The sequence below is a fragment of the Chrysemys picta genome, unplaced genomic scaffold (assembly GCF_011386835.1).
Source record: "Chrysemys picta bellii isolate R12L10 unplaced genomic scaffold, ASM1138683v2 scaf447, whole genome shotgun sequence".
In the NCBI taxonomy this organism is placed as follows: Eukaryota; Metazoa; Chordata; order Testudines; family Emydidae; genus Chrysemys; species Chrysemys picta.
Genome location: NW_027053154.1, coordinates 1 through 52,000, shown reverse-complemented (window position 1 = coordinate 52,000; position 52,000 = coordinate 1). Strand labels below are relative to the sequence as shown.

General features: G+C 54.3%; 2 protein-coding genes and 1 long non-coding RNA gene across 3 annotated transcripts; all 3 read right to left on the bottom strand.

Annotated features, from left to right (window-relative positions):
• Window positions 1–8,124: 8,124 nt before the first annotated feature.
• On the bottom strand, window positions 8,125–11,363 carry LOC135978794 (maestro heat-like repeat-containing protein family member 6). The gene is made up of 5 exons (XM_065579568.1): window positions 11,214–11,363; window positions 10,231–10,332; window positions 9,860–9,962; window positions 9,356–9,415; window positions 8,125–8,348 (listed from the first exon to the last, which is right to left on the bottom strand). The coding sequence occupies exons 1-5, from the start codon at window positions 11,286–11,288 to the stop codon at window positions 8,164–8,166; spliced, it is 525 nt and encodes a 174-aa protein (XP_065435640.1). The 5' UTR covers window positions 11,289–11,363; the 3' UTR covers window positions 8,125–8,163.
• A 4,976-nt stretch (window positions 11,364–16,339) lies between these two features.
• LOC135978792 (maestro heat-like repeat-containing protein family member 7) lies at window positions 16,340–42,021 on the bottom strand. The gene is made up of 14 exons (XM_065579567.1): window positions 41,974–42,021; window positions 40,447–40,570; window positions 39,738–39,824; window positions 37,381–37,485; window positions 36,076–36,205; window positions 32,237–32,343; window positions 30,952–31,101; window positions 29,509–29,663; window positions 29,002–29,137; window positions 23,238–23,401; window positions 22,993–23,130; window positions 21,462–21,576; window positions 19,458–19,598; window positions 16,340–17,249 (listed from the first exon to the last, which is right to left on the bottom strand). The coding sequence occupies exons 1-14, from the start codon at window positions 42,012–42,014 to the stop codon at window positions 17,052–17,054; spliced, it is 1,791 nt and encodes a 596-aa protein (XP_065435639.1). The 5' UTR covers window positions 42,015–42,021; the 3' UTR covers window positions 16,340–17,051.
• A 1,287-nt stretch (window positions 42,022–43,308) lies between these two features.
• Window positions 43,309–46,578, bottom strand: LOC135978793 (uncharacterized). Its single transcript, XR_010596159.1, has 3 exons — window positions 46,098–46,578; window positions 45,037–45,137; window positions 43,309–43,429 (listed from the first exon to the last, which is right to left on the bottom strand). It is a non-coding gene; the product is annotated as an uncharacterized LOC135978793 (long non-coding RNA).
• Between the last annotated feature and the right edge of the window lie 5,422 nt (window positions 46,579–52,000).

Genomic DNA, 52,000 nt, shown 5'->3' with positions numbered 1-52,000 from the left:
ACTTGCGCATGGATTGGATTAAAGTGAGGGAGAGTTGCGCGACGTCAGCCTCACTCTCTCTTCCCAGTTCCTATCTGTATCCAGTGGCAAGACAGAAGTCGAGACGGCTGGAGATAGGGCAGGGCGCAGTGGATGACCAGGACGCCTACGTGTCTTGTCGTGCTCTTAAGCGTTCCACAACGCTTGCTGTCATCGCCTTCCTGACCATTGAACCAGGTTGCCTCAGTCAGCCAGATCCAGCCTTCGCATGCAATGGGTAGACAGGCCCTAACTCACAGAGAGTCTCATACTCATCGGCTACCCTCACCTGGTTTAGCCCACTGGTCGAGACGGTCTCAGGGGTGTGGCCGCTGTCACATGCTGACAGCTACTTGGAGCCACAGGTGAGAGCTGGGTATTGTCAAGTGGGTACCAAAGTGGATGAGCTACTCCTAGGAGTACGACTGCTCCCCCATCAGAGGTACTACCCCTCCCTGACAACCCCATGTGAGTAGGTAACCGCTCGATAGCTTTCATCACCATATAGTTTTTGACAGGTTACCACACCCCATCCCCATTGCCGGCGCCGTCCCCATTTTTCTGTGTTTTGCCGGGGGAAGGTTGCGTGCTTGTGTTTTGACATATTTAGAGAAAAAAGTATGAAAGACTAGAAAGAGAGGCTGTAAGGGGTTTGCAGCTCCCTCCCCGTCCGTCTGGGCAGGAGACAACACTAGGGTGACCAGACGTCCCGATAAAATCGGGACCGTCCCGATACTTAGGTATTTGTCCCGCGTCCCGATTGATCTTCGGTCGGGACGCTGCACTCCGCTTTTTTTTTTTTTTCCTCCGCCGGCAGCACTCGGCTGTTCTCGGCTTTTTTTTTCTTCTCCTCTGACTGCCCGCAGCACTCGGCTGTTCTCAGCTCCTGCCCCCGACTGCCGGCAGCACTGGGCCACAGTAGGGAATTGGGAGAGGGAGCTGTTTGTGTCCTTATACCGGCAGCACTCAGTTTTTTGGGTTTTTTTGCTCCACCAGTGACCCCCCCCCCCCCACCCCCCTTGTGTCCCGATATTTTCTTCCTGTCATCTGGTCACCCTAGACAACGCCCCTCGCTATGATACTTCTGGGATACCTTGGTTCAGGGGGAAATTAGCTCAGTGTTAATGGTTCAGGCCTGCAGTCAGACCGAGCAAAGATAGAGAGTCTGTGTCACAGGGCAACGGTGAGGGATGATCTCTTCCGGCCTCTAAGTGCCCTCTACAGGCTGGTGTCTCGCCTGCCGCTGGTCCCGGTGTACCTCCCAGACCCCGGTACCCCTCTACGTCAGGGTCCTGCCCCCGGCAGTAACCCACTATCTGGGTGTCCAGGGGAACCCCCAACCCTCTAACCACACCTTGCCTCAGTGGCTACTGCCAGTCACTGTCTAGTCCCCGCTCACTGGGGCGGACTGCAGTATATAAACCACGCATCAGCGGCAAGGGGGGTTGGACCAGCTGCCTCTGCCTATCTCTTGGGTGCCCCTCTGCAGCCCGAGTACCTTTTGTAGGTGTAAGAGTATCCGGACTCACCCCTGCGGCACCTCCTGCTGGTCGTCCAGGGAATTAGCTCTCCAGCCTCTGGAGCGCCCTCTGCAGACCAGTGATCCGCCTGTCCTCTGCACGCAGGCTCCCGTGTCCTTCCCAGGACCCCGGTGCCCCTTGCTCTGGGTGCTGCCCCCTGGCAGTACCCACACATGCTAGGTCTCCCCTCCCAGGTGAACCCCTACCCACTAACCCCACCTCACCTCAGGATAAGGCCACTGCCAGTCACCAGCTAGCCCCCACTCTCTGGGGCAGACTGCAGTATAAGCCACTCCTCATCGGCAAGGTTGGGTTCGGACCTGCTGCCTTGGCTTGGGCTGCCCTCTGCAACCCCCAGTACCCCTTGGCCTATTACCAGGCCACAGCCTGGGGCTATCCAGGCTGGAGCTCCCCAGCTCCTCAGCCTTTCCCCAGCCCTGCTCCACTCAGGTATCCTGTCTAGCTCCCTGCAGTCAGGCCCGTCTCTCTCTGCACTCAGAGAGAGACTCTTGAGCTCCTGGGTCCCAGCCTTCTTATACAGGCCAGCTGGGGCCTGATTGGGGCATGGCCCAGCTGTGGCTACTTTCCCAATCAGCCCAGTAGCTTTTCCCTTTGCCCCAGCCCTCTGCCAGGGCTGTTTTAAACCCCTCAGGCAGGAGTGGGGTAGCCACCCTGCTACACACACCCCACCTCAAGATCCCCTCCACCGGGGGGGTAGGGTGTCTGTCTATCCCTAACGCCCCAGCACTCCTCTCAGTTGGGCCCGCAGGAAATCCCTCTCTGCTTGCAGGCTGTCCAGTGCAAGGAGCAGCTGCTCACTTCCTCCATAGTTTGGGTTCCCATGGTTGCCTTTTCAGCTCCCCCATGGGATCCTAGGTTTGTCTGGGGCCTCCCTGCCCCTGACAATCCCCTCTGTGGGGCCCTGGTCGTCACCACCCCCTCCTTCGGGGCAGTCTCAGACCCGGCCCGATCCTCTGGCCTCCCCCTCCGTCTCTGGGGGCTAGGCCGCTTTCCCCGGCGCCCCTTGTGGCAGAGGAGGCACAGCCAGTGCTCACCCCTGCCCACCTCAGGGCTAGCCTGGGCCCTGCGAGTTCCGTGAGGGCACTCCCCCTTCTTGTGCCCTGGCTCCCCACAGGCCCAACACAATTGGAGCCCCCCTGTTGGCTTCACAGGGGGCACTCGAGTCGGTCCATGGTCTGTCTCTGGCACAGCCCTTCCTTCAGGGCTCGCCTGGGCCCTGTGAGGGCACACCCTCTTCAAGTGTCCTGGTTCTCCACAGGCCCAACAGTTCTTTGACCTTGGCACCGGCCTCCTGCCCAAGGTGCCTGGACCCCAATGAGATCCTTGTGCCCTCCCCTGCAGCAGCTGGAGCAGCCTGCCTTGCTGCTTGGCGAGACGGGCCACACGGGCTCTCCAATAATAGTCCTTCATGGTTTTCTCCACCTTCGGTTCTCAAGTCTCTGCATTGGGCAATAGTCCACAGTCCTTGCCTTGGCCCCTTGTGTCACGGGTGGACCGCTATACCCGCATTCTCCACCATATGTAAGAGTATCCGGACTCACCCCTGTGGCGCCTCCTGCTGGTCGTCCAGGGAATTAGCTCTCCAGCCTCTGGAGCGCCCTCTGCAGGCCAGTGATCCGCCTGTCCTCTGCACTCAGGCTCCCGTATCCCTCCCAGGACCCCGGTGCCCCTTGCTCTGGGTGCTGCCCCCTGGCAGTACCCACACACGCTAGGTCTCCCCTCCCAGGGGAACCCCCACCCACTAACCCCACCTCACTTCAGGATAAGGCCACTGCCAGTCACCAGCTAGCCCCCACTCTCTGGGGTAGACTGCAGTATAGGCCACTCATCATCGGCAAGGTTGGGTTCGGACCTGCTGCCTTGGCCTAGCCCTGGGCTGCCCTCTGCAACCCCCAGTACCCCTTGGCCTATTACCAGGCCACAGCCTGGGGCTATCCAGACTGGAGCTCCCCAGCTCCTCAGCCTTTCCCCAGCCCTGCTCCACTCCAGTACCCTGTCTAGCTCCCTGCAGCCAGGCCCTTCTCTCTCTGCACTCAGAGAGAGACTCTTGAGCTCCTGGCTCCCAGCCTTCTTATACAGGCCAGCTGGGGCCTGATTGGGGCATGGCCCAGCTGTGGCTACTTCCCCAATCAGCCCAGTAGCTTTTCCCTTTGCCCCAGCCCTCTTCCAGGGCTGTTTTAAACCTCTCAGGCAGGAGCGGGGTAGCTACCCTGCTACAGTAGGCCTTTATCTAGGCCTGCAGCCTGGGGTTTTGCCCAGAGCCCTCAATCAGGGCGGGGCGGCAATCGAGAAGGGGCTGTGGCCTACAGGCAGGCAGGCAGAGCAACAGAAGGTCCATTTGCCTGGCCACTGATCAGGGTGGGGCAGCAAGCAAGTAGGGGGGCTCTGACCTACAGTCCAGCAGAGCTGTGGCAGTCTAGGGGAGGTTACCTCTCTGGTGGGAGAGTCAGCACAACCGTCTGGCATCCGGATTCAGGTGGGAGCCAGACCAATGCAGGCCTCCTGACAACCAGGTGGGGAGGCTACCACTCCTGACGTTGGGTTGCCGGGGGTAGGGGAACCCAGGCCCTCCCACTCACCTACGTCCCATCCCAGGGCCCTAATAGAAGCGGAGTGGCCTGCCACTGGGTCAGCGGGGAAAATCCAACTGCAACACACTGGCCGGCTTGTAGTCAATGACACAGCTGAATCTGATTTGGCTTCCCTGGGCTCCTTCCTACACGACCATTCTCTGTGTACATGGGTTCCAGGGTTGTTGTTTGCTTTGGACCACGAAAAAGTTCAAGGAGCTGAGATTACAGAAAAGTCCCATAAAATGTAAAAGGGCTTAAAGCCAATGGGGTTCTCTCTCTCCCTCTTTCTCTCTCCACATACACCACATCTATCTATCTACCCCCATACACCCCCACATCTATCTATCTCCATACACCACATCTGTCTATCCCCATACACCCCCTCTATCTATCTAGCTACATACTCCATAGACTCATAGACTTTAAGGTCAGAAGGGACCATTATGATCATCTGGTCTGACCCCCTGCATGCTGCAGGCCACAAAACCGTCCCTACCCTTCCCTTGACTCTGCTGATGAAGTTCCCAAATCCTGTGTTTTAGTGACTTCAATTGGCCGAGAACCCTCCTGCTAGCGATCCCTGCCCCATGCTGCGGAGGAAGGCGAAAAACCTCCAGGGCCTCAGCCAATCTACCCTGGAGGAAAATTCCTTCCTGACCCCAAATATGGCGATCAGTAATACCCCGAGCATGTAGGCAAGAGTCTCCGGCCTGACCCTTGCTAGCCATTATACTATTTACCTACTATTGCTCGGTATTCCTCAGCTAATATGTTTTATCATTAAACCATTCCCTCCATAAACTTATCTAACTTAATCTTAAAACCAGACAGGTCCCTCGCCCCCACCGTTTCCCTCGGAAGGCCGTTCCAATATTTCACCCCTCTGACGGTCAGAAACCTTCGTCTAATTTCAAGCCTGAACTTCCCCACGGCCAGTTTATATCCATTCGTTCTTGTGTCCACATTAGTACTAAGCTGGAATAATTCCTCTCCCTCCCTTGTATTTATCCCTTTGATATATTTAAAGAGAGCAATCATATCCCCCCTCAGCCTTCGTTTTGTCAGACTAAACAACCCGAGCTCCTCCAGTCTCCTTTCATACGACAGGTTTTCCATTCCTCTGATCATCCTAGTGGCCCTTCTCTGCACCCGTTCCAATTTGAGTTCATCTTTTTTAAACATGGGAGACCAGAACTGCACACAGTACTCCAAATGAGGTCCACCAGCGCCTTATACAACGGAAGCAGCACCTCCTTATCCCTACTAGATATGCCTCGCCTAATGCATCCCAAGACCGCATTGGCTTTTTTCACCGCCACGTCACATTGTCGACTCATAGTCATCCTCCGGTCTACAAGAACCCCTAGGTCCTTCTCCTCTTCCGTTACTTCTAACCAATGCGTCCCCAGCTTGTAACTAAAATTGTTGTTAGTCATCCCTAAATGCATCACCTTACACTTTTCACTATTAAATTTCATCCTATTTCTGATACTCCAATTCACAAGCTCATTCAAGTCTCCCTGCAGAATATCCCTATCCTCCTCCGAATTGGCAACGCCTCCCACCTTCGTATCGTCCGCAAACTTTATCAGTCCACTCCTGCAATCGGTTCCGAGGTCAGTTATAAATAGATTAAATAAAATGGGTCCCAAAACCGAACCCTGAGGAACTCCACTGGTAACCTCCCTCCAACCTGACAGTTCACCCTTCAATACCACCCGCTGCATTCTCCCCATTAACCAATTCCTTATCCACCTCTGGATTTTCATATCGATCCCCATCTTTTCCAGTTTAATCAATAATTCCTCATGGGGTACAGTATCAAACGCTTTACTGAAATCCAGGTATATTAGGTCCACCGCATTTCCCTTATCTAATAAGTCCGTTACTTTCTCGAAGAAGGAGATCAGATTCGTTTGGCACGATCTGCCCTTCGTAAAACCATGTTGTAATTTATTGCACTTGCCATTAACCTCAAGGTCCTCAACTACTTTCCCTTTCAGAATTTTCTCCAGCACCTTGCACACTACAGATGTTAAACTAACAGGCCTGTAGTTACCCGGATCACTTTTTTTCCCTTTCTTGAAAATAGGAACCACATTAGCTATTCTCCAGTCTAACGGAACCACCCCCGAGTTTACAGATTCATTAAATATTATCGCTAATGGGCCTGCTATTTCCCGCGCCAATTCCTTCAATATTCTCGGATGAAGATCGTCCGGTCCTCCCGACTTAGCACCATTAAGGCATTCGAGTTTTGTTTCTACCTCGGATACGGTAATCCCCCATTCTGTTTGCCCCTCTGTCACGGTGCTAGTATCCCTAATACCTTCATTGGCCTCATTAAACACCGATGCAAAATATTCATTGAGATATTGCGCCATGCCTAGATTATCTTTAATCTCCTCTCCGGCTATAGTCTTCAGCGGTCCTACTTCTTCCTTCCCCCCTCTATCTATCCCCATACACCCCATCTATCTATCTATCCCCATATACCACATTTATCTATCTATCTACATACTCCCCCTCTATCTATCTATCCCCATACACCCCATCTATCTATCTTCACACTCCCCCTCTATCTATCTATGTATCTATCCGCATACACCCCATCTATCTATCTATCTACATACTCCCCCTCTATCTATCTATCTATCTATCTATCTATCTATCTATCTATCTATCTAGAGGGGGAGTATGTAGATTGATAGATAGATGGGGTGTATGGGGATAGATAGATAGATAGAGGGGGAGTGTGTAGATAGATAGATGGGGTGTATGGGGATAGATAGATAGATAGAGGGGGATGATGTAGCTAGATATGTGTATGGGGATAGATAAATAGATAGAGGGAGTGTATGGGGATAGATAGATGTGGTGTATGGAGATAGATAGATGTGGGGGTGTATGGGGGTAGATAGATAGATGTGGTGTATGTGGAGAGAGAAAGAGGGAGAGAGAGAACCCCATTGGCTTTAAGCCCTTTTACATTTTATGGGACTTTTCTGTAATCTCAGCTCCTTGAACTTTTTCGTGGTCCAAAGCAAACAACAACCCTGGAACCCATGTACACAGAGAATGGTCGTGTAGGAAGTAGCCCAGGGAAGCCAAATCAGATTCAGCTGTGTCATTGACTACAAGCCGGCCAGTGTGTTGCAGTTGGATTTTCCCCGCTGACCCAGTGGCAGGCCACTCCGCTTCTATTAGGGCCCTGGGATGGGACGTAGGTGAGTGGGAGGGCCTGGGTTCCCCTACCCCCGGCAACCCAACGTCAGGAGTGGTAGCCTCCCCACCTGGTTGTCAGGAGGCCTGCATTGGTCTGGCTCCCACCTGAATCCGGATGCCAGACGGTTGTGCTGACTCTCCCACCAGAGAGATAACCTCCCCTAGACTGCCACAGCTCTGCTGGACTGTAGGCCAGAGCCCCCCTACTTGCTTGCTGCCCCACCCTGATCAGTGGCCAGGCAAATGGACCTTCTGTTGCTCTGCCTGCCTGCCTGTAGGCCACAGCCCCTTCTCAATTGCTGCCCTGCCCTGATTGAGGGCCCTGGGCAAACAGACTCTCTACCATTACTTGGCCTGACTGCAGGCTAGAACCATTAACACTGAGCTACTTTTCCCCTGAACCAAGGTACCCGGAAGTATCATAGCAAAGGGCGTGGTCTCCCGCCCGGACGGACGGGGAGGGAGCCGTGAACCCCTTACAGTCTCTCTTTCTACTCATTCATACTTTTTCTCTAAATATGTCAAAACACAGGCACACAACCTTCCCCCGGCCAAACACAGAAAAATAATACAAAATAAATTTTCAAAATGGCTGACGGCACCAAAAACATACACGACTGGAAATGGGGATGGAGGGCGGGACGTAAATGCTACACAGTGCATGGAAACCTATCAAAAAGTACATGGTGATGAAAGCTATCGAGCAGTTAACTACTCACATGGCTGCGCAGAGCAGGCGGCCAATGGGGAAGAAGCCATGGTCTGGCACAAAGCTCCCAGGGAAGGGAGGCTGGCTTTTCCCAGAGCTAGGGCAGCTGGGCAGCTTCAATGACCGGGCTCTCCTTAGTGCACATTGTTCTTATCCTATGAAAGCATGTCCATAGGCTGCTGTGGGCTGGCGGGTGGTTCTTGAATGCCTCCAGGATGAAGATGGTCTGAGAAGCCAGGCTTTGGACCGAGGAGTTGCTGTCCTGCTGCAAGCCTTTGAGGTCTAAGATTGAAAGGAAGGAAATGGAGGTCAGAGCCACAGCGCTCTGGAGAGCCCCAGCAAACCAAGCCAGCGCTGTACCTCTCGGCCTGTGACAAGGAGGCAGCAGGCTGGGAGGCGGGAGGCAGGGGACTAGCAGGAACAACCAGCAACCTTCACTAAACATCCCTGCTGCCCTCCACAAATGAGGGAGCCTCCAGACACAGGCAAGAAGTCCCAATGAACCCCATTTACTCACTATTTCTAGGACTGCCCCATCCCTGCAGTATCTGAGCACCTCATCCCTGGCTGTATTTACCCTCCGCCTTCCCCCCAATGCACAGATGGGCACTTAGGTCCAGAGAGGGGGAGAGTCATAAAGGGGGCTTGGACATTGTTAGGCTATGCCTAACTTTAGGTGCCCTGCTGCCATCCAGGAAATACCGAGGAGGGAGCTCAGCCATTCTCTAGCTCTGGTTGGGAGGCCCAGCTGTGAACCTGCTCTGGGATTGAGAAGCCTGAGCTATATCACTCCCGCCCCCCGCCATTCGCCAACAGATGTGGAGATTCTGCTCTGCCCTGCGCTGCCCAGGGGTCCGGGCACGCAGCAAGGAGGTAGGTGACCGGACGTCACCTCTGTCTCATTTGGAGCAGTGGCTTCACCCCAGGCACCCCACGTGGAGGTGACTGCTCCAAACACTGGGCTAGTGAGTGCAAGAGGGGAGGCAGCACCCCACCTCGGCTGTGTTTGGGGGGGGGGGCAATCATCTCTGAAGGCCAGCCAGCTCAGGCCCAGTTTGGGGATCTGCCAGGCCGCAGCTCTGAGGTCAGGGCTAAGTGCCTGGCACATGCCAACCAGCAGACACGACAGGGTGAGGGGGCAGCTGATCAGGGGTTTGGGGATCTACATTTTGCATCCCTTTGTGGCTCTCGCCCGAGATCATGTTGCTGGCGTCGGAGATTGAACCCAGCCCAAGGCTCTGGGCCGTTCATCCCCCTAGCGCTCAGTGCTCAAAGCAGGTACCACCCACCGTTGCAGATGGCATCCAGCTTGTCCTGGCTCCTCTGGTCCAGCTGCCGGGCAGCGAGCCCTACACATACAAACAGCTCGTCACATCCCCGCATCCCCAGCGAGGGTGTCAAATGTCACCCTCCAAGCAACCCCTCGCTTCCCCCGCCCCTCACTGGCCAGGATGGTGCTCCCGAGTCCCCAGGGCAAAGGGTGAGTCCCCAGGGATGGTTACAGGGCTGGTTGCCAAAGGAGAGCACAGCACCTTGAGGGTTCACTACCAAGAGCCCATGGTGGGGTATGCGGGGGGGAATGGGGACTGCATGGGGAGCAATGGGGTTAGAGGGGGCCCATCAGCCGATCAGGGCAGTTTGGGGTGAGCTTGCTCCTGCGGACTTCTGACACCCTTGATCCTGCATTGGACAATCAGGAGCCCAAGGGTTACTTATCGCTGCTGGCAGGGACTGAGGAGAGCCTGGGACCAGATCCAGCCCCCCTGTTAAAGGGACCCCTGCTCTGTGGTTACCTATGAACCTGATGGCCGCTTGTCTAAGTGGAGTCTGTGGGTTCTCCAGAAAGGCCATGGTCTGGCACAGAAAGTTGTTGGCTCTCCCCTTGTAGCGCGTCAGCTAGGACCAGAACAAGGGAGCACAAGGTTATTAAAGGCCTTTCCGTCCCGCAGGCCGGGTTCCAGGTGTGTGGAGCGCATGTCCTGTTTTCACCCCTCTTTCCTGTGCCGGGGGGATCACGCAGAGGGACTACACCCAGGGCCAGGAGTGGTCCCAGGGCTGGGGCTCAGTGTGGGCACAGAGCTGGGCAATGGGGGGTGCCCTATCCACCGATTCCCCCGCTCCTACCACGAGGGCTGCGCAGTGAATGACCTGAGGGCTCCCTCACCAGGCAGTCACAGCTTTGCCAGGTATCCTTGCGCTGGATGAAGCCACCAAGCTGGTGCCACTTCAGGAATTCTGCCGCACTGCTGAGGGTGTCCCAACACACCTGCAAAACAAGTGGGGCCAGGGCGAGCCGGCCACGGTTACGGGAGCTGGAAGCCACTAGCCTCGTTACCCGGAGGCGGGGAGACCGTGCGTGCTGAACGCTTCCCGGCCCCAGGTTGCTTGCGGAAGGGCGGTGGTGTGGCTAAGGCAATAGCTGGAGACCTGACTCAATTCCCAGCTCTCCCTGCAGGAACTCAGGCAAGTTGCTTAGGCCCAGGGCTGCAAAGGGATTTAGGTGCCTAATGCCTATGGGTGATCAATACTTTTGAGGCGCTAGGCCTCATGCTGTGCCTCAGTTCCCCACCTCATGGTGGGTAGGAGGGTGAATTCATTAGTGCTGGTGGCATTTGGCTCCCAAGTGATGGTGGCCATGAGCACTAGCATGTGCAGAGACACCTGGGGCGGGGGGAGGGGGAGCGGCTTGGGCATCTCATGTCTCGTACGGGCTGTACGGGCCGCTTGGCCAAGGGCACACTGGGTCCTGCGCACCATCTGGAGACTGGGTAGCCCTGCTCCTGGTAGGGGCCATGGCCAGGGTTGTGCTCTTCCCACCAGCACAGCCAGGGAATGTGCGGAGGCCAGTGGCTGTAGGAGTGGTGAGGCGACCCCTCCCCCCACCCAATCTCTCAGCCTGGCTGCAGAGGGGGAGTGTTGGGCTCAGAGGATGCAGGGAAGACTCAGCAGTTGGGTGGGGCGCCATGGTCATGGCGCTACTGCACTCAACGTTCAAATGATTTTGAACGCCTGACTGTCACAGCACTGAGCACCTGCCCTCTGTCAGCGAGACCCTTTAAAGAGGGGGTGTCACATGCTGCCCCCTCAAAACAAATTACTGGTCACTCTGTAACGGTATCCGCTGCAGGCTCCAGCTCGTGGCCTCACCTGGGACACGTTGGGACGCTCATCATGCACGAGGAGGAGCAGCGGGACCAGGCTCTGGAGCACATGCGCCTTCATCCGCCACCTGTCGAGCCCCCTTACAAGCTCCAGCAGGTGTTTAAAGAGGGTGATGGAGAGCACCCGGAGCCTGCTGGACACCTGCAAGAGACGACGTGGGGAGGAGACGCTGTAACAGTCATTCTCACCCAGCGGGGCGAGCGCTCACTGTGCCAGAGATGTCTGCCCTGCAGGGGGTATTGGTAACTCACCCCCAGCCATACAGCCACAGCTGGGGCCAGAGTCTCCTGGGCATAGCGCCATTGACGGCAATAGAGATGCAGATTTTCACCAGTTGAGGGGCTGGCCTGGTAACTTCTTGGCCAGGGAGAGCAGTAAGGTGGGGTGAGACTGCCCCTGGACTCTCACAGCCAGCTCTGGGCACACTGACATCAGCACACACCTGTGTCAGCCAAGGGGGAATGCTCAGGGCAGAGCAGCGCCAGGACAGGGGCGGCAGAGAGGGAGTGATGAGGAAAGATTCAAAGAGCGAAGGAGGGGGTGTCGTTTGTCCTCCCGCTTTGCGGGCCCAGCTCACACTGCTGTTGACCCACAGCGGCCCTCTAGCCAGGCCAAGGGGGCCAAGCGTGGGGGGCAAATTCCTACACTGGTGTTTGTTCAAGCCACGCACAGGGACCTGGGGTGGATTTAACCCAGGGCCAAGGAGTGGTAAATGTGCAGGAGTTCCCAGATAGGGGGCCTTGGAAGCCATGACTGGAAGCCACCCAGCCTCCAGGGGCTCGGAGTGGGCTGAGGGTTGCCCCACTCCTGTGCATGGGTTTCTTGTTAAATCAGAGCCAGCCCCGCTTGGTCACATGGTGCTGCTGGGCCCCCGCCCTGCATGGCTGCTGGCAGAGCTGAACCAGTCCAGTGACCAGGGAGGCTGGGCGAGCTGTGTCAAGCAGGGAGAACCAGGAGCAATAGCTGGATGCTGTAGGGAGGGGCCACTGCTTTCTGGGAGGTGAGGCTGAGGGGGCAGCCTGGGGACGGGGTGACTTGAGCTGTTCTGGGAGTGGCTGAACCTTTAAACGGTGACCCCAATCAGCAGTTACATGTCACCTCCGGGCACCAGGTTCTAGACAAGGCAGTTCTCTGCGTGACATCTGTTGTAAAAGTGTTCATAAGTTCACCTCACCTCAGTCCCTGGAAAAATCATGGAGCAGGTCCTCAAGGAATCAATTATGAAACACTTAGAGGAGAGGAAAGTGATCAGGAACAGTCAGCATGGATTCACCAAGGGGAAGTCGTGCCTGACTAACCTAATTGCCTTCTATGAGGAGATAACTGGCTCTGTGGATGAGGGGAAAGCAGTGGATGTGTTATTCCTGACTTTAGCAAAGCTTTTGATACGGTCTCCCACAGTATTCTTGCCGCCAAGTTAAAGAAGTATGGGCTGGATGAATGGACTGTAAGGTGGATAGAAAGCTGGCTAGATCGTCAGGCTCAAGGGATAGTGATCAATGGCTCCATGTCTAGTTGGCAGCCGGTTTCAAGCGGAGTGCCCTAAGGGTCGGTCCTGGGGCCAGTTTTGTTTAATATCTTTATTAATGATCTGGAGGATGGTGTGGACTGCACTCTCAGCAAGTTTGCAGATGACACTAAACTGGGAGGCGTGGTAGATACGCTGGAGGGTAGGGATCAGATACAGAGGGACCTAGACAGATTGGAGGATTGGGCCAAAAGAAACCTGATGAGGTTCAACAAGGACAAGTGCAGAGTCCTGCACTTAGGATGGAAGAATCCTATGCACTGCTACAGACTAGGGACCGAATGGCTAGGTAGCAGTTCTGCAGAAAAGGACCTAGGGGTCACAGTGGACGAGAAGCTGGATATGAGTCAACAGTGTGCTCTTGTTGCCAAGAAGGCTAATGGCATTTTGGGTTGTATAAGTAGGGGCATTGCCAGCAGATCGAGGGATGTGATCATTCCCCTTTATGCGACATTGGTGAGGCCTCATCTGGAGTACTGTGTCCAGTTTTGGGCCCCACACTACAAGAAGGATGTGGAAATATTGGAAAGAGTCCAGCGGAGGGCAACAAAAATGATTAGGGGTCTGGAGCACATGACTTATGAGGAGAGGCTGAGGGAACTGGGATTGTTTATTCTCCAGAAGAGAAGAATGAGGGGGGGGATTTGATAGCTGCTTTCAACTACCTGAAGGGGGGTTCCAAAGAGGATGGAGCTCGGCTGTTCTCAGTGGTGGCAGTTGACAGAACAAGGAGCAATGGTCTCAAATTGCAGTGGAGGAGGTCTAGGTTGGATATTAGGAAACACTATTTCACTAGGAGGGTGGTGAAGCACTGGAATGCTTTACCTAGGGATGTGGTGGAATCTCCTTCCTTGGAGGTTTTTAAGGCCCGGGTTGACAAAGCCCTGGCTGGGATGATTTAGTTGGGAATTGGTCCTGCTTTGAGCAGAGGGTTGGACTAGATGACCTCCTGAGGTCCCTTCCAATCCTGATATTCTATGATTCTATGATTCTTTTAGCCTGTTTATCTGATTTGGCTGCGCTCTTCCTGTCTGGCCACTTCGTAGTAGGTTCTTGGAACAGTAGTTCTGAGTTGTCTTTCCATGAGGAGTTGTGCTAGACTAGATGCAGGAGCTGCTGTTGGTGTTGATCTGTAATTCAGAGGAGCAAGGAATGGATCTTCCTGCTGTCAGATGTTTTTGGCTGTCTGCGCAGCTCTCTCAGCCTCTCCATTCGCTTGTGAGTAATTTGGGCTGCCAGTGATATGAGCAAAATCATATTTCATTCAGACTGACTTAAATTCTGCTGCAGTGAATTGTGGGACATTGTCCATCACTAGTTGTTCTGGATACAGAAATGAGCAAACGTACACTTCAGTTTCTCAATAACACTGCAACATGTTATGTCTTTCAAGTACATTATTTCTATATAGCTGGAAAAGTAGTCCACAATGACCTGGCAATGATGTCCTCTGAATTCACAAAAATCTGCAGCTAGTCTTTCCCAGTTCTCTCTCTTGTAGAGGTGGTTGTTCACTGGTTCAGCATTGCCTCTTAAGTTGATTTGGACTAGATCACCTTTCAAAAGCCCAATAGCATCAGATCCTCAAGTTCTTCCATCTTTCTCACTAGGCCCATCATGGCTGCTACACTGCAGCTGAGAAGGTTGTTGGTCTTTGATCTCATACACACGGAACGCAAAGCTTTTGTCTTTGTAAATTGGTTCGGTGCCCATGCAGTTCAAAATCCCTTGAGGGAGGGTCAGAGCTGTGTGACATCAGCTCTCGAGTCAACTTTAAAGTCAATAGTCTTGCTTTGAATATTCAATGTCACTCTCCAGGCGGGCGCCATGTCATCACAAGTGATAGATCCCAGAATCAATGGGTCTTGATTGTCTGCAATATGAGTCAACTCCCTGACTGCTTCAGTGCAACGAACAGCTGCAAAATGTCCATATTTCAGGCATTTATTACAGCATGAGCCTCTGGCTGGACATGTATCATCCCTTGGGATATGACTTTTCCACACCTTGTGCATGTAGACTGGCATTTGTCCCTCTTAGCCTGCGAATTCTCTCTCCTTACCTCAGGGATTTTATGAGAAAGACTTTTAACACTTAAGTGTCTGTTTGTAGCTTTTAAGCTAGTTGCAGGTTTTTCAATTTGCTTTTGCCTGTTGTTTGACTAATTCTGACTCTTGCTAGCTGTATAGCTGTGGGTAGAGTTAAATCTCTCTTCGGCGGTAGCTACTGTGAAAGGTTTTTAGCAGTGTTGTTATAGCTGTGACAGTCCCAGGATATTAGAGGTAGGTGAGGGAATATCATTTAGACCTCACCTGGCTTGTCTCTATGAAAGGTTTTTATCTTTTAACCCAATAACCAGCCTGTTTCTGAAATTTTCATGTTTTACATTCCCCAAATCACAGTTTTCAGCCAGGGGATGCAGAGGTCTTCTAAAACTTTCAACATTTTCCCCTGGTTCTTGAATTCTTTGCTGAAAACATGCTCTTTAATAAACCACATTTCCCTCGGTTATAAAGTGTGCATCAATCTTAACCACAACCCTTGCATAGTTGTCTTTGTGATGGTCTTCAGTAAAGTCAAAGGAGGTAAAGATATGCTCTGCGTGCTTCTCCATAGCCTAAATTAAAGTCAATACCTGTATATCCCCAGTTCCTTTGTGCAGCTTGTTTGCAATGCAAAATCGTGCCAAACATTGTTTCCAGTCTGTCCATTGTGAAGGGTTATGAAAGGTGACGTTCTCTGGGGAATCAGAGTGGGGCATGTTGATGAGGTCCTGCAAACTTCGTTGCTGTTCCTTCTGTCTGCAATCTGTGTTGCTGTTTTCCTTTGGTTTCTGTTCTTAGTTTACTCCTGACACCATATCATGTTCTGCACCAGATATGTACTGCCTACAGAGCTTGTTTACACACACCAGATGGACAGTGCTTAATTTGTAATGAAAGAGGTGCTGGGGCTCAAGCAATTTTTTTACAATCATAACTGATGCAGCAAGCCCAGAGGTGCCAGGGCTAAGCCCTGGCAAAAGTTGAGCACTGCAGATGGGTTCATCATAAGAACCGTTAATGCTCTGCTGGATACAGCTGAGGTTCATTGAAATAAGGTATTTTACAGAGCATCACCTAGTAGTCGAACAGTATCATACAGGGTAACATGCCATTACACAGGTAGCCTGGCTTGTTTGCTAGACTCCATCCCATGTTAATCTTACTAGCCAGCTGCTCCTGCCCCCGGTGTCAGCTCAGAGCAGCCGGGCAGGCTCTGCACAAAACTTATGGGAGCGGTCTGGGGGCATCAGAGCTGCACTGCAGTGGGCATAGGCAGATGTTGAATTGGCACCTCGCTGGTCTTCCCTCCAGTTGTTGAGGCCTATTTGCCTTTCCCTGGTGATGGGCGTTGTGTTCATTAACGCTATTTGGATTTAACACCCCCCCCATAAAGAACCTGTTCTGTTCCCCCCGGGCCCGAGAGGGGTTTGGTTTAAAGGGCTCGCACCAGGGCGAGATCCTGCAGCTGGGGTCCAGGAGACCCTGGGAACAGCTTGAGCCGGGCCTGTGCCACTACTAAATAAAGAGCGGCAGGTCCCAGCAAAGTTCGGCAGGGCTGAGGGTAGTATTTAGTGTTGTGAAAGCTGGGGAGGTGGGTGGACGCTCCAGGAGCCCCCACTGGGGGTTACCCCTAGAAGGCAGTAATGGATGGGCCCCTTTCTCCTGCCCACTTGCTGGATCTCACCATCCAGTGGGGGACTGGACATCAGTCTGGTGAACGTGTCGGCGGGGGCTAGTTTGTGGTTATGAAAGGCCTGGGGAGAACTAGGCCCTCCTTTGATGCTGCGCTGCCATGAGAACGAAGGGGAGAGGAAAGGGTGGTAGCTGCAGAACCTACAAACGGAGCCGTTTCCTTATGGAGCTCCCAGGCCAGCTGTGGGATTCCTGGCCAGGGAGAGGAGGGGCAGGATTTTCACCAGGGTACCATCACTTGTCACCCTGGAAGCCAGCAAGAGCATTGCAGCACCCTGTGCTGCAGAGGCCCCCTCACTGCATGCAGACTCAGGAATGCATGTCCTTCCACAAGGGGAGCCTTGTCCCCAGGCTGCCCTGATCCTTGTCAGCAGGCCTGCAGGACACAAGGGTTCCCATCCTTTCTGCCATACGCTCTGAAGGAGAGTGAGGTAGCAGAGGAAGGCGGGAATGGGCTCACATCATTTACAACAATCCTTTTTCTGGCTAGGACCATACACAGGCCCTGCTAGCCCACCCGCCAGCCCCCATTCACAGGTCCGCAGTTTGAACGGTCTCCTATGGGCCACCAGGCCTTACATCATCAATGAAAGGCAGGAGTTTCGCAGCCACTTGCACAGCCGCGCGGCTGGCGCTCTGCCTGTCCATGCTGGCAAGGATGTTTTTCAGCACGGTGATGGCCTCGGCGATGATGTCCCTGTCTACCTCCTGTAGTTGCTCCAGGACCTCTGGCAGCAGACGCTGGAGTTTCCCCACCTGCGTGAAATGAGGAGCTGCTTTACAAAACACCCTCCAGTGACCCACAAGCCATTTCCAAAACAACGTCCACCTCCCCTGCAGACAGAAGCATGGGAACTAAGGGGGTGCTGCAGCACTCCCAGGTTTTACACGGGGCTCTGCTCCTGGCCCCGCTCACAGGGTCCCAGCTGCCAGCCCTGCGCCAACCCCCATCTGTGGCCCCAGCCTCGGTCCCCTTGCTCCATCCACCTCCCCCGCCCCCGGCTCCTGGAGCCATGGCCCTGCTCCTGAGCCCAGCTGTAGGGGTAGCAGGGGGTGTGGGCAGGGGTAAGGTGGGGTGCAGCACCTCCACTATAAAAAGTCTTCCAGTGCCCCTGCCTCCAGGTGACATGTTAGAACCTCAAAGCCTTTGCACAGCCAGCTAGGATCACGGGCAGCAGGCCCGGCTACCTGCAATATAAGCAGCTGCTTCCTTGTACCCCAGATCTCAGGGGATGGTATTTATTAGCGGGTATCATCTGTGGAAAGTTCTCTGCACAACACATTGACCCCAAATAAATCAAGTCTATTATTGTTATAGGGGTTCAAATAGCACCTCGAGGGCCTATCTGCAATCAGGGCTTGTGCTGGGGGATTTCCAGGCACAGTAAGAGACGTCCCCTGCCCTAGAGCTTACAGGCTAGGCACACAAAGGAAGGATTTCTATCCCCATTGTACAGACATGGAACTCAGGCACAGAGAGGCTACATGACTTGCCCAGGGTCACCCAGGGAGTCTGGAAGAGCCAGGAACCGAACCTGGGTTCTCCCGAGTCCCTGTCCTTACAGCCCAGCCTAGAGGAGGGAGCCAATTTTGCACACGAGTTCTAGGGTTGGTCTGTTACTAAAAGCCAGATTCAATCATTTCTGTATTTGGTTTTTGAACCTTTCAAAGACAGCCCCACAAAACATTTTTGGAGAGGGTCCAGAGAAGAGCTTGAGAACATGACCTATGAAGGAAGGCTGAAAGAATTGTGTTTGTTTAGTTTGAAAAAGAGAAGACTGAGAGGGGACATGATAGCAGTTTTCAGGTATCTAAAAGGGTGTCATAAGGAGGAGGGAGAAAACTTGTTCACCTTAGTCTCTAAGGATAGAACAAGAAGCAATGGGCTTAAACTGCAGCAAGGGAGGTTTAGGTTGGACATTAGGAAAAAATTCCTAACTGTCAGGGTGGTTAAACACTGGAATAAATTGCCCAGGGAGGTTGTGGAATCTCCATCTCTGGAGGTATTTAAGAGTAGTTAGATAACTGTCTATCAGGGATGGTCTAGGCAATATTTGGTCCTGCCATGCGGGCAGGGGACTGGACTCGATGACCTCTCGAGGTCCCTTCCAGTCCTAGAATCTATGAATCTATGAAAATCTCAACCGGCATCAGGGAAAAAATGTGTCAAATACAGGCTAACCGGTTCCGGAAGAAAAAATGAACCACAAGCAAGTGAAAACCAGGCTGAGGCGCGTGGAACGATGGGAATGGTGTATGACAAAGAATGACAGTCACGCCCTCTCCACGTCTGATCGAATCGTAGTCCGGGTTTAATAAACCGGACTGACCCGCTATTCTCAAGGTAAGTAAATTATCATTAGTGAGAGTTGCCTTCAGATTGTCTCCTCTTGACCAGGCTGCCAGATCTGTGTATTTAAGCCCCAAGGGTTTTCTCTGCCTTCACTATACTGTGTGTATCAAACTTGTTATGAGATCTTAGCAGCAAAAGGCCCCTGTAGAGCTCTTCAGAGGAGCAAGTGCTGCGGGACAGAGCTGTGACATCAACAGTTAAAACCTATGAGGCTTTAAAAGGGGATTTGTAGGGAAAAATGGTTCCTAATTGAAGCGAAATGGCTCTGTCTGGGCGTCCCTGATCACTGGTGTCGCCAGCATTCCCTGGGGTCTAGAGTCCACAGCTCTGCTGCTAATCTAGTGCTAGGGTTCTTTGGATCACAGAGACCCCAGACACAATCAGGCCCGGCAGTGTCAGGTACTGCACACACCCAGAGACACACCCCGCAGGAGCCAGGCTTGGAGACTTGCCCAAGGTCACCAAGCAGGTCAGTGACAGAGCCAGGAATAGAAGCCAGGGCTCCTGACTCGAGGCCAGGGCCATGTCCCCATGGAAGGTTTCAATGACCCCAGCCCTGCAGCAGCTCCCTGCGGTTCTGGGTTTATCCCCCAGCCCTCCTCCCCTCTCACCTTCTCTGGGCACAGGGACAGGTTCAGGAGGCCTTTGAGCGCCAGCCAGCGCACCACAGTGTTGGGGTCTCTCAGCTGCCCACTCAACTGGTCCAGGATGGCGTCTTCCTGCTTATTGCCAAGGTCAGGGCACTGGAGGAGCTAACACACCAACAGCGAAACAAGCTAGAGAACGGGGCTGGACCCTCACGACTCATCTCTGCCAAGGGGCCCTTAGCTCCACCTGTCACGGGCACAGCATGCGCTGTACGCCGGGCATCGCGATTGGTCACCGTGTGTGCCCCACTGAAACGCTGCTAGCGCAACGGGCCCTCGAGGCTCCAGCCGAGATCAAGGCCTACCCTGCTCCCTCACTAAGGCTCAGCTGCATGCGGAGCAGGGAGGGAGGGGGCTGCAGCCTTGTGTTCCAAAGGGCCGCCCGGTCTACGGGGGCAGGTGAATTGGCCGTGGATGGGCCCGGCCTGCGCATGGCATACGGACGTCAGAGGGGGCTTCAGGGCCGAGGTCACACAAGGGACCATTCTATGGAGCTGAGCCTTGGGGAACAAGAGACACCCGACCCTGGGCTTTGCTCCAGCCCCGCAACACCAGCTGGGGCCGGTAACAATGTCCAGAGTCAGTGACTCCACCCCTAGGGCTTTAGGAGCTTTCCCTGCCCCTGGTCACCCACCCACCCCCAGAGCCACCTACTCCTCTCCTGGCCATAGGCATGGGCGGCGAGTTCTATGGGCCCCCGGTGCCTGGGCACCATGGGCCTCGGCCCCGCCTTCTGCCCCCACGTCTCCCGGGCCATTTAAAAGAGCCCGGGGCCCCCACTTACCACCCGCAGTGCAGCGGAGCTGAGCGGCTTCCTGCCTGCTTGCTCCACATGGCTGCCGGCCCCTCCCTGCGGCCCCTGAGTGGGGTGGGTCTGTGTCCCACTGTCACGGAGTGTGGGGGAGTCAGGGCCCCGCACTCCCCACTTCCTGTGATTCACCGTGACTCTCACCAGCCAGTAAAACAGAAGGTTTATTAGATGACAGGAACACAGTCCCAAGCAGGGCTTGTAAGTACAACCAGGACCCCTTCAGCCAGGTCCCTCTGGGGGGCAAGGATCTTAGACCCCAGACTTGGGGTTCCCTGCCTCTTCCCACCCAGCCCAAAACTGAAACCAAAACCCCTCCTGCAGGCTCTCTCCTCCTCCTTCTCTCCCCCTCTCCCTTTGTCCAGTTTCCAGGGCAAAGGTGTCGACTTGCCCCACCCCCCTTCCTGGCTCAGGTTAACAGGCTCAGGTACTGTCCCTCACCTAAAGTCATCCCCTGCTCTCCCATCCCCCATGCAGACAGTCCAGTAAAACTAACCGACATATCCAGGTCAATCCACCCCGCTCCCTACTGCGTCACACCCACCCCAAGCGCCCCTGCAGCCAGTAGGAAGCTGCGCGGGCAGTGCCTGGGGGTAGCAGCACACGGAGGCCCCCAGGCCCGCCCTGCCTAGGAGCCCCAGGTAAGCGCCGCACCCTCCCAACTCCTCCCAGAGCCTGCAGCCCCACCCCTTTCCCACACCCCACTCCGGCCCCCAAACTCCCTCCCAGAGCCTGTACCCCCTCCCTCCACACCCCCTCCTGCCCCCAAACTCCTCCCAGAGCCTGCACCCCTCACCCCTTCCTGCACCCCCACCTTCTGCCCCAGCCTGGAGCCTGCACCCAGCACCCAAACTCCATCCCAGAGCCTGCACCGCAGGCCCCTTCCCCCACCCAAACTCCCTCCCAGGGCCCAACCTCTCACCCCTCCTGCACCCCAATCCCCTACCCCAGCCCAGTGCCTGTACCCCAGACCTCCTCCCCCCGCCCAAACTCCCTCCCAGAGACTTAGACAGGTGGGAGGCAGTTTGGAGGGGCGGGCTCTGCTGGTCACCACCAACATTTCTACAAACCTGCCGCCCCTGGCCATAGGTCAGTCCCATGCCACAGTCACCGCTGGGCTAGGGCTGTTCTCACGACCCTCACCCGCCGGTGAGGCTCACCTGAATGAAGAACGCCATGGCCGGGATGTACCGCCTATCATCCCTGCAGTTGAGGATGGCCATCAGCTCCTGGAAAATCCAGCAACGCTCCTGGAAACTGACCGAAACCATGGCCCTGGCATGGGAAACACAAACACCACATCATTGAGGTGGGCAAGGACTGGTTCTCCATTTACAAATCTAACCAGACCAGTGCCACAGGACAGGGGATCCCGGGTGACTAGTCACGTGCAGCTGGCATGGACAAGTTCCTGCTGGCTTAAAATGCCCAGCAGCCTAACTGCTAGAGACCCAGACCCTTAATCACTCTACAGGGAGCCCTTCCACGAGGCCAAGCTCTGAGCACGCAGCGCTGGGCTGTGTGACCAAGTGGGACCGTTCTTAATGTCTCCTCTGAATACTGTGTGGGTGCCTCAGTTTCCCCTATGCATTTCTTAAGTCTCCAGTGTGCATAAATGGCTGACAATCTGTCTCCTAGCAACAAATGGCCAGGGCCCTTCCCCCCTTGCAAGGGGATAGCTAAAGGTGAATAAAGATCAGGTGACCTCCTGGCCCAGGAAAGAGACAAAGGCCAGAAAGGAGGGGCTGGAGGGGGGTTTCAGTTGGGAGCTGGCTGGGGACGGGAAGTGAGTGCGGACGGAGTTGTCTGCCTCGCTGGGTCCCAGAATGGACCCGGCTGAGGGGTCCCGTTTGCTGTACCTACAAGCTCTGTTTTAGACTGTGTTCCTGTCATCTAATAAACCTCTGTTTTACTGGCTGGCTAAGAGTCACGTCTGACTGCGAAGTGGGGGTGCATGCAGGATCCTCTGGCTTCCTCAGGACCCCACCTGGGGGGACTCGCTGTGGGAAGCGCACGGAGGGGCATATGCTGAATGCTCCAAGGAGAGACCCAGGAAGGTGAAGCCGTGTGAGCTTCTTGCCCTGAAGACAGTCTGCTCCGAGGGAGAGGAGGCTCCCCAAAGTCCTGACTGGCTTTGTGGGGAGCAGTTCCAGAGCATTGCCCAGGGACTCCGTGATAGGCTGCAAGAGAACTGCAGACAAAGAAGGGCGTCGGTGGGCTCGGTGGCCTTTCTCATGTGCCCAGATATTGGGTGATGAGAGACAGAAGGTGGGTTAGGGAATATCTTAGATTGGTCTAAGACAAGTGTTAGAGCTTTCTGTGTTAGCGTCTCTCTCTCACACACAGATGCTGGGCCAGCCAAAGATATTCCCTCCCCCACCTTGTCTCTCTCATGTGCTGGGCCTGACAGGGCTACACCAACGCTGCAGACAGACATGACGGAGGCTGTCTTTGCCCAGCCACGCCTGCCAGAGCCACGCAGGAAGCGGTTTACGCCAGGCAGCGCAGGGTGGAGAAGTAGCCGACTGACCCCTCGGCCAACGGCACAGAGGCTGTGGCCTCTTCCACGCAGGCGATTGGGAGCCGCGTCTCACCCAGCGGGGAAGGCGATGTGGCCGTGTCCTGGGCCCAGGGACGGGAGATGCTACTGCGGTCAGTTCTGGGCAGCAGCCCCAGGGACAAGACACTCACCGGGCAAGCACCAAGACGCCTTTGTGGTGCATGTCGGCGTTCACGAGCATGCCCCAGCCACCCTGCTTGTGGATGAACGTGGTCTGGTCCCTGTAGCCAGCACATTGGAGCAAGGCTTGCATGGCATCCACCGCACACCTGCATGCAGAGCGAGCCTCTTGTTACTGAGCGAGCCCAGGCCAGGCCCTGCCGCGTGCCTGCGGGCGACGGTTCAGAACCGAGGTGGGGTGTCGGGCTGGTGGTACCTGACAGGGCTGAGGGGTGCGGGCGTGTCCTCCTGGTTATGCATGGACAGCTCCACTATGTATGTGATCTGGAATAGCAGGGCGATGGAGAGCTGAGGGAAGAGCTCCTTCACCTGCTGCCTGCAGTTCTGCTCCTTGAAGATCTCGTACAGGGCTCTGGTGGCCTGCAGCCAAGAACAGGAGACAGATGTCACTGCAGGGCCTTCGCCCTTCCCACGCTCCCCCGAGGCACCTAGAGAGGAGGGGTGGGCTGGGGGCTAAGGCCTGGGATGCTGGATTCAATTCCTAGCCTGTGTGACCTTGGCTAGAACCACAGAAGGGACTTCGGCTCAGCGTTGCCATGCCTAGCTTCATGTGCCCTGCTGCCCAGTGGACTCACAGCCCTGAGTTAAGTGCCCAGGCTCCATATACGCTCCAGAGGGAGAGTCAGTTGGGCCAATTGTTAAAGAGGGTAAACGGGATGGCCTGGGTAATTTCAGGCCTGTCAGCCTGACATCGATCCCAGGCAAGATAATGGAGCGGCTGGTACAAGATTAAATTAATAAAGAATTAAAGAAGATAATTTAATTAATGCAAATCAACATGGGTGTATGGAAAATATTTCCCGCCAAGATAATTGCGATCTGTTTTTCGATGAGATTACAAGTTTGGTAGAGAAAGGAAATAGCATTGGCATAATGTATGTAGACTTCTGTAAGGCGCTTGAGTTGGCGCCGCACTCCAGTTTGATCGGAATCCTAGAAGGATACAAAAGTAACGTGGCACACATGAATTGGTTATAAACTGGCTGACAGGTCTCAAAATGTAATTGTAAACTGGGAATCAGCATTGCACTGGTGTGTTTCCAGTGTGGTCCCCGCAGGGATTGGGTCTTGGCCCTACGCGATTTAACATTTTTATCAATGACCTGGAAGAAAACATAAAATCATCACTGATAAAATTTGCAGCTGACACAAGAATTGGGTGAGTGGTAAATAATGAAGAGGACAAGTCACTGATACAGAGCGATCTGAATCGCTTGGTAAACTGGGGGGCAATCAAACAGTATGTGTTTTACTATGGCTCATTGTAAATGAATACATCTAGGAACAGGACGGGGGATTCTCTCCTGGGAAGCAGAGACTCTGAAAAGGGCCTGGGAGTCCTGGTGGATAATCAGCTGAACAGGAGCTCCCAGTGTGGCGCTGTGGCCAAAAGAGCTCATGTGATCCTGGGATAAATAAACAGAAGAATCTCGAGTGGGAGTATCTGGCACTGGTGTGACCCACTGCTGGGATCCTGGGTCCTGTTCCAGTGCCCACAATGCAAGAAGAATGTTGATAAATTGCAGAGGGTTCAGAGAAAAGTCGTGAGAATGATTAAAGGATTAGAAACCTGTCTTATAGTGATAGGGTGACCAGACAGCAAGTGTGAAAAATCAGGACGGGGGTTGGGGGGTAATAGGAGCCTATATAAGAAAAAGACCCTAAAATCAGGACTGTCCCTATAAAATCTGGTCACCCTACACAGTGAGAGACTCAAGAAGCTCGATCTATTCAGCTTAACAAAGAGAAGGTTGAGGGATGACTTGATTACTGTCTATAGGTATTTCCCTGGGGAACAAATATTTAGTAATTGGCTTTTCAGTCTAGCAGAGAAAGGTCTAACATGATCCAGTGGCTGGAAGTTGAAGGTAGACATTCAGATTGGAAATAAGGCATACACGTCACAGTGAGAGTAATTAATCATTGGAACAATTTACCCAGGGTGGTGATAGATTCTCCATCACTGACCATTTTTGAATCACGATGGGATGTTTTTCTTCAAAGACCTGCTCTAGGAATGATCTGGGGGCAGTTCTCTGGCCTGTGTCATGCAGGGGATCTGACTAGATGATCACAGAGGTCCCTTCTGGTCTTGAAATCTATGAAGCTAAGAGTGGGGAGCTGCCTAAACCAGCCAATAGGAAATGCTGAGGAGAGGGGTGTGGCCTAAGCCCCACCCCCAAAGGGAATTCGGTATCTATCTCTACTTGGGAACACTTAAATAGTCATTGGAGCAGAGTTTAGACCCCGGGTCTCCCAGTTGGGTGCCCTAACCACTCGGCTAGAGACAGTGGTGTAGTCCAAAATCGGAAGGTACTGGAATGCCACTAAAATATTGATTTTCATAAACATAAATTATACAAATTCACATTTTATTTGTCTACTGAATTTCTGGTACAGTAATACTTGGCTAAACCAGGCATGGCTGGAGACAGGCTGGCTGTCCAAAATAACAAGGTATTGGATTTTCTTTTTTTTAATTGTGTACACAGGGGTGGGCAACATTTGGCACGCGGCTCGCCAGGGTAAGCACCCTGGCAGGCCAGGCAAGTTTATTTACCTGCTGACGCAGCAGGTTTGGCCGATTGCGGCCCCCACTCGCTGCGGTTCGCCATCCCGGGCCAATGGGGGCGGCGAGAAACCGCGGCCAGCACATCCCTCGCCCGCGCCGCGTCAGCAGGTAAATAAACTGGCCCGGCCCGCCAGGGTGCTTACCCTGGCGAGCCGCGTGCCAAACGTTGCCGACCTCTGGTATACACGCACGCACACACACACACACACACACACACACACACACACACCTATAGTAGCTATTCAATTCATTTTAACTGTTGAAATCATTATGCTGAAATGCCATTAATGTGTACACAGCACACTATGTAAAAGATCTAAATCTAGACAGTACAGTGAGAAAAACCCAATGAATGCGTAGCACGTTTTCTTTTTACTTTAGCCTATAGGCTAATGAAAATACAAAATAAATCATGCTGCTGCACTATAGACATTACTCTATCTGGCGGAAATAATAAAAGTTTATTTTAAATTGAAACTAGCTAGTAGGTTACACAAGTAACACAAAATACATCAAGGCATAACAGGGGCTGAAGTAGCAAAGGCCTGCTGTAATGCATTTATCTAATTTCTACAAGTATTTCCACAAAGTGTCTTTCTCCATCTTGTAATTTATGTGTCTGTGAATCAGAGGGAGAACAAGGATGTCTGAGCCAAGTTCTGGCACAGCTGAGAGGATGCCACATGGAACATGAAGGGCCACGGAGCTTGCTAAACATGAGCAATGACATATGCGGAATAAGCCGCTTGCTACATTTGCCATTCACAATCATAGTCATGTGGCTAAATCCACGCTCACACTCAGCCGTGCTGCATGAAATCACACGCGTGGAGCTGAACAGAGGTTTCAGCTGACCAGTATAGTCAAGAAAGTCACGCTAGGCATTGACTATTCCAAATCGGTTGCACAGCTGCCCTACCTCCTTTTCACTTTATCTAAGAATAATGGGTCACTACAAAAAGTAATTTTCCCTCTGCTGATACTCACACCTTCTTCTTGTTCTTTCTTGGTTTCAGGTGACCGGCAGTAAAGCGTATACAGTTTGTCAAAGAATTCCAAGTGATTTACAGCTCTTACTTCACTTAACGTTTCAGCAGCTGCCAAATCCAACCTGTGATTCACACACTACCTCGCTAGAACATTTGGGTACTTCTTCACAATACAGCTCGCTACGCCAGAGTTCTTCCGAAGCATAACACTAGCACCACCACTCGCAAATACTACAAGAGTAATTGTAATCAGAATTCGATTTATTGAGGCATTTCAGCTCACAATCTACAGTGCCTGAAGCCGTCTGACGTGGAAGTGCAATCAGATCAAGAAACATGACGTGAGGATAATCATCCTTCAAAGTGTCACATTTTAAATAGATTCTAACTGTTGATTCATTGCTCAGAGTAGTTGATTCATCAACAGACATGGCTATCTTTCCGTCACTCTCCGGCATCTGAGCGCACATTCGTCATTTGCAAGGCTTTCGGTGCATTGCAGATGAGATAGGGTCTAGCATGTCTGTAGCACTGAATTGTGAACACAGACCGATACCAATATCTACACCATGCAGTATGTGGAATTCAGTTAAATCGGGACGATCCGAGTAGGGTCTGCCATGTTTAGCAATGTAATATGCCATTCGCTTTACCTGCACAGTTGTGTCAAGTTCTGATTTTGTCATGTTAACCACTTCATCTTCAAAAGTTGAGGTTTCTGCTTCTGTTGAAAGCTGTAAAGCTACCTGCAGTTGAATCTTTGTGTTCCTTTATCTTCATTGGCAGAGATGTTAATCTGGACTCTCAGCTAGGTCCATAAGGAGAAACAGAAAACTACCACCACCCTACTGCTATGGAGAGACCCTGATGAAACTTTGCTACCGTTAAGGCATCCAAGCTTACCATCATGGCAGACCAACCAAGGATAATCCCTCTTCTTCAGCATCCACTAACCAGAATTCATGCCAGCTGGTCTTTGGCTGTTGAAGGGTAATCTTCACAGTTCGTTCTCACTGCAATAGCCACCTCAGTGAACTCCATTACAGGAAGAGCTCTGTTTTTGTGTTTGTGTCTGCAGTCGAAGCACGGCTGCTACTGTCTTCGTCAGCACCTTTAGCCTTCTCAAAGAAGTAGTTAGGAAGAGAAGAATTTCCTAATGCTCTTTTCACTGCATCAGAGGACTGCTGGCTGTAACAGACAGTTGTGCCGGAGATGTGAATCATGTCATTTAGCTTGCCTACTATGTGCGTTCTGGCTCGATTACAATATTGTTGTCTGGTGTTGTTTCACATCTTTATTAATGACCTGGATGTAGATAGAGAGAGCAAACTGGTCAAGTTTGCAGATGACACAAAGCTAGGAGGAGTCACCAATACTTTAGAGGAAAGAGCTAAAATTACGAGGGATCATGGTAAATTGGAGGACCGGGCTATAGACAACAAAATGAAATTCACCAAAGACAAATGTGAGGTGCTACATTTAGAGAAGAAAAATCAAATGCACAGATACAGAATGGGGGATAACCAGCTTGGCCGTGGCACTTCTGAGAAGGATCTGGGAGCTGTGGTCGATCACAACCTCAGCATGAGTCAGCAATGCGATGCTGTTGCAAAAAAAGCAAATGCAATTTTAGGTTGCATTAACAGAGGTATAGCATGCAAGTTATGGGAGGCGATAGTACCGCTCTACTCAGCACTGGTTAGGCCTCAGCTGGAGGACAGTGTCCAGTTTTCGTCACCAATGTCTAGAAAGGATGTGGAGAAACTGTAATGGATCCAGAGGCGAGTAACAAAGATGATCAGAGGGACGGAACACAAGCCATACGAGCAAAGGCTGAAGGAACTGGCTATGTTTAGTTTGGAAAAGAGGAGATTAAGGGGGGACTTGATAACGGTCTTCAGATACTTGGAAGGCTGCCATAAAAAAAAGATGGAGAAAAGTTGTTCTCTCTTTCCACAGAGGGCAGGACAAGAGGCGATGGGGTCAAACTACAGCACAGCAGATGTAGATTAAACCTCAGGAAAAGCTTCCTAACGGTAAGAAGAGTAGGACGATGGGACAGACGCCTAGGGAGCTTGTGGAAACTCCTTCGCTGGAGGTTTTCAGAAGGAGGCTGGAGCCATCTGTCTGGGGTGGGTTAGACACAACAAGTCCTGCCTCGTGGCAGGGGGCTGGACGAGCTGACCCTGCGATCCCTTCTCACCCTGTGGTTCTAGGAGTGCTGCTGAATAGCACCAGGAGAGCGTTTCGGCGTGTTCCGGCTCGACTATAGCACTGGCTAGAGTCACGCTCTCTCTCTTCGGCCCAATGACTATACCCAGTGGGAGACTGAGAGACACCCTCAGGCAGTGATGGGGACACACGGCGCTCCTTCCCTTGCTGCAGGGGCTGATACTTACAGCCAAGGGGGCCTCTCTCTGAGAGACATGATGGTGGTGCAGCGGCTGTTCCCGCAGCGTGTTGAGCAGCTCTTTTAGGACCTTTTCTATGCTCTGGCAGTGGGATGCCAGCATCCGCCACATCTCCGCAGCAACGCTGCAAAGGGAGAGAGCCAACGGCACTTGGTCAGAGCCCCGCCAGCCTCCTGCACCACGCCCCCCCCGGCACCGGCACCCTGCTGGGACTCCTTGCACCAGCCAGCTCTTTGTTGCCCTCCCACTGCTGCTGGTGCAGGCTGCCTGGGGACCGGGTCTGAGTGTCAGCCCCAGGGGAGGCTGAGGGATGCCATACAGGGTTTTGCAGGCTGGCCTGTCTCCAGGGCAAGCCAGCCTGCAAAACCCTCCAGGAGAAGCAGCAGCTCTGCAGGGAGAAGGAGATCTCTGGAAGGTTCTGCACTCCCCTGTCCCTGGCAGCGGGACCAGTCCGGGGGACCCGGAGCGCAAGCGACGGCAGCCCCAGCCCCGTACCTGTCACATGACAGCGAGCAGCCCAGCAGGGTTCTGACCACCTCCTCGCTGTACTGGTTGCCCAGCACGAGAAGGGTCATGAACAGCTCCTTCCGGGACAGCGGCTCGCTGATGGAGTCCAGGTTCTTGTAAATGCTCATCACAGCCTCCGACACCTGGAAGGGAAATGAGGAGATGGGGGCCTCGGCTTCCTCGCACTGCTATTGATCTGGGGTGCCAGGGACCTGCTGCACCTGAAAGCCATCTGCCCTCCCAGATCCTCTTTGCCAGCCCCAGACCTAGAGCACAGGACCAGTTCCCAGCCTATCGATTCATAGACTCCAAGGCCACAAGCGGCCATGGTGATCACCTAGACCAGGGGTCTCAAACTCAAATGACCACAAGGGCCACATGAGGACTAGTACATTGGCCCGAGGGCCGCATTACTGACACCTCCCCCCCGCCGCCCTCTGCCCCACCCCCACTCCACCCCTTCCATGAGGCCCCACCCCTGCCCCGCCTCTTCCCACCCCTTCCCTGCCCCCATTCCAACCCCTTCCCCGAAATCCCCACCCCAACTCCGCCCCCTCCCTGCCCCCAGGGGGTGCAGGAGGGGTGTGGGGTGTGGCAGGGGCTCAGGGCAGGGAGTTGGGGTGTGGGGTGCAGGAAGGGTGAGGGGTGCTGCAGGGAGTCAGGGCAGGGGATTGGGGTGCAAGAGGGGTGCAGCAGGGGGCTCAGGGCAGTGGATTGGGGTGCAGGAGGAGTGCAAGGTGCGTCAGGCGGCTCAGGGAAGGGGGTTGGGGTGCAGGAGGGGTGTGGGGTGCGACAGGGGCTCAGGGCAGGGGGTCAGGGTGCGGCGGGGGCTCAGGGCAGTGGGTTGGGGTGCAGGAGGGCTGTGGCAGGGGGTCAGGGTGCAGGATGCGGCAAGGGCCTCAGGGCAGGGCGTTCGGCTGCAGGAGGAGTTCGGGGGGCGGGCTCTGGCCTGCCCTGCCCCGCCCCCGCGCTGCTCCGCGATGTATGTATTGCTGTTGCTTCAGGCACCGCCCCCAGCATCTCCCATTGGCCGGGAATGGGGAAACGCGGGCAATGGGAGCTGCTGGGGGCGGTGCCTGAAGCAACATCAACACACACAGCAATGTGCCCCCTCTTCCCCATGTTCCCGGCACGGCGCGGGGGCAGGGCAGGCAGGCAGGGAGTCTGCCCTGCCCCAGTGCACGTCGGGCCAGAGCCGCTCTAGGTAAACGCTGGGGGAGGGCAGGAGCGGGGGCTGCGAGGGGCTCGCGGGCTGCAGAAAATTACCTCGCGGGCCGCATGTGGCCCATGCGCCGTGTGTTTGAGACCCCTGACCTAGACTGACCCCCTCTCCCCCCCACATTGCACAAGCCAGAGACCTGCCCCCCAATAACACCTAGAGTCTCCCACGGATGGGCTCCCCCAGCAGGGTGTTCTCACTGCAGCTCTTACCCTCTCCAGCCTTGGGCCGGGGACCATCAGGATCTCATGCAGCATGTGCCTGGCCACCACCGAGTCATGGACGCTGGTGTCTTTCATGCTATCAATAGCAGTGCAGAGGAAGTCCATGCGCTCGGATCCGTTGAAGTACTTCCCAAACATCTGAAACAAACCCGCCAGTGAAACCATTTTTGCTGCCCAGCGCGGTTCCAGTCAGTGGCCGAGCAGCCAGGACTGGCCCAGCCAGGAGTGCAGGCAAACAAACCCCACTCTGCCGGGACAGGGCTGGGTTACTGCACCTGGGCAGCACAGTATCCAGTCAGCAATCAGGAACTGCCGTGCATGGCAGAGGCCAGCCGGGCAGTCCACGGGGGCACAATACTGCACAGCACGGATACACTCTCTAGTTCTCAGCAGGGGCTGGCACTGGTGCACAGATGCAATGATGCCTTTTGTTGCATTAATCTCTGGGGAAGCTCCCACCACGCCTGACAAGGAGCTGGGATCAGGTTTGGATGAGCCCCAGTGCATCTTGGGATGTGGCATGTAGGGAGGCATATTGGGCTGCATTAGTAGAAGCATTGCCAGCAGATTGAGGGAAGTGATTATTCCCCTCTATTCGGCACTGGTGAGTTCACATCCGGAGTATTGCATCCAGTTTTGGGCCCCCCACAAGAGAAAGGATGTGGACAAATCGGAGAGAGTCCAGCAGAGGGCAACGAAAATGATTAGGGGCCTGGGGCACATGACTTATGAGGAGAGACTGAGGGAACTAGGCTTATTTAGTCTGCAGAAGAGAAGAGTGAGGGGGGATTTGACAGCAGCCTTCAACTACCTGCAGGGGGTGGGGGGTTCCAAAGAGGATGGAGCTAGGCTGTTCTCAGTGGTGGCAGATGAGAGAACAAGGAGTAATGGTCTCAAGTTGCAGTGGGGAAGGTCTAGGTTGGATATTAGGAAAAATGATTTCACTAGGAGGGTGGGTGAAGCACTGGAATGGGTTATCTGGGGAGGTGGTGGAATCTCCATCCTTAGAGGTTTTTAAGGCCCGGCTTGACAAAGACCTGGCTGTGATGATTTAGTTGGGGTTGGTCCTGCTTTGAGCAGGGCGTTGGATTAGATGATCTCCTGAGGTCTATGATTCTATGAGGTAGAGTGGGCCATAGGCAGGGCTCTGGCCCAGATGAATGGGCTCAGTCACACGCCTGGGTCTGTCCCTTCCCCCGACTCCTAGGGTGTTAATTTCTGACTCCTGATAACTCTGCGCACAACAATCCCGTGAAGCACTGACTGTACTTACCCATGTGATATCGCTGGTGTTGGTGAACAAGGTGTCCCAGGAGCCGTACAGGATTTGCTTGTCCTTGAGGAGCTGCCGATGCTCTTCACTGTTCGCCAGTGTCATAGCTATAAAGGGAAGGGTGTAACAGCTGACCTGTGTACAGTACTATAAAATCCCTCCTGGCCAGAGCCTCCAAAATCCTTTTCCCTGTAAAGGGTTAAGAAGCTCAGGTAACCTGGCTGGCATCTGACCCAAAGGACCAATAAGGGGACAAGATACTTTCAAATCTTGGCGGGGGGAAGGCTTTTGTTTGTGCTCTTTGTTTGGGAGTTCGTTCGCTCTTGGGACTGAGAGGGACCAGACATCAATCCAGGTTCTCCCCATCTTTCTAAACAAGTCTCTCATATTTCAAACTTGTAAGTAAAAAGCCAGGCAAGGCGTCTTAGTTTTACTTTGTTTTCTCAACTTGTAAATGTACCTTTTACTAGAGTGTTTATCTTTATTGCTATGCTTTGAACCTGAGGCTAGAGGGAGGTCCTCTGAGCTCTTTAAGTTTGATTACCCTGTAAAGTTATTTTCCATACTGATTTTACGGAGATGATTTTTACCTTTTTTCTTTAATTAAAAAGGTAATTAATTTCTTTTTAAGAACCTGATTGATTTTTCCTTGTTTTAAGATCCAAGGGGTTTGGATCTTGATCCACCAGGAGTTGGTGGGAGGAAGGAGGGGAATGGTTAATTTCTCCTTGTTTTAAGATCCAAGGGGTTTGGATCTGTATTCACCAGGGAATTGGTGAAGGTCTCTCAAGGCTATCCAGGGAAGGGAATTAGCTTTGGGATGGTGGCAGCGGACCAGACCTAAGCTGGTAGTTAAGCTTAGAAGTTTTCATGCAGGCCCCCACATTTGTACCCTAAAGTTCAGAGTGGGGAAGCAGCCTTGACAGCCACCATCATTGAGGCTGAGCCAGGGAGGGGAAACAGACAGCAGGCAATATAAATCAGATGTTCGGTTAGCAAATGGGAGTTTTGCAAGAAAGTTTAGAGAGGGTGTGTGAGAGACAAGTACATCTAACAACCATACTGTAAACTCAGGCCAATAACCCCCTCCCCAGAAACAAAACTAAACAAACTAACCCCCCTGGAAGAGTAAAAATAAACCAGGCAGAAGGGCAGCAGCAGCATGGGGCTCGCCAGTTGATTGCACTGAATGCAGCATGTATGATTACCAGCCCTATGGGCAGGTAGCATATGTGGGCATTTGGCCCAAGGAGCTACTGGCCCTCGGAGACCAGGAGGCCAGAGGGGCTGAACTGGTGGAGCCAAGGAAGACAGCGAGGTACATAGAGGAGACTTTTAGGGACACAGTAGAGTGGTCCCACCCCCAGTCTGACAGCCTCTGTGCTGCTGAGGAGGGTGAAAGTTTCGGGGAAGGAGAACATCGAGCTAGAGCAGAGGGAGACGATCCCATAGTTGGGACCCACCTTCCAGATGAAGTCATGATGTCCTCTCAAATTGAGGTAGGAACCCCAGTTACAAAGAAAAGCCTGGTAATAATAATGGGGGATTCAATCAATAAACATATAAGCAGTTTGGTTTGTGATGGCTGGGAGAACCACATGGTAAATTGCCTGCCTGGTGCAAAGGTTGCAGCTCTCACGAGACATCCAGACAGACTTATGTGCCCTGTGGTATGTAACCTAGCGTTTAAATCGGCCTCTGTATGAGATAGCTAATGTGACAGTGAATTTTAAAAAAGTCTCCAGATGTGATCCCTGGTAAGCCTGACTTCAGTACCAGGCAAATTGTTGAAACTATAGGAAAGAACAGAATTATCAGACACGTCGGTGAACACAATTTGTTGGGGCAGAGTCAACATGGCTTTTGTAAAAGGAAATCATGCTTCACCAATCTACTAGAATTCTTTGAAGGGGTCAACAAGAATGTGGAGAAGGGTGATCCAGTAGATATAGTGTCCTTGGACTCCTTTGACAGGGTCCCTCACCAAAGGCTCTTAACCAAAGGAAGATGTCATGGGATAAGAGGGAAGGTTCTCTCATGGGTCAGTGGTTAAAAGATAGGAAGCAAAGGACAGGAATAAATGGTCAGTTTTCACAGTGCTGAGAGGTAAACAGCAGGGTCCCCCCCAAGGATCTGTGTTGAGACCAGTGTAGTTCAACATAGTCATAAATGATCCAGAAAAAGGGGTAACCAGTGAGGTGGCAAAATTTGCAGATGATACAAAATGACTCAAGATCGTTAAATCCAAAGCAGACTGCGAAGAGCTACAAAGGGATGTCACAAAACTGGGGGACTGGACAACAAAATGGCAGATGAAATTCAATGTTGATAAATGCAAAGTAATGCACATTGGAAATCATATCCCAACTATATATACAAAATTATGGGGTTTAAATTACCACTCAAGAAAGGTTTCAGAGTAGCAGCCGTGTTAGTCTGTATCCGCAAAAAGAAGAACAGGAGTACTTGTGGCACCTTAGAGACTAACAAATTTATTAGAGCATAAGCTTTTGTGGACTACAGCCCACTTCTTCGGATGCAGAAAGAGATTTTGGAGTCATCGTAAATAGTTCTCTGAAAACATCCACTCAACGTGCAGTGGCAGTTAAAAAAGCAAACAGAATGTTGGGAACCATTAGGAAAGGGATAGATAATAAAACAGAAAAATATCATAATGTCTCTATATAAATCCATGGTGCGCCCACACCTTGAATACTGCGTGCAGTTCTGGTCGCCCCATCTCAAAACAGATATACCAGAATTGTAAAAGGTGCAGAGAAGGGCGACAAAAATGATTAGGGGGATGGAACAGCTTCCATATGAGGAAGGATGAAAAAGACTGGGGGCAAGTCTACACTTCAAACACTGTATCGCCTGTCGGAGAATAACAGAGTTCTCACTCTTTTGGTTGGGTACAGCACACGCCGTAGCTGCACTGGCGCTGTAGCATTTAAGTGAAGATGTTCCTATGCCAACAAGCTCTTAATCCACCTCCCGGAGAGGCGCTAGCTAGGTCAGTGGGAGAGGTGCTCCTGCGACAGGGGTGTGGATTTTTCACACCCCTGAGCAATGTCGTTATAACAATATAGGTCTGTAGTATAGACCTGGGACCATTTAGTTTAGATAAGAGATGACTAACGGGGGATATGATAGAGGTCTATAAAATCATGACTGGTGTGAAGAAAGTGAATAGGAAAGTGTTATTTACCCCTGCACATAACACGAGAACTACGGGTCACTTTATGAAATGAATAGGCAGCAAGTTAAAAACGAAGAGAAGAAGGTATCTCTGCACACAATGCACAGGCAACCTGTGGAAATTGTTGCCGTGGGATGTTGTGAAGGCTAAAAGTATAATTGGGTTCAAGATAATCAGGGCATGCAAACCCATACTCTGCATGTCCCTAAACCTCTGACTACCAGAAGCTGGGACTAGATGTCAGGGGATGGATCACTCAAAATTTCCCTGTTCAGTTCATTCCCTCTGAAGCATGAGGTACTGGCCACTATCAGAAGACACAATACTGGGCTAGATGAACCATTGGTCTGAGTCAGTATGTCCATTCTTATGTGAGTTATGAAGAGTAGCATATAGATAGGGGAAGCTAAAGACATCAGGGGAAACTCCATGGCTTGCAGGACTAAGGATAATAAGGAGGTTTTTTTTAAAAAGTGATTTAGGAACAAAAGAAATCTTAGCAGTGGTGTAGGCTCATTACTAGATGGAGACTCTTTAAAAGGTTGCAGAAAAGGCAGAAGTGTTCAAGAAATATGTTTTCCATGTTTGGAAACCCCATGTTAGTGTATTTAGGAAGGACAAGGGTCTCCATGGCTCTTACATTTTAGCTGCAGCATGAAGGAGTAGAGGTGGTAAAATGCCTCCATAGACGATCGGCAGATCTCCTGCTCCGGATGGCACAGAGTGACACACGCCACCAGCTGGCCCAGGACTCTGAACTCCTCCGCTTCCTGATGGAGAGAGGGCGCAAAGGGAGTCACTCGCCCCTGCAGGCCTAGCGCAGCGTGTCCCCCTGGCATTGCCCTAGCAATGGGTTAGAACTGGGGGAGGCAGAGCCCAGTGCAGAGAGACTGGGGACAAGGAGAGCAGGAGGAGCCGTGGGGCCCATCACCAGGGGCTGAGGAAAGCTCAGCAGGGACGGGGAAATCTGGTCAGCAAAGTCAGCAAACCTTGCTCCCGAGTGGGGACCCGGGTAACGAATGAACTAACGTCCAGTCTCCATCTCAAGGGCAAGCGCCTAATCCCAGCCCCTTCTCCCACCCCCCACCCTCCATTGACCTCAGGCCCAGGAGCTTGGGGTCACCTTGGACTCCTCTGCTCTGCATCCCGCCTCTCTCACTCCATCCTGGAGTTCCCCAGAGTCCTCCCTTCCTGCGCCATCCCCAGCCTGCCGGCTCTCTCCCGCCGGCTCTCTACTGCAGCCTTGTCCTCTCATCTCCCCCTCCTGCCAGACCTTCCCTTGCCCCTCCTGCAGCACCTGCGCTGGCTCCCTGCTCTTCCCCACCTCGCACCAAACCCCTTGCCCTCCTCTCCAGGGGTCTGCACAGCCTCCCCACACCCACTCCCCAGTGCTCTGGCTCCTTTGGTCCCTCCCATCCCTTTCGGTGTGTCCCCTCCCACCTCCCTCCTTCTGTTCAGCCTCTGGGGGCACATCATCCAAACGCCCCCCTCCAGCTGCCGAAGGGGAGGCCTTGACACAGGGGGGATGGAGCAGCTGGAGCAGCTAAATGGCCCTGAGCACCCAGAGCAGGGGGCGTTCTTCTGGCAGCCTGGCAGGAGCTGATGCCAAAGCATCCCACAGGCAACTGACAAAGGGGGTGAACAGACACCTGGGTTCAGAGGCTGCTCTCAGGGCCATCCTGTGTAAATGCACTGACCCTGTGGAGCAGACTTTGGTGCTAGGGGAACAGCGGGGAGAGTCCTTGGAGACAGAATTATGGGGCTCGACCCAAAGCCCACTGGAGTCAGAGGACAGACCCATCGACATCAGTGCTCGGTAGATTGGACTCCTACCGAGGATCTTGCTGAGTCACTATTCTAGGCCCGGGTTTTCCCTGCCAGGGAGCGCTGCACCGCGAGGCTGCTCAGTGCAGTTAGGAGGCGGCCAGGGTCACAGGCTGCTCACCTTGCATTCAGGTTGACAAGCCATGAATTTCATCAGGCAGGTGATCCTTTCCACTGCCCTCAGCCGCCCATGCACCTCCTTGGATGCGGTCCAGGGGAGCAGGGCCTGAGAGAAACAAATTGGGACAAATTGCTGAGGAGAAGTACCAAAAAATAGCACAAGCACATAGGGAGAAGATCAGAAAGCTGAAGGCAAAAATGAGTTCTAACTGGCAAGGGACATAAAAGACAATCAGAAGCAGCTCTATAAATGCATTCGGAGCAAGAGAAAGACAAAGGAAAGTGAGGGGCCACTACTCAGCAGGGAAGGAGAGCAAATAATGGATGACACAGACAAAGCCAAGGTGTTTAATGCCTTTTTTGCTTCAGTTTTCACTAAAAAGGTTAATGGCAACTAGATGCTTAACACAATATTAACAACGAGGGGGAAGGAATACAGGCCAGACTCGGGAGAGAACAGGTAAAAGACAATTTAGGACAGTTAGATGAATTCAAGCTGGCAGAGCCACATGATATTCACCCTAGATGGAGCTAGGCAAAGCAATCTCTGAACCGTTAGGAGGGCTGAGGTCCCAGAGGACTGGAGAAGGGCAGACACAGAACCTATCTTCAAAAAGGGGAACGAGGAGGCCTCAAGGAATTATAGACCTGTCAGCCTAACTTTGGTACCCAGAAAGATACTGAACAACTTATTAAACAGTTTGTAAGAAGCTAGAGGAGATAATAGGGTGATAAGGAAGAGCACCATGGATTTGTCCAGAACAAACCATGCCAAACAAAGCTAATTTCCTTCTTTGACAGGGTTACTTGCCTAGTGGATGGAAGGAGGCAGTATATGATGATGTATATGAAGTTTAGTAAGGCTTTTGACACAGTTCCACAAGACATTCTCAGAAGCCAACTAAGCCAGTATGATCCAGATGAGATTACTATAAAGTGGGTGCACAACTGATGGAAAGACCATACTCAAAGAGGAGTTATCACTGACTCGCTGGCAAAGTGGAAGGGTGTCTCAAGTGGGGTTCCCCAGGGGTGTGCCTGGGTCCAGTACTAGTCAATATTTTCATTAAGAACTTGGTTAACGGAGAGGAGAGTATGCTTGTAAAGTTTGCAGATGACACCAAACTGGGAAGGGTTGCAAGCACTTTGGAGGACAGATTAGAATTCAAAATGAGCTTGCTAAATTGGAGAGTTGGTCTCAAGTCAACAAGATGAAATTCAGTCAAAACAAATGTGACGTAACGCACTTAGGAAGGAAAAATCAAATGCATAAAAACAAAGTGAGGGATAACTGGCTAGGTGGCAGTACTGCAGAAAAGGATCTGGGGGTTATCATGGGTCTCACACTGAATAGGAATCAACAGTGTGATGCTGTTGTGAAAAAGGGAAATGTCATTCTGAGGTGTATTAGCTTGTAGCACTGTGTCCAGTTCTGGGCACCACGCTTTAAGAAAGATGTGAACAAACTGGGGCCAGTCCAGAGGACAGCGACAAAAGTGCTCAGCGGTTTAGAAAACCTGACCTGTGAAGAAAGGTTGAACAAACTGGGCATTTTCGTCTTGAGAAGACGGAGGGGGCACCTGGTAACAGTCTTCAAATACGTTAAGGGCTGTTATACAGAGGATGGTGACAAATTATTCTCCATGTCCCCTGAAGGTAGGACAAGAAGTAATGGGCTTAATCTGCAGCAAGGGAGATTTAGGTTAAATATTAGGAAAAAGTCTAAGGGTGGCTAAGCACTGGAACAGGTGACCTAGGGAAGTGGTGGACTCCCCATCACGGAGGTTTTAAAAAACAGGCTGGACAAACACTCATCAGGGACGGTCTAGGAATGCTTGGCCCTGCCTCAGTGCAGGGGGTGGAGTAGATGACCTCTTGAGATCCCTTCCAGCCCTGCACTTCTGTGTTCCCTCTTCCCAGGCTCTGGAATCGAGGAGACCGAATCTCTGTCAAGGACATTTCCCTCTTTTTGGAGCACAAACCACCCACAGAATCTACTTCCTGTGGCCCCAGAACTAGAACGTTGGGGGAATCTCGCTCTGGGCTCTGGCCAGGTTGGTGGGGCCCATGGTGAACACAAATGAATGCCAGGGTCAGATGGGGGCTCAGTGGAAAACACGACAGATCCTGCACTCCTCCACCCCCACCCCGTGCAGACGTTTTTCAGATATAGCGGGGGCACTTGGCCCTCCAGCCCAAGAACCTTTGTATAGAACGTACTTTGAGGAGCCAAAGGCACCAGGGGGGGAGGGGAAGAGGAGGGGGAGTGTCCCATGCTTGTGATTAAATGGAGTCTTGGTCCCTGAGCCCCACCCCAGCTACAGGACTAGTCCCCTTCCTGCCCCCACGCCTCCAGACCTCCAAGATCTTCTCCACCACCAGAAGTCTGGGCTCCTGATTCTCACACGCCAAGGCCGTCAGCATCTGATCCATGGCTCTCAGAGTCTGTGTGCAGAGCAGAGGAGACACCAGAGCAAGTGGCGTTACCCAGCCAGGAGATGAACCAAGGCCCTGGCATGTGACACCCCCCAGGCCACGGCAGCACCTGGTATTCCAGCTCACCCACTCACTTGTACCCACAGGGGACCTACTGCAAACTCCTGGCAACAGGACACCACCTGCCTTTGCTGTCCCCAGAAAGGCCACTGCATGGAGTCTAACCCACTGGAAGAGTCAGAAAGGACTGCACATTTGGAGGGGAGATTTCCAGCCAAGCTTCGGTTCCTCTGGCCTGTGTGCGTCTGAAGCAGCCAATCACAGGCCTGTGCCCCCCGCCACGCACTGGGGATGAATGTGCTTGTGAAGGGAGTGTCTGTTCCCCACTAATTGTCGGTGCATGTGAAGGAGAAATGCCTACTACTGCTACCCTATGAGGGAGTTACTCCTTTATCTGCAGTGGTGGGGCCTGTGCTTTGGTGCTGCAGGTCCTGAGCTGAAGTCCTGCCGAGGAGCTGTGATTATTATACTCATGTGCCAGTGCCAGGTTACCCAGGGGACAGGTACACGAGCGACCGGCAGGATTCCCACTTGGTTTCGGGTGGCTCTGCGTGGCCGGTTTGGGGCTTACCTTGGTGTAGAGAGCAGCCTCCTCGCCCTGCATGGTCTCTGCTGGAGGCAGGGAGAAGACGCTGGAGAAGCAGGCTGTGAGCAGGCTGGATCGTTCCAGGTCCTGCAGCGGTGGCTTCACTCTGCTAAGAGAAGAAACACGTGCGGATTGGAGGGCTGAGGCGGGACTGACGCGCTAATGTTGGCGTCAGGCTCCCAGGACATGGAAACACCTGAGGGGGCTCCAACTGGTGGGTGGCAGACGAGAACAGGTCAGGGGGCGGTGGAGGGAGCTGGTGCTGCCTTCTCTCATACCAACAGGCAGGGACTTAGTGCAGTCTGCAGCTGTCTGCTGTGACCCCACCAGGACTCACCAGCTGGGGCAGAGAGCACTGCGCTTCACCGAGAAATGACATCCCACAAACGGCACGGACGGGAGACTAGAGCCTGCTGGCACCAAAGTGCCTCTGAACCAAGTGGCCACAGTGCAAAGGAGCCTGCCAGTCCTGTCCCGCTGGGGGCAAAGAGACTCTTCCACCACAGCTGTCTGCACTGCGGCTGCACAGTCCAGGCCAGCAGAGAGATGCTGCATCAGCCCGCAGCAGGGCAGAATCCAGGCAGGGATCCAAGCCCTGCCCCTTGCCCAGGGCTCTCAGCCTGCTGGACAGGGCACCCAGCTGTGTGCAGGGGGGGAGGAAGGTGGAGACAGCCCAGACAGCATTAACCTCTTCACCCCCACTGCCAGAGCATGGCCCCAGCACATGCAATGAGGTACCAGGTGACTACTTGCCCCCTGCAGGACAGAGCCACGCCCCTCGTGGCAGGTGGCAGCTACGCCCACTGCTGACGCAAATCCCCCCCCCTCCGCCCCAGCAGAGACGGGATCGTGGCCAATGCCGTCGCCTGCCCCGCTGTCAGGAAGCCAGTGCCCAGTGGGGAGAGCCGCTCCAGCGCCTGCCCTGCCTCCCCCTCCCATTCCTGGGGAACCTATTGAGCCACCAGCGAGAGCCCAGCTCCAGCCCGCAGCATCTGCCACCTCCGGACGCCTGATGGGCAGGCTTCTGGGAAGCTCAGAGCAGGGCACCAGCGGCGCTGAGAGAGAGCCCCCCATGGCACAGGCAGTGCCATGGGCCAGGGCTCGGCCTGCCCAACTTCTCAGCCACAGGGGGTCGCTGAGCTGCCGGTGTGACGCAGCTGGCACAGCTGGCAGTGACTCCGGTCACTCCCCTCCAGCAGCACCCAACTGCCCCTCTCCCCCCAGAGCCATCTCCTGCGGGGTCCCAGAGGGGACCAGTCCTAACCCCCTCACTCCCTCCCCCACATCTTCCTAAGGCCACGTGGAGAGGTCGCCAGGCACCGAAGAATCCTCCACCATCTACCCACTGGTGCCAGCCCACATGCACCAGCACCATCACCTGCTGCCACGTGCCCGGCGGAATCAGAAGATGGGGGAGGAGCAGAGGGGGGAATGCCCTGGAGAACTGGCCATGCCAAGAGGCTGGCGTGTCTGGCTGCACACAGCACTGGCTGGGCCGGGCAGGCTGGGTACCTCATCTCCATGATGGTGAGCATCGCTTGCTGACGCACCATGTCGGTCAGGGAGTCGATGGACTCGTGCTGAAGCATCTCCTGGGGAGACAATGTGGGGAAATGCCAGCCAGGCTCCAAGCTCCTTCAAGGCTCCGACTGGGGAGCAAAGCGCAGGGCCTGCAACATGTGGGCTCGGCAGCCATGTCGTCCTACTGTGGACTTGATGGTGTGCAGGGCTCCAGCCGGGGAGCGCAGTGCAGGGCCTGTGGTCAGTGCCCCAGTGTCACGCGCCAGTGCACTGAAAGGCTCCATCAGCATTAGCACCCAGGGACACCACCTGAGATCCGGCCCCCTTGTGCCCGGTGCTGCACACACACAGTGAGAGCCAGTCCCTGCCCCAGAGAACTCACGAGCTAACTAGAAGAGACAAGGCATGGAAGGGAAACTGAGGCACAGAGGGGGAAGTGACTTGCCCAAAGTCTTACTGCAGAACTGGGAGTAGAACCCAGGTGTGCTGAGCCCCAGCCCACTGGACCACCCACCAGCCCACGCTGTCCCACGTTCAGGGAAGGGAGGTGAGCTCTGGAAAGCTTTCTGCAGTGCTGGAGAGCAAAGACTTGCCAAATCTATGGAGCAGATTTGTTGCTAGTTCCCTAGTGGGCACTGACTGCAGAGTGTTGGGGCTCTGGGCAGGGAGACTGGCGTATACAGAGCGACCCGGTGACTTGGGAAGCTGGGTGCAAGGGAACAATCTACATTTCCATACAGTTCTATGTTTAGGAACAAAGAATGCAGGCCACACTCACAGCATGGGGGGCTCTAACCTGGGAAGCGGTGACTCTGGAAAAGACTTGGCAGTCAGGGTAATCAGCTGCCCATGAGCGCCCAGTGTGACGCTGGGGCCAAAAGGGCTAATGCCATCCTGGGATGTAGAAACAGGGCAAACTCCAGTTGTTAGAGAGGTTATTTTCCCTCTGTATTTGGCACTGGTGCGACCGCTGCTGGGATCCTGTGTCCAGGTCCGGTGCCCACAATTCAAGGAGAATGTTGATAAATTGGAGAGGGGTCAGAGAAGAGCCACAAGAGTGATTGGAGGATTGGGAAACATGCCTGACAGTGAGAGACTCAAGGAGCTCAATTAGTTCAGCTGAACGAAGGGAAGGTTACAGGGTGACTTGATGACAGTCTGTAAGTACCTACACGGGGAGCAAATATTTGATAATGGGCTCTTCAGTCTAACAGACAAACGTCTAACACGATCCAATGATTGGTAGCTCAAGTTAGACAAATCTGCAGAGATCTCCAGGCCAATCACTAAACCCGCCAGGTAACACAGCCCCAGTGTGTGTTTTACTCACCGTTATCTTCTCCACTAGCAGGGCTTTGCGGTCCATATTTATTTCTGGGCTCCATGCCACGATGTGTATGACGAGGTTCAGGATGGAATTCAAAAAATTCATTTTCTGGGCCTCGTCCTACGCCCCGCAGAGATGAGACACAAACAGGAAGGTTAGCGTGGAAAGGAGCTGCCAGTGGGATAGATGTTAGAAAGCTTCCCCCCAGTGCTGCTCAGGCTTTGATATGCCGAGTGGCAGAAGGCCATTCATCTGGTAACAGGAGTGACTATCTGGGGAGGGCAGGGCAGCTCTGTGTGAAACCGGACTAGAGAGGGAGCAGATCTCACGGGGTAGGTGTCCAAAGAGGAACTGCAACATGGGGGCTAGGCAGCCAGACAGTGTTACTGGGGGCTTGACAGAGTGGGAGGAACAGCTGGGTGGGACACCCTGACACCCCAATATTCGCCACTGTCATGTCATTAGGACATGTTTTGTACAAAGTACGTATTGTAAGGTATCATTCTAAAAGTCTTTATCTGCTAGACATTAATGTCTCATTGGATTGTATGTGCTATCGTTGTATGTGAAATTATGAAGTTCAGCTATGTCTGTGTTCCTGAAACACGTTGTGAGGTTCAAAACAGCCTTTCAGGTACAACAGTAAAAACGCCAAACAATGGCTTATTGAGGAAATGCACATAAGCAGCAGGGTTAGCCCAGGAACTGTCCACAATAGAAACCTCTCCGAGAGAACGCTACACAATGGGAACCGTTGGACCCAGGTCACAGCAAAAGAGTTTTCCAGCGGGTGGGAAGAGGAGATAAAAGGGGAACAATGACATCGGGGGGGGACCTCACGCTCCCTGCAATAAGACACATGGAAACACCTGAGGGACAAAGATTGAACTATGAGAAGTGATGGTGCCAGGCTGGAGAGAGATTCCTAGCCTGTGTAAGAAAACCTGGGAAATCCAAGCTGCAAAGCCAAGGCAGCTTGTCCCTTAAGAATCTGCCCACCTGTTTATCACTCAGGGTGAGAATTTGCTCATGTAGAGCCTATCTATCCAGTGTGGAAAGCTTAGTTTGCGTGTTGTGTTTATTTACTAATGCAATCTGCTTTGTACCGTTTGCTATCTCTTATAACCACTTACAAGCTACCTCTTGTAGTTAATAATCTTATTGCTTGTTTATACCATAACCCAGTTTGTGCAATTAGCAACTGGGGGGAGGGGCAAAGAGTTGTGCATACCTCTCTCCACATGGAGGGAGGGGGCGAATTTCATAAAACCTTTGGGTCTGTACTCCAAAGGAGGTGGGCACCAGAGTACTGGGACAAGCCCTTTCACCTGAGTCTTCCCAGAGCTGATCTCAGTGTCTGTGTCTTTCTGCAGCTGGGCGTGGCCCTGCCTGAGTGTATGGCTGGAAGAGGCTTGTGAGCCTAGCCCAGCAAGACGAGGTAAAGGGGGCCCAGGCTGGCAGAACAGGTGGGCTCGGTGGTAGCCCGGTACAGCAGGTGGCACCTCAAAGGGGGGCAACCCGTCACACTAGGGACTGTAACTCAAGACGGGACTTTTTAAAATGCTGTAGTTTAAACAGGAATTATTTGGGGGCAGGTCCCTGGCCTGTGTTATACAGGAGGTCACAGTGGTTCCGTCTGGCCTTAGAATCCATGCATCATCTGGAGAAGGGCAGATGTGCATGTGGACAGGGCACTAGCTGACAGGTCAGAGGAGGGCTCTTGGTACCTGGTCATTGCCCTTCAGAAAGGAGTCTATGCATTCCAGGGCCTCTCTCTCCTTCCAGTTGTGCCCCTTAAAGCAGGCGGTGCTACATGGCCATGGTGAATCTGATCAAAGACAGAGCAGTGGTAATACCTGGGTCTGCCAAGCTGCAGTCTGGGTGACAGAGATCTTAGAGAAAACCCTTGCCCCCACTCCCGCCCCAGCAGGGGAGCAGGGTCTGGCACAGCGATCCCTGGCTTCCCCACCTCTTTGCTGCCCAGCCCAGCAAAGACCCAGTCGGAGCCCTGGTTCCCAGCGGCCACCCCACTTCCCCGCCCAGCATGCAGGCTCAGTCTGGGGATTTGGGGAGCGCCACACCTGGAAGGAGGGACGATGTCAGGCCATGAGGGGTGTCCCCACTCTCCGGCCCATTGCTGGAGGGGGCGGAGGGACTGGGAGTGAATCGGTCTGGTCCTTGCAGCAGGAGAGAGAACTGCTGCCCAGTCTGCATGGGATATGGGGACCCAGGGCCTGCCCGTTCTGCTTGTTCTGACTGCCTCTCCTGCCACCAACAATCAGCCAGAGGCACTGGGCTCCCATCGTCAACACTCCCCCCAAATGCCCTGTGCTGCGACATGCGACAAAGGAGCCAACAGATGGGGCTGCAACATCAGGGAGCATCTTACGCTCTGGCCGGCGCCCTGCAATCCTAGGCTTTAACAACCCACCGTGCACCAAGCATCCCCTTCGACTGGTGGAAAACATCCTCCGACCCAGCAGCGTGACAGATCGGGGTGGGCGATTCAGTCAGTCTCCACCTGATGCTTCTGCCGCTATGCCCCGATCAGCTTTAGTGGCTGCAGCTGCTGCCAGCAGGAGGGGCCATTCCCCCCTGCCTGGGTTTTCCTGTCTCTCCATCTCGTGGCAACCCAGAGCAGTACAAGGTCTATGGAGTCTTCTCCCCACAATGACACCCTAGTCTTGCCCCCCCAACCTCCACAGGGGCCAAGTCCCACCCCAATGCAGGGCCATGGCCCCAGCCATTTTTGCAGCCCCCTCCGCCCACCCAGAAGGCGCCCACTCACCGGGATGGCGCGCACACTGCTGCTGCTGCCATTCCCTCCTCTGCCGACTCTTCCCTGGGGGAGGTTTTGTCTCCTCCCAGGCACGCCTGGGCTCTGGGCGGCCCTCCTCAGCCATCCTACAAGAAGCCAGGACAAGGCATTGCTTGTGAGTGACGAGAGGCGATTGCCCCGTTCAGCATCAGGGCCAGCCCAGTTATTTCTGTCCCACCAGCACCTACAGATGCCAGCTGAGCTCAGGGCCCTGTTGCACCAGGTGCTGCAGACAATCGCTGGGCTGGAGGGCTCAGACTCTAACTAGCCAAGGCAGCCAGCAGGGAAACAAGGGAAGGGATGTGCTCAAAGTCACCCAGGATTAGAACCCAGGTGTCTGAACTCCCAGGCCAGCAGCCCATCCCACAGGCCAAACGGCCTCCTCTGGGTCACTCCCACCTCTCCTTCTCCTGGTTCACAAGCTGCACAGCAGACAGGCTGGATCCAACCACTCAGGATTCTTCCTGCCCAATGAAATGACCCTGATCCCTTCCCCAAGGAATATTGGGGCCGTGGCAGTTCGCAGGTGGGCGAGGCCAGCGGGGTGGGGGAGGTGGGGCGGGCTCGTGAGCAGCAGGAGTTGCTCAGACACACCCGTGAAGGGGCAGGAGCAGAAGGCAGGAGAGCGGCAGGGAGGCTGGTACCTTCTCATGCAACCTCGGTGTGGCTGGCGATGCAATGGAAAAGCAGAGGCGGGCAATAGAAGATTCTCCTACCTGGAGTCAGGAGTGGGCAGAAGCTGGCGTGTATATGGGCCACCCACTTTCTGCTGCCGGTGGCGGAGCTGAAACGGCTGGATCAGCTTTCCCAGCGGCACGTGCCAGCTCTCGCTCTGCCAGAGCCAAGCCTGGCAGTGAGGGGATGAGGCTGTGCCAGCCAGCAGGGGGCATGTCACAATGGGCAGGCGAGTCACAAGCCAGTCAATGTGTGACTGCCCAGCCCTGGGCTGCCCCAGCCCAGACTAGTTCTGGCCTCGCCGGGGCTTTAGAGCCTCTCCTTCCCCACCGGGGTCATGGGAGGGACCTTCCGCTCCCCACAGTCACAGACTTTAGGCCGGAAGGGACCGCTCAGGTCATCTAGTCCCAGCTTCTGCGGACCCCAGGCCAGAGCCCCTCCCCGCGTCCATACAGCTGGAGCCGGGGGCGGGGGGGAGGTCTCCAGATCCCCGAGTGGGAGAATCAGTTCCATCCCGGTTCCTCCTCCTTGTGACAGCGCAGAACAGGGGTTCCCGAACGCTCCCCTCCCCCAGCTCCCAGCCCACGCGGGCGGCTCTTTGTGCTTGCCCAAGCTGCTGGGCGCCTTGGCCGTAGGATGTAAAATGGCCCCATCTCTGCTTCCCCTCCCACCGCGGCAACAACACAGAAACTGCTTTCATAGCACCCCCCCCGCCCCCGCCCAACTGAGTCTCAGGCCTTGCTAGCCGCTCAGTGCCATGGCAGACCCAGGAGATGATTGCTGCGGGAGTCTCGGCTCAGGGGGAGGCAGTGACTCCTAGAAGCAGGGAGAGCAGCAGCACCATAGATCAGGGAGGTCTGGCAATGCCAGTGGCTGGCTGGGGTCTGACAGCCCAGGCACCCAGAGCAGACAGTCAAAGGCCAAACCCCTCTCACCACCAGTTCTGTAGCTCCCCCTTGCTTTTGGTCTGTCTTAGGCACCATCCTGGCCCTCATCCCCATGGCATCAGAGCACTGTCCAACCTCGATTGCATTTATTCTAACCTCCCCCTGCAGGGCAGGGCCTGGCTGCTACCTCCACTGAACAGACAGGAAACTGCAGCACAGAGGGAATAAGGGATTTGCCCGAGGCCACACAGAGCATCTGTGGCAGAGCTGGGAATTGACTATGGGTCTCCTGGGTCCCAGGCTGGCACCTTCTCTTCCAACCTCCTGCCCCCTTTGCCCCTGGTTCAGTGTGAGCTGTGAGAGCTCTCTGGGGCACAGGAGCTGGCTGGTGCCCAGATGGAACTACATTGCCTATTGCACATATCTCGCTTTTCCCAAACATTGAGTCTGCTGCTACAACCATACCAGGGCCCGCCAGGATCCTTGCAGCTGGTCAGTGCTAAGTTTTGAACTGTGCTAAGTAGGGAAGACAAACTAGATCTTCCATCACTAGCGCAGCTCTGTGTTACTGGGGACTCACTGCTGGCTCAACCCAACCAGCCCTCCTCACACGGAGCCTGTAAATCCTCCAGCCCTGCTGTTCTCCTTTGTATTTCGGCAGTGCCCAGAGGGCTCAGTCCCGGATCAGGGCCCTGCAGTGCTAGACATTGTACACACACAGCCCGATTCCCCCCACGCTTGGTCTCCTGAATGGCTCCTGCCCCAAGGAGGGACGGCTCTATTCCTCACCCAATGTCTCCTGCTGGCAGAGATGCTCTGAGAGACGTCTACGCTCTGGGTCTCTGGGCTTCCCGGGCTGGGAGGCAAGCGTGGCTGTCTCCGGGCGGTTCTGCTGACTCTCCAGCAGCTGCACTTCAGGTGTCCTAATGCAGCCCTAGTCCTCTCCAGTGCTCAGGGGCACTGTCCTGGCATCGGACTGTCCTGATAAATAGAACAATGGCTCCTGGCACCCTGAGAATTCCTGTTCCCCTGGCAACCTCAGTGCCATTTCCTATGGAAGTGATGGTGTCAGCAAAGGTGATGGAGGTGGTCAGGCCTAGTGGTTGGAGCTGGACTCAGGGGGCGGGGCAGGGCATGGGTGGAGCAAGGCTGGACGAGACCAGGGCTGGAGTAGGACTAGGAACAGGGCTGGAGCAGGCTCAGCCTGTTGCCTATGTCAGGCAGGAGCGAGTTCCTGGCCCTGGAGTGATGTTGAACCGACTGAGCTGCTGCTGTGAGACTGATATACCTGCTCTGGGAGACACAAGGCCAGTTCCTGGCTTGTGGATTAGCTGGAGCCCAGCACAGGAGGGAATCAGCACCTTACAGATGGCTCCCGGGACGCTTGGCTCCCGGCCCTCTGGGTATTGACATGCCAGGTGCAGGGGGCGAGGTGCAGCGCCAGGGAGGAGATTGGGGAGGCGGGAGCACTGAGGTGGGGCTGAGCGGGCAGGTGCTGAGGAGCTGCGGCCGGCTGGCCAGCAGAGAGGAGGAGCAGCAGCTCGGCTCTGGAGGGCCCAGCTGCAGCTCCACACAGGGCGCTGCCAGAGCCTGGCAGGCGGCTGGCTGAAGTGGCACTTTGTGATCTGGCACGGGCGGGAGCTAGCTCCCCACAGCTGAACGCTCTGCAGCACCGGTGGATTCAGATCCAAACCAGGATCTGGCTCCAAATTCACAGCTGGCCCCTTCCCCCGATCTGGAGCAGCTCGCACCGTCTGGGGGTGGTTGATTTCACAAGAGAGGGGGCTTCCCACAGACTCTCCAACTCCCTCACTGTGAGGAAGTGGGACTGTTCTTAATGTTTCCTCTGAATACTGTAGGGGTGCCTCAGCTTCCCCTATGCATTTCTTAAGTCTCTAGGTGTGGGGATAAAGGCCAGTGTGCATAAATGGCCAACACTCTGTCTCCTGGCAACTAATGGCCGGGCCCTTCCCCCCTGCAAGGGGATAGCTAAAGGTGTTGGAGAACAAAGAGATCAGGTGACCTCCTGGCCCGGGAAAGACACAAAGGCCAGAGAAAGGGGCTGGAGAGTTTCAGTTTGGAGCTGGCTGGGGACGAGGAGTGAAGTGCAGATGTGGGTGTCTGGCTCACTGCCCCCCAAAATGGACCCAGCTGAGGGGTCCTGTTCTCTGTACCTACAAGCTGTTTTAGACCATGTTTCTATCATCTAATAAACCTCTGTTTTACTGGCTGGCTAAGAGTCACGTCTGACTGCGAAGTGGGGGTGCAGGACTCTCTGGCTTCCCCAGGACCCCACCTGGGCGGACTCGCTGTGGGAAGTGCAAGGAGGGGCAGAGGATGCTGAATGCTCCAAGGTCAGACCCAGGAAGGTGAAAGCCCTTTGAGTTTCTGGCCCAGAAGACAGTCTGCTCACAGAGAGGAGACTTCACCAGAGTCCTGAGTGGCTTCATAGGGAGCAGCTCCAGAGCATTGTCTGGGGACTCCATGACACACACCTCTCATGCTTCTTCCCATTTGCCTTTAATCACCCCCACATGGCCCATGTTGGCCACCAGCTACCTCCCTGTCTGGACCCTTACCTGGCCCCATCATGGCAGTGGCTGAGCACGCGGGTGTTGTTGTATTTAGGCTCTCAACCCCCCGCATGGAGCAGGGACCTGTTCTCCCTAGTTTGCTGAGGCCCAGAGCGACAGGGACTCACCTGATCTCACACAGAAGACTTACAGCAGAGCTGGGAACTGAACACCGCTCTCTTGAATCCCAGCCCAATGCCTCATCTACCAGCCTGTGTCGCCTTCCCGTGCCCTGCCACCAGCCCCGCCAAACCCTCCTCCCTGTCTCCGTTAGGGTGACCAGACGTCCCGATTTTATCGGGACAGTCCCGATTTTAGGGGACTTGTCCCGCGTCCCGACCTTACATCGGTCGGGACGCACTTTGTCCCGATATCGGGGGGACCGCGGCACTGCTCACGTCTTCTTCCGGGCCCTGGGGCAGTGCAGTTGAGTTTCTGCTGGGCTGGCTGGCCGGCAGATGCCTGCAGAGTGCTGCAGCCCCACTCCCCAGGCACGCACAAAGGCAGGGGTGGGGCTTGTAGGCACCAGCAACGAGCCCCCCCGCCCCTCAACCTGACCCGTGCCGGAGCTACGCAGACAGGAGCCAGAGGGACGCTCCCTCCTCCTCCCGCTGCCAGCCCTGTGAACATGGCTGCAGCACGGCCCCGCTTCTCCCTCCTGCTCCTCGCCCTAGTTGCCCTGCTCCTGCCCGCACAGTGGCCCCTCTGCTTGGCCGCCAAGCATCTGGACCGGTGCTTCGCTGAGTGCAAGCGCTGCACCGACCCAGAGTGCAGCAGTAAGTGGGTGCGGGGTGCTGGGGTCCCCGGACGGGACCTGCCTGCTGGATCCTGAGGCTAGCACTGCGGGGGGGGCTGTGCCAGGCAGGCTCTGGGAGGGAGGACGGGGGGGGTCCGATGCTGCTCTGGGTAGCCCGTGCGGGATGGGATGATGATGGTGCAGGGATGGGAGACCCATGGGGAGGCCGGGGTGGAGGCAGTGCTCTCGGGGCCGGCCCTCGGGCAGGGCCATGGGGCCGCACTTGTGGGCACCGCGATCCGGCCATGAACCGGATGTTTTTCCGTCCCTTTAAAGGGCCAGTAGCCCAGCGTCCTGTCGGGCGGGTTCTCCCACACGTCCCAGTCCAGCCCCAGTGCGGGATGTGAGGGGAGGCGTGTGTTTGGTCATCGGCTCCCCAGCCCCATCTGCAGCGTTGGTACGTTCCAAGCGGAGCGGGAGGGGAGGCAGTTGGCCGAGAGCGGGTGGAGGGAGGGGGCTGGGGGACGTGGCCTGAGCGCACCCTCTGGTGCTGGGGGGGGGGGGTTTCAGGCGCGCACAAGGGAGGGGCTTGTTCCCCCCTCCCCCCCCCCCCCCCCCCCCGCGTCCTGATTTTTCACTTCTGTCGCATCTGGTCACCCTAGTCTCCGTCCCCTCTGGGCTGGACTGGTGTGACCCCTTCTGTCTGGCCATCGCAGACTCCCTCCTGTGCGCATGCCGCTGCCCACTTCCTCACTGGCACCAGGCTAGACAGCCGGCACCGGGGCACTTGGTAGATGTGCGCCGCCCAGCCAGGAGCTCGGGGAAGGCTCGGTGTGGCTGGCGATGCAATGGAAAAGCAGAGGCGGGCAATAGAAGATTCTCCTACCTGGAGTCAGGAGTGGACAGAAGCTGGCGTGTATATGGGCCACCCACTTTCTGCTGCCGGTGGCGGAGCTGAAACGGCTGGATCAGCTTTCCCAGCGGCACGTGCCAGCTCTCGCT

Coding starts and splice junctions, on each gene's coding strand:
- LOC135978792 (XM_065579567.1), bottom strand. CDS start 42,014: ATGGTGCGTCAGCAAGCGATGCTCACCATCATGGAGATGAG. Junction 32,344..36,075: donor CTTCATGCTGCAGCTAAAAT/GTAAGAGCCATG, acceptor TTCCCTTTATAG/CTATGACACTGGCGAACAGT. Junction 29,138..29,508: donor TGCTCGCTGTCATGTGACAG/GTACGGGGCTGG, acceptor CTCCCTTTGCAG/CGTTGCTGCGGAGATGTGGC.
- LOC135978794 (XM_065579568.1), bottom strand. CDS start 11,288: ATGAAGGCGCATGTGCTCCAGAGCCTGGTCCCGCTGCTCCTCCTCGTG. Junction 9,963..10,230: donor GGCAAAGCTGTGACTGCCTG/GTGAGGGAGCCC, acceptor TTCTGGTCCTAG/CTGACGCGCTACAAGGGGAG. Junction 9,416..9,859: donor AGCGGCCATCAGGTTCATAG/GTAACCACAGAG, acceptor TTGTATGTGTAG/GGCTCGCTGCCCGGCAGCTG.